Consider the following 72,089-nt stretch of genomic DNA (forward strand, 5'->3'; position numbering starts at 1 on the left):
CACCTGGAATTCAACTAAACTCTTTTGTTACAATCTCCAAAACAAGTAAGGGGTAAAATTAATCCAGATTAGGCAAAATCAGAATGATCTGTAATAATGCAGAGTGTGTGTGCATGTGATTTTTTTTTCTTTTTTTTTCAGGGAGTTTGATTTTCTCCAGACTCTGAAGCATTTTGTAAGCTATATGCAGTGTCCAAAGCTGTTTTAATTTCAGCCTTCACAGCTAAACTGGACTGCTGAGCAGAATATTTGATTCCCAGGGGAGAATTAACATGATCCTACCTAGACTGACTAGTTAGCTAGAAATATGTGGGCTGGCTACGAAAGCTAGAACATGCTAAGAGTAACTAGCCTAAGCTTTGACACACAAAGGATTGCATGAAGGGATAACACTGACTTCAAAGATAAGCAAGTTGCTCCCCAGATTAAATCCTATTGAGTATGACGACAGCTGGGGAAACCAAATAAGAAGATTAGTTGAAAATATATAGTAAGATTTAGCAAGTAGGCAATTCTTATTTGAACCTGGAAAGCATTTGGGGGGGAAAATAGCATACCATATGCATCTCTAAGGTAACGATCTATCATTATGGTATCTAAGTTGATCTTCACCTTAATATTAGTGCTGGAGAACAGATAAGACATTACAAACAAATGAGAGATTACAAAGGGGAAAGGAGGTTATAAAGAAATTTTTATTTACAAACTAAAAGTAACCTTATTATTACTGCCCTCTGTGCAGATCACCTCCTGTAGGGCTGGAAAAATTGGTCCAAAGCTAAACCCTCAAATGAGTTGAAAATTAAGATCTGGGCACATTGTTCCATTACAGGACTCTCACCTTGATGAAGGTGCTGGAGTTGCTTTCTGCTTAATCTGCTTTTACATATGAAACTTTGTGTCTTTCTGCTGAGCCCTGGATGCTTCATATTGATGAGGCATGAGACAAGTTGCTTGAGTAGACAGACAGTCTTTAGTCTCTGGGTATAGACTAAAAGTAGGGCTTTCAACTAACTGCAGTTAACTCACGCAATTAACTCAAAAAAATTAATGCAATTATTCACACTTTTTTACAGTAGAATACCAATTGAAATTTATTAATATTTTTGGGTGTGTTTTCTACATTTTCAAGTATATTGATTTCTATTACAGCACAGAATACAAAGTGTACAGTGCTCGCTTTATATTAGTATTTTTATTCCAATATTGCACTGTAAAATGATAACAAAAAGAAATAGTATTTTTCAAGTCACCTCGTACAAGTACTGTAGTGAAATCTCTTTATCATGAAAGTGCAATTTACAAATGTAGATTATTTTTGTTACATAACTGCACTCAAAGACAAAATAATGTAAAACTTTAGAGCCTACAGGTCTACTCCGTCCTACTTTTTGTTCAACCAATCACTAAGATAAACAAGTTTGTTTACATTTAGAGGAGATACTGCTGCCTGCTTCTTATTTACAATATCACCTGAAAGTGAGAACAGGCATTTGTATGGCACTTTTGTAGCTGGTGTTGCAAGGGAAGAATTGTAAGTCTCCTGCTCTGTTTTACCCACATTCTGCCATATACTTCATGTTATAGCAGTCTTGGATGATGACCCAGCACGTTTGTTTTAAGAACACTTTCACAGCAGATTTGGCAAAACACAAAGAAGGTCCCAATGTGAGGTTTCTAAATACAGCTACAGCACTCGACCCATAGTTTAAGAATCTGAAGTGCCGTCCAAATCTGAGAGGGACAAGGTATTGGAGCATGCTTTCAGAAGTCTTAAAAGAGCAACTCTCTGATGTGGAAACTACAGAACCCAAACTATCAGAAAAGAAAATAAACCTTCTGCTGGTGGCATCTGACTCAGCTGATGAAAATGAACATGCTTTGGTCCGTTCTGTTTTGGATTGTTATCGAGCAGAACCCGCCATCGGCATGGACGCATGTCCTCTGGAATGATGGTTGAAGCATGAAGGGACATATGAATCTTTAGCACATCTGGCACGTAAATGTCTTGTGACACCAGCTTAACAGTGCCATGTGAATGCCTGTTCTCACTTTCAGGTGACATTATAATCAGAAGCAGGCAGCATTATCTCCTGCAAATTGTAACCAAACCTGTTTGTCTGAGAGATTGGCTGAAGTAGGACTGAGTGGACTTGTAGGCTCTAAAGTTACACATTGTTTTATTTTTAAAGCATTTCTTTTGCACATAATTCTACATTTGTAAGTTCAACTTCATAATAAGAGATTTCACTATGGTATTGTATTAGGTGAATTGAAAAATATTATTTCTTTTGTTTTTTACAGTGCAAATATTTGTAATAAGAATATCAAGTGAGTACTGTACACCTTGAATTCTGTGGTGTAATTGAAATCAATTTATTTGAAATGTAGAAGACACCCAAAAATATTTAAATAAATGTTATTCTATTATTGTTAACAGCATGATTAATCGCAATTAATTTTTTAATCACAGAGCTAATCGTGATTAATTTTTGTAATCACTTGACAGCCCTACCTAAAACATTTATTTTCAGCATAATAGCCCTTCTACGGATCTCTCAGTCTATTGAACAAGATTATCTGCATATTAAAATATCCATGCTGCTTAGATCAGATATTTGTTTGAAAAAAATCAAGTGAGCAGAAGCAGCAAAGGGTAATAATATTTTTAGGTGTTTGGCATAGTGAAAATAATTGGAATAGTATCTGGAATAGAAAAGGATTTATCAATAATGAGATCTCTCTCTCATGCCATCATTAAAGCTCTCTCTGGTATGTCACAGTTAGTTCGGAGCGAATACTCTGCTAATTAGTTTCAGATTCCCTAGGGAAAAGATTTGACCTTATTTTTTTCTTTCCTGCCCCTGAGAACATATTTTCACACTTTTCATCTGAATCTGCTGACTGCCTCAAATCAGAGGAGTATGTCAGAATAATGAAAGCACCAAAAGTGATGGCATTGCCCCTCCTGCTCTGTAGGAAGTAGTAGACTAGCTTTTTGTTTTTCTACTTCTCTGCATGTTCACTGTGTAGGGAATAAACTTGTGTGTGTTTAAAAACATTTAGTTGCGGTTGTTATTGACAACTGAGAGAGAGTTGGAAAACTGAGGTATAAAGGCACCTCTTCAGAGCCAATTTATAGCAGCAAGTGAAGCTCGTACAGTATCTGACTCAATTGGTAATGCTACCCTGAGGAGTCTCCACTGATATTCAGGCCTCTTTTCATCTCCCTAGTGATATTGCCCTTTCAAGATCAACAGCATGACTTGAAGACAAAGGGTGACTTCTTATGGTAGAATTACTCGGTTCCACTACCATTGATTCAAACGGATGTTCCTAGTTTTTCTTGAATAATACTGGAATGTCTCTAACTCCTTCACAGCTTCAAAGGCTACATATTTTAAGAACCTCCTAAGCAAAATACACTATTGCCCTCTTGTCCCTCCACACACTTTGACCTAATTCAAATCTGGTTTCTTTCTAACAGGAGGTTATTCAAAAGAAAACTAGGAAAAATAACCGAAGAAATAAGTAAATATGCAGTGAAAAAAAATAAACCACTCAAGTCGAAGTATTTCTATTCCTCTTATGAATTATACCAAAGAATATATAATTTTGAATTTGAATTTCTGTTAAAAATGGAGCTGATCCAAAGCCCACTGAAGTCATACGCTACAAGGGAGCTTCCAATCAAGAAAGCTTTTCCCACACTCCTCAGGAGACAGATCGAAAGTCACCTGGGTGCTCTTGCCCTCCACATTTCATATTCTTGTCCTTTCCTTTGATTGATACAGCTGTCATAACAATAAACAACTTCCTCTTGCTGCTGCTATCTATAGGTAGATCAGAGTGGGGAGAACTGGAAAACATATAATAAAGCATTAAAAAACCTCTCCATCTGGTTTGAACAGTCTAATGACTGCAAACCACATTGAATCAGGCAGAAAGCAGAAAAGAAGGGGTCAGATTCAGTCTAGAATCTGAAAAAAAGGCGTCTACTATAAAAAACAGGATCTCTGCGGGGGAGCGGAATGCAGGAGGTTGTGACAACAGATAACTGTCAACAATCACCCCCTCTGCTTGCGGATCAGAAGGAGAGGCTGTAAAGCAGTAAAAATGATCGGAGCCAGAGGTGGCTCTAGACACCAGCAAAGGCAAACCTGGTTGGGGCAGCCCCATTTGCAGGGGCGGCATGGAGCTGAGAACCAACAGGGGGCCCTGGGAGCTGTAGTTTCCTTGGTTAGCTCCCTGCCTATGGATCTAAGCCCTGGAGCAGGGCGAGAACTACATTTCCCAGCATTCCCGTTGGCCACTACCAACAGGAAAGGAAGGAGGGAGACCTCATGTGGCAGCAGTGCTGTGAATGTAGGGAAACCATATTTTAACATTCAAAAAAACTGGACACTCCATGGGGAGGGAAGCCCCACAGTGCCACCATCCACTCCCTCTGACTGCCCCCCACAGGAACTCCTCCAGCCCATCCAACCCCCCGTTCCTGTCCCCCTGATCACCCCCTCCTGGGACTCCTGCCCCTAACGGCCCCCCAGGACCCAACCCCCTATCTAAGCACCAACTGCTCCTTGTCCTCTGATTGCCCCTCCGGGACCCCTGCCTCTAGGACCCCATTCCCTATCTAAGCGCCACTGGTCCTTGTCCCCTGATTGCCCCCCTCCTGGGACCTCTGCCCCCTAACTGCCCCTTGGGACCCCCAGCCCTATCTAAGCCTCCCTTCTCCTTGTCCCAACTTCCCCCCCGAGGACCCACCCCCCTACCTGTCCCCTGACAAAAACCCTGGGACTACCATGCCTATCCAACCGCTGCCTGTCCCAACTGCCCCCCGAACCTCTGCCCCATCCAACCCCACCTGCTCCCTTTCCCTTGACTGTCCCCCCGAACCTCTGCCCCATCCAACTCCCCCTGCTCCCTGTCCCTTGACTGCCCCTCGGGAACCCCCTATGCCTTCTCCAACCCCCAACTCCCTTACCGTGCCACTCAGACCAGCGTGTCTGGCTCCGCGCAGCTACAGACACGCTGCTGCATACATGTAGCCATGCTCCCCCGTGGAGCCCACAGCCCCCCTTCCTCCCCCCACAGTACCTGCCTTCCAGATTTGAACACCTCAGAATTCAAGAGTGCTCAAGCTCAGTTTGGGCATCTGTTACTTCATTTCTCTCAAATCAAATATACTGATCCACTGTAACTTGCTGTAGAAAAAGTAGGATAACATTAAGCAAGAAATGCTTTCCAGTGGTTATTAGGACTGGAATTGCTATTTTCAACAGCCATTGCCTTTGTTTGTTTGTTTGTGTTCATTTGTTTGAAAGGAAGACAGTGATATTGCATTGGCAAATTCCCCATAGAAAGAAAGAGTGGAACAAAAGAATAATAAAGGCACCTCAACTTTTCCTCATTTATGTAGGACAGTCTTATAATATGCATCCAGATATCCTCCAATCACACAAGCTGAAAATTGTTCCAGTTAACCGCAGCTCTGTAACCATATGGGAACTAATCCTGTCTGTGTTTTGTGCACATCCAAAATTCCTGCTGAATGACCTGCCCTGGGAGCGAGTTACCAGGGACCCAGGGCTGCGGCGGAAGGAGGGTGCAGGTGGTGGGGGGAGAGCCCAGGGCTAGGGTGGAAGGAGGTGTGGGGGGGTCCTGGTGGGGGAGAAGGGAGGAGCCCAAGGCTGGGGTGGCAGCAGGGTGGGGTGAGACCACTGAGGGGGGGGAAGGGGGAAGCCCAGTGCTGGGGCTGCCGTGGATGTGTGTGTGGGGGAGAGCCCAGGGCTGGGGCAGCAGGGGGTTCGGGGGGGGAGCCCAGGCCTGGGATGGGAAGCAGTCAAAAATTTTTTTCCTTGGGGTGGCAAAAAACCTAGAGCTGACCCTCGTTGGAGCTGGCCAAAGTGGGGGAATAACTAGCAGTGATTTGGCAGATCTCCTCAATAGCTTACACTGGCAGGGCTTCCCGGAGGCTCCAGTGACAACTGAAAGCAGTCCTATTCCACCAGAAAATCCAAGGGAGCACAAACTATGGTAACATTGCCTGCTCCCCACCTCTGATGGTCTCCCTCCAGGGTACATGGAGGATAGATAGCATAGAGAGGTGTGTAATTAACAATTATACATGTCCCTTCTTACTGAGGAGACTGGCTGTAAAGGACTGAGACTTCCACTCTTGTCTGTTTCAGTCATGTCCTTCCCATACAAAGCCATGAGTCGGGCATGGTATGTGATTTTTCCACACGTACAGTTTGAGCAGACTGTCGTCGTTTCTCCTGGGGAGACCTTGCCACAGCTGTTTGTACCCTTGTGACCCAATTCATGATTATTGGAATTTCTCTTAGTAGGGCTGTAATCAGCGCATCTGTTCCTGCAGCTTGTTCAGAAACTGACCACATTATGCCATCTTGTATTGTGTACACTGGTTGTCTATAAAACAGCAGGTATGCTTTAATTTGGCACTACTGGCTTAATACCCTAGGCCCTGGCTACATCTGAGACCTCCTTCTTGAGCCTCCTCCTGACTCACCTCTGCACTCAGACAACTCCATTGCACCTGAAGTTAAGGAGAAAGGATGGAGTTGTGATTAAGACTGGAACTTAGGAGAGTGGGGATCAGTTCCCACCTCTCCTGTATAGCACAGAAAACTGTATAGTAGGAAAAAAATACCAATGTTGCTTTACAGTACAGACTTATGGAGGCTTGTGATATTACTTTTGCTCACCATCCTCACTTAGCCATGCCCGTTGAGAGTTATTGGCTTCAAATGCAAAGTGAACAAGCAATTAACTCTTAATGCCATTGCAATGCTCCAAATGCTAATTGCTTCTGCTTTAGCTCTAGAGAAAATTGCAAAAAACATGAACTACTGAGTAGGCATCAATAGTACTTCCATTTGAAAGTGTTGGCTCACAGGCACTGTTTGCCTGAAAGGCAGTCTTTTTCTACTGCACCAAGACAGTCATTTTGTAAGTTATAATATGGCAAAAGGATTATTTCCTAATAAGATGGTCTCATTTTTTTAAGCTGATGTAATAAATATTGACATATTTTTACATCACTGTAAATAGTGCTTTCAAATGCATCATAATATTAACCAATCTCCTGCAAAAAAAAAAAAGTCAGGATATAGCTCTCTGTTCATAGACTCTGAGGCCAGAAGGGACCATCATGATTCTCTGACTTCCTGCATATCATAGGCCATAAAACCTCTCCCACCCACTCCTTTAATAGGTCCATAACCTCTGCCTGAGTTACTAAAGTCCTCAAATCATGATTTAAAGACTTCAAGATACAGAAAATCCACCAGGCATCATTTCAAAACCTCGATGTCCTACTGATACTTTATCAATAGTAAAATGTATGTTTAACATTAGGATTGCTAAGCCAGCACACATAAGCCAATACACCTGCAGATAAGCAGCAGCATCACATTTTGGGATTGTTCTGAAAATTTCATAAAAAAAAAAGAATTATAGTATCTTAAATATTGACACTGCTAATTACACGGAGAGTGGTGTGCATAAATCAACAGAAGCCTGCATCTGTTAAAACAAAAGCTGGGGGTGGAGAGGCAGTTCTCACTTCAGGACAGCTGAAAAGCTTCCTTGATCTTATGCTTCACAGCATACAAACAGAAATTAGATAAATATCACAGAATCACAGAAATGTAGGCTGGAAAGGACCTTGAGAGGTCATCTATCCATCCCTCTGAGCTGAGACAGGACCAAGTTAACCTAAACCATCCAACAGGTGTTTGTCTAACCTGTTCTTAAAAACCTTAAAGACAGATTTCCACAGCTTCCCTTGGTAAGCTTACTCCAGTGCTTAATTATCCTTATAGTTAAAGTTTTTCCTAATTCCTAGCCTAACTCTCCCTTGCTGCTGGTTAAGCCAATTACTTCTTGTCCTACCTTCAGTGGCTATGGAGTACAATTGATCATCAAACTCTTGGTAACAGCCGTTATCATATTTGAAGTCTTCTCAGGTCCCCCTTACCTCCCGGTCTTCATTCCTTAAGACTAAATCTGCCTCTTTTTCACTAGTGGCAAATCAAAGTTCAGGGACCTGGGGATGTTCTAGTTGGAAGTAGAAATTGATGGACTCTGGTATTTTCTTTGATGCAGTCTTGTTTATTTACAAGGAATGTACAAAATGCTGATTCTCCAACTGCAGGAGTCACCAAGAGCAAAAGGAGCAGTTTCTTAGCATACAGCCCCCAAGTCTCTTTAGTCAACAGATCCAAAAGCTCTCGCTAGCTTTTTTCCAGGGTCACACTGTGCTTACAGGCTGCTACTTGGCTTTCCCTCTGGCTCTTTCTTTATTGCCTGTGTTCTCAGTTCTATGCGTTTGTCTTCCCCTCATCCCTTGCCCCCAAATCTGATCACAATACCCAGGGGAACCTTCTGCCCTTAGTGCTAGTTTCTGGCAGACTGTTTAGGCCTTGTTTTAGGTGTGGCCCTTCTCACAACTATCTTGTTCCACCCCATCTCAAACAGGTTTGCTAGAGGGCTCGCATGCTTTGGTACAGAGCCCTCTAACAAGCAGGACTCAGAACTGCTTCATCCCAAATCCTCCCCTCCCCCTCCAGCTCTTAAAACCATAGCTTGCAATTCCAACAGAGGCCTCACTATGCACAACATCTGGGCTCCTATTATCAGAGATTGGTCCAGGAGTTTTGCCGTTATCGAACTACCCCTGCATCAGTTTCTGGAGGAGGGAAAGTGTTTCCAGCTGGATTGATTGTCCATGAAGAAGGAACCATGAATCAAAGGAAGCCTTTGTCAGCTCTCCCGTTTGTGTTTTCCCTGATCAGTCTAGCATGCTATCCTAGGTTTTGATGTAAATAATGTCAAAGACAGAGCTGTGTTGTCTATGTGAAGCTGAGATGCTGAATAAATGGTAGGCCTTTTACAGCTAGGAACCTTTCCAATCTAACATCTAGGTACCTTCAAAACTGAGATGTTCAAGTGGGTCCCTGCTTGGGAGTAAAAATCTCTGAGAGAATGACAGCAGCAGGTGGAAGGCAACATTTTCCCAGCACTCCGAACCACATCGCCAAGGCTGTGAGGAGTTATGGTGTTTTTTAATTATGAGCCAAGTAATATTCTTACCACAGCATGTGTGGAGTGTGGATGAAAGAGAAGTACATTAGCAGAAAGCAGTGCCTCAGTTAATCAGCGGACACAGACACAGTTGGGCTGGATATTTTGGATAGAAAGCCCAACTTTGGAGCCCTGAAATGCAGTTGGATGTGCTAGACAGACTAGCTATTTTGCTGCTTCTCTGTGTTTGGAACTATGTGCATATTGTAAATAAAACAGAGGAGAGAAAAAAGTGTCCTCAGTCAGCAACCATGCAACTCTCTCCCAACAAGGAATTAGTTCAGTCTAGAAGTCCATTTTTTTTCTTGTCCTCTTGGAAGCTAGGACAATGCTACTTGGAAACTGTGAACAAAGATATAAACTCATCTCAGATGCTGATAGAATAAAGTACCTGTAGCCCTTCAAAATGTATTACACAGATACTTTGTATATTACACAAATGGTTTATTTAAAAAGTTAATTCATGGTTGTAATGACACAGCTGTGCAATGCAAAATCCTATTTAATTCCTGGTGTGATCTCACTACAGTGAATAGTACATTTTAATGTTGTGAAAATGAGTCAGTTCAAATACCCTACTGGCTAAGCTCATGTTTTTATGGCACTACCGCATAAGTGTCAACTTTTAATATATATTTTTAATTTAAAAATCTAATTGGGAGTTTTTATTGTTCCCAATTAATCTCCCGGAATGAAATATAATTCCATGCTGATTCTTTGCCCATATCTGCATATTTTACTTCTTGCAGAATGTTCTCACCCAATCAGTTCTAAGTGGGCCAGGTAATCCTTTCCTCCTTTCCTGTTTGGGGTACAGTAAAGGAAGGGAGGTCACCACCTTTGCACCTTTTGAATTCTAGTCCCTACTGGGGACATGCCTGGCCCATTTAATTTGTGTCCCCTCCCCTCCTCCTGTTAATAGAGATTTTGGTCATTTATGCATCCTGCCCCTAATTCTCATATGCGACCAAGCTGTGTTAGCATAACATCCAAAGCAAGGGTGGCAAAAGACATTTTTTATTCTTAGGTCAGATTATTATTTGTATTGTGATAGTACCAGTGAGCCTGAGTCATGACGCAGGATCATAGTGTGCTACTGTGTCATTAATACAAGTTAGAGCAGCCTCAGAGCTGCCCTAGCTTGCACCCTGTTGCTTATTATGGTTCCAAGAGACTGTTGTAGCAGACAGTAACAACTGGAGGTAGGAGCACTCAAACTATCCCCCTACATGTCCTCTGCAAAGGGGTCCTTAGTGTAGAGCAGATACAGCAGGTGTTGCCACATGAGAACTCCCCAGGCATCCAAAGAAGGAGCTGATGTGTGACCCCTTTATGCCACTGAAGCCAGCTTAGAGGGTTACAGCTCAATGATTTGGACCCTTTATCTCCTCTGTTATTTTTAAGCTTATTCATTGACTCAGCCAATGATAATGCGATGACTCTCTCAAGACACTTCTCATCAATATCTCTAATCTCTCCCAATCTATTGTATTTCTACATAGTACCCACTGGAATAAACTGGGAGGAAATTAACTTGACTATACAGGACCAAATTCTGTCATCATATATGGACATTCAAATCCTGTTCATGTCATTTCAAGCTATGCATACATTAAACAGAATTTGGTGCTCAAAATTTTGAGTGGAGATTAAATCATATGAACAGCTACAGTACTTTAATCTGCTCAGTCTCAATCCTATTTGGGTGAATGGTGAGGAAAGATGGACATACCTGATGAATGGGTGCTTACATGCTTACCCAGTTGCCCTGATAAACAGGCAGATGAGCATTGCTAAACTGTTCATGGGATTCAAACCTTAATCACACTGACCCAGTTCAACAAACAAAAGGTCTGAGTAAAGACAAGGGATGTGTCCTCCATTGAATTGGGCAGGAAGAGACCAAAAATGCATCTGACTACAGAATTTCATTTCATACCATTTCCCTGTTGAGAATCTAGATGGATTCCTTCTAGCCTGTAGCTCCAGCTCTTCCTACTTTATTCAGACTAACTCCTGTATATATCAGCAACATTTAGAAATACAAGAAAAATAATCTATGCAAATGTAATTTGGGTACTTAAATTTCAAAAGACAACAAAGGCAAAGGATAATCCAGTTTGCTACTGTTTCTTCTACAGTGTGATCCAGTCGCTCCATCTACTGTTAATATAAGGCATTGGTTCTGTTTATGAAGGATTAATGTTTCAGAAGCACTAGGGAGTGACTAACGAGTCTAAATCCCATTGAAAGACAATGAGACAGACTCAAACTGTTTATGTATTTTTGAAATTTTTACTCCAAATGTCCTACACAGGAAAAAGTAGAAATTTAAAATTCTGGTTTACATTCTGCACCCGTTGCTATATCATTTTTACAAAATGAGAAGTCTTGTGTATTTTGGGGCCAACCTTACTTTAGTACCTAACTACTTAACTGCATAATATTTCAGGAAACAACTGCCACCAATACAATAGTAAATAATGTGGTATATAGAGAAGACAATCATTTGATTCCAGTGAGGAACAAAAATGAAGAAAATTGATATTTGATAGAATTTATGACCAAAAATGCTAAATATTTTCCTGTTTCAGAAGAGGCAATCGAGACTGTGGAAATGCAAATGAAATAGCTATAGAAGGTGACAAAGTTATCTGGTAATCAGAGCAGAGAGAAGTGTAGCTACAATCAGCCTAGATTCAAGTTCTGAGATGCATTTGTAAACAGTAGAGCTAAGACAGAACTTCCATTATACTAAACCTTTCCTTGAAGCCAGATACAAACTTCTTTGCTCCATCTGCATGTTCACAAGCTATTCAGGCTGCTGTTAGCAGTGCTTTCTGGGTTTGCTGGGATAACTCACATAGACCTGGTCTACACCACAACGTTTTTCCAGAATAATTATGTTGGATAGGAGTGGGAGAATGGGGAGGAAGAAAGTCACAACTCTTATCTATGTCAGCAAAATTTCCAGTGAAAACACAACTTCTGTCAGCACGGCTAATGTCTTTCTGGGAGACAGTGTTGCATGCTGGCAAATGAACTCCTTCTGCAGGCTTACGTTGCATGTATGCTGGCAGCTCTGCTGGCATAACTAAGCTGGCCAAGACTCTGTAGTGTAGACAAGTCCTAAGTGTTGTGTATTTGGTTTTTGTTCCTATGGCAACTGAGTTAGATTATTAGGGGATAGCCCAGCCAGCTTCGGCCGGTTAGGCGAGCTCTGAGTCTGTAAATAAATGGTAGTTTTGTTAGCTGTCTGGCCTCAAGTGATTTCTTCCTAAACCAGCTGCCCCCAAGTATATAATAAGTGGCGATGAGGGTGGGATTCCGGTGCTGCTCCAGTAACAGAAGGAAGTAGAAGTCAAGGTAAAAAACAAACAAACAAACTGCTTGTTTGCACTGACTGTGAAAGTGAAACTAAGTATCATGGCTACCCTGACCGGGCCACTGGAACCTTTTGATGAGAATATAGTGCAATGGCCTGTGTATACTGAGCGTTTTGAGCTTTTTGTTATTGCAAATGACATTACAGAAGCGAAGAAGGTGCCAATATTCTTAAGTGTTGTAGGGGCTAAACCTACTCCATGCTACGTAGCTTACTACACCCTGTTAAGCCTGAGACTAAATCTTACAGAGACATAGTGGAAATCCTGGGGTCCCAATTTTCCCCAAAACCACTGATAATTGATGAAAGATATCGGTTCCACAAAAGAGACCAAAAAGAAGATGAAACAGTTGTACAATTTATAGCAATTTTAAAAAAGCTAGCAGAACACTGTAAAGAGATGTTAAATGATGCCCTGCGTGACAGGTTAGTGTGTGGCCTCTACAGTGAAGCTATACGGAAGCGCCTACTGACAGAGGCTCAGCTTACATTACAGAAGGCTGTTGATTTTGCTGTCTCCATGGAACTGGCTACAAGGGAGGTGCAATACATCAGTGCATCTCCTAGGGTGCAAAAGGTGTCACAAGAACCTACCCACAAAATTGTGCAGAGTCAAGAATGTTACCACTGTGGTAAGCCAGGTCACCAGGCATCAGAATGCTGGTGTAAGGACCTGGTGTGTCGACACTGTGGCAAAAAGGGACACATTGAGTGTGCCTGTAAACAAGAGAAAAAGAGGCCTGTGATCTGGCCGACAAAAAGAGGAACCCTGCATACCCTAGAACAGACCCAGGATGATCAAGGTGACACCTCATCGCAAGAGGAAGTGCCACTGCATGTTTTGTCTTTGGCGGTGGGCTCACATGAATACTGGGTAACCCCGTTGTTGGATGGCAAACCTATACGCATGGAACTGGACACCGGTGCAGCCGCCTCGCTGGTCTCCGAGACTGTGTATAAAGAAAAGCCACAGCATCTTCTGCTTAAGGCAACAAAAACTGTTCTGAAGACGTATATGGGAGAAGCTGTGCCCATGTTGGGCACTATTGATGTTAAGGTGGAGCTCAATGGACAGGCTGCTAAACTGCCACTGTTTGTGGTGAGAGGTAACTACCCAGCCTTAATGGGTAGGTCTTGGCTTGAGAAGATTCAGCTTAACTGGGCAGAAGTGCACCAGATGACTAAAGAAGAAACCAGTCTAACCCCTATACTAAGGAAACATGCTGCTGTTTTTGGAGATGATTTGGGAAGTATGAAGGGAATCACTGTGACACTGAACATTAAACCTGACAGTCCACCAAAATATCTGAAAGCCCGAACTGTGCCATATGCCATCAGGCCAAATGTTGAAGCAGAGCGCCTGGTCACCAATGGAGTCCTAATACCAATTACCCATAGCTCATGGGCCACTCCTGTTGTTCCAATAGTGAAGAAAGATGGCTCTCTCCGGATTTGCGGTGATTTTAAAGTCACTGTCAACCCAGTGTTGTGTGCAGAGCAATACCCACTTCCCCGCATCGATGACCTCTTCGCAGGCCTGACTGGGGGACAAAAAGTTCAGTAAGATTGATCTGAGTCAAGCATATTTACAGATGCACGTCGATGAAAAGTCCCAAGAGCTGTTGACTATTGTGACTCATAAGGGGCTTTATCGATACTGTCGCCTAATATCACTTCTGCCCTGTTCCAGAGGGCTATGGACCAGATCTTGTGTGGCTTGTCAGGAGTTCAGTGCTATCTGAATGATATCCTGGTCACTGGAAGAAATGAAGAGGATGACTTAAAGAATTTAGAGGCTACCCTACAAAGACTGGAAGAGTATGGCCTACGAGTTTGCAAAGACAAGTGTGAATTCTTCAAGCCCTCTGTTGAATATTTGGGACACATCATTGATTCTGCAGGTCTTCATAAGGCCCCTGCAAAAGTTAAAGCTATTGTGGAGGCTCCCCCACCTCGAAATGTAAGCCAGCTGCGCTCGTTTCTAAGACTACTGAACTATTATGGAAAGTTCATCTCAGTTAGCCACACTGCTAAAACCACTTCATGAGCTCCTGCGGCAGAACAAGGCCTGGAAGTGGACTGAAGCCTGTGATGTTGCATTTAACAAAGCTAAGGATGCATTGCTAAATTCTGAAGTTCTAACGCATTTTGATCCATTCTTACCCCTACAATTGGCCTGCGATGCCTCCCCTTATGGAGTGGGAGCAGTCGTGTCACACATTATGCCTTTGGGAGAAGAGAGACCTATTGCTTTTGCTTCACGCACTCTAAGCAAAGCAGAAACTAACTACGCCCAAATCGAACGTGAGGCATTAGGAATTGTTTTTTGAATTCGGCAGTTTCACCAGTACTTGTTTGGGCGAAAGTTTACTCTTCTCACAGACCATCGAGCTCTGATGTCAATTTTTGGACCCTACACAGGCATTCCCCCATTAGCTGCTAGTCGTATGCAACACTGGGCATTGTTACTTTCAGCACACACATATGAAATCAAATATCGGAAATCCACTCTGCACGGCAATGCAGATGGCCTCTCAAGGTTGCCTTTGCTGGTCAAACATTAAGATAGTGCCCAAAAGGAAATCTTCTACTTTGAACAGGTAGAGAATACACCCATGACTGCACCTCAAATAAAGAAGGCAATTAGCGTTGACCCAGTTTTGTCCCAAGTTATGGACCTGGTGATGCATGGAAAATCTCGACAAACCTCTCCGGTCTCACTCGACCTTGTTACCTACATGTCCAGGAGGACAGAGTTATCGGTCCAATCTGGTTGTTTGTTGTTGGGGAGACGTGTCATTCCACCACCACTGAGATCACAGATGTTAGAACAGCTACATTCCGGTCACTGTGGAATAGTGCGCATGAAGGAAATTGCACGAAGCTATTTTTGGTGGCCTGGATTGGACAGTGCTATTGAAGAGATGGCAAAAGCTTGTATGTCATGTCAGGGTGTGAGGAATGCACCCCAGTGGGCACCCCTACACCCATGGGACTGGCCTGAAAACCCATGGCAACGTATTCACATTGACTTCGCTGGCCCCCTTGAAGGAAGCATGTTCTTGGTGGGAGTAGATGCCCATTCTAAATGGCCAGAAGTCTCTATAATGCAGTCCACTACTGCAGAGAGTACTATCCAAAAACTACGAGGACTCTTTAGTCGTTTCGGTCTACCAGAACAACTTGTGAGTGACAACGGACCGCAGTTTGTCTCTCAGGAGTTTCAAAATTTTATGAAGGCAAATGGGATACACCACATCACGTCAGCACCATATCATCCATCCACCAACGGATTAGCTGAAAGATTTGTGCAGACAATGAAACACACTTTGAAATCAGCAAGGGGACAGCACTCCATTCAAAAGCGTCTGGATACCTTCTTACTTTCCTACAGAAACACACCTCATGCTACGACCCAGGCATCCCCGGCCTTTCTAATGATGGGATGACAGCTGCACACGTGCTTTGATCTGCTGAAACCTTCTGAACCCCGACAAATTGTGCAACATCAGCAGCAATATCAAGTCATCAGATGGGCACCCAGAGCAAAAGACCGAACCTTTAGCCCGGGACAGCCAGTTTTGGCTCAGAATTATACTTCCAGAGCTAAATGGGTCCCTGCCACGATCATCACTCAAACAGGACCTGTTTCCTACACAGTCTGGACTGCAGAGAATCTTACCTGGCGGCAACATGTAGATCAGCTGTTGCCAGGTCATGCCAGTCCTCAGGACACATCTGCAGTTGAGTGGTCTGACTTCACCTCTTCTGGTGAGATATCGACTCACGAATCACCTGTTCCTGACTGTTCTCCTCCATTACTGCTGGCGGCTGAGATACCCCTTTGCCCAGCACGAGCTGATACCACCTCCTCACCTGTTTGTGCTGCGGACCCTGAGCCCATGGTACTTTCGAGTGCAACAACACCAGAAGTTCACCGTAATCCACCTAGAGACAGAAGGCCTCCTCATCGGCTGGATCTTTAGCTAGGGTGAACCCACGGTTATGGGGCAAAATAATCCCCAGGGTTTAGCCGGGAATGGAGGCAGTCTACCCTCCTTCTCTAGTCTAGTGTGTGTTATATTTAGGGGATGTTCTTATTAGGGGGGAGGAATATGTTGTGTATTTGGTTGTCATGGTTTTTGTTCCTATGGCAACTGAGTTAGATTATTAGGGGATAGCCCAACCAGCTTCGGCCGGTTAGGCGAGTTCTGTGTCTGTAAATAAATGGTAGTTTTGTTAGCTGTCTGCTGTCTGGCCTCAAGTGATTTCTTCCTAAACCAGCTGCCCCCAAGGATATAACACTAAGGCTCTGAAGCATAGATATGAGCATAGTATTTCCTTTGTATCCTTTGGTTAGCTCAGCCAACCTCAGGATGTCCTTTGGTCACTGATACATTCTTAAACCTGAAAAGAATAACAGAACCTTGAACAATAATCACCCTGAGTTTATAGGGAACACATCCTACCAGATGAATGTTCACTTTTATGAACAGAATCATGTAATAGTGGAATAAAGAAACCAGTAGGTCATATTCTTGAGGGAGGAGAGGCCCCAGACTAGGCATTAGTTGCATTTTCTTGTAACCAGTTCTGACTTTTAGGCCTCATTACTTGTAGTCACTTAAAATCTATCTTTCTCTAATTAATACATTTGTTTTATTGCTTAATCTAAACCAGTGTGTTCAGACTGAAATATCTGGGTAGCTCCATTTGGGATAACAGGATTTGTGCATATCATTTTCTGTTATAAAATGAAAGACTTTATATGAGCTTGTATTGTCCAGGAGAGGGTTTGGGAGTATATTTCTGGGGAAAGTCTGTGACTGAGAATTTACTGGCTTTGCTCTGCAGTGTAAATCATGAGTGGCTGGCTATAGTACTCATACATTATAACTTGGAGTAACCTACATGCTGGAGGCTGTGTGCGAGTGGTAACTCACAGAAAAGCAGAGTAAGAGGTACCCCAGGTTGGAGAACTGAGGGGAAACGACTACTCATGGTTCAGATTGTATCCTGGGTACATCACAGTGATACAGCCAACTGGTTGCTAAGGGCTTCATGGTCCATCAACCCTGTTAATACTATCCTGAGAATCTGAACTCAGAGAAAAACATGAATTAGGCTATTCAGGAATCTGGTTCTGGATAGCAGGGTGATGTGGAGATATTGCTGTTAGATGGACCCTTATAGAATTAATACTTTTTATTATTATTTCTATAACTGTAATGCCTAGGAGCCAAAGTTATGGAGCTCATTGTACTAGGGTTTGTGTGTACACAACTCCTACACCCCTGCCCACCCCTTGAGTTGTCTCTGCCCCACGGCGCTTACACTCTAAGTGTAAGACATGTCACAACAGAGGGATATAGACAGATTGGAGAGGACATGTAAACAATGAAACATTATTAGTCAGTATGCTCGCCCGTGACTTCTGCCCACTGGCAGCCTAACCACTGTCAATTTTTTTGTTGGCATCATGGCAAAGGGGAGTTTTGAGAAAGGATTTGAAAGTATACAATGAGGTAACTTGAGGATATTTATGGAGACTGTGAGGAGACAGCATCTAAGAAAGCACAAAGATGCTTGTTTGAAAATTTAACAAGTGGGCAGTCGAGGCTGGCATCATTGGCTGAATGGAAGTGAGCATCAACAGTAAGATGGTAAGTAAGGTGGGCCTTGAAAGTCAATACGAACACCCTATGATTGATGCAGTAGAGCAGGGAAAGTCAGGGGCAAGATTCAAAGAGGGGGTAACATGCTCAAAGCCATTAGCTAGGAACATAATCATTACAGTAGCGTTGTGAATGTATACGAGCAGAGTAAGACTGTTTGTCAAGGCCAGACAGCACAAAGTTACTGTAACTGAGACGTGAGATGTTGAGAGTTTGGACAAGAATTTTAACTGAAAAGGAATGGCTGTATCTTAGAGATGTTATGAAGAAATAATTGTCAAGATGGGGACCTAGAGAGGTCTGAGTCAAAGATGCTGCCCTGGTGACAGGCAGAATGGTGGTGTTGCCCACAGTGACTGAGAAAGTGGAAGAATAGGCTCTGCAATAGAATGCTACTGTACTAAACTGTTCAACCACTAGGTGGCATTGTTTTAGCTATGTTCAGCTTGAGGGGCTAGACATCCATAATGAGCTCTCAGAGGAATAGGCCAAGATTTTGGTTTGGACAGGAGGAGACAGGTCTGGAATAGGTCAGTAGGTAGGTCTGTGAGTCATCAGCATGGAGAGGGTAGCTGAATTTGTATTTGTGGATGAAATTACCCAGAAATAAGATGTAGATGGATCAAGGACTCAGGGAAGAATGGCATTGGCAGCTGTGTCAAAGGTGACTGACAGATCAAGGAGACTGAAGTTAGAGTATTGTTTCTGAGCTTTAGCTAGGAAAAGATCATTGGAGACTTTGGCGAGAGCAGTTTGAGTGGAATGCAAGGGGCAGAAGTGGGACTGGAGAAGGTCTAGGAGGGAATTGGAGGTGAGGAACTCCAGACAATAATGATCTTAAGGAGAAAAGGGAGATGGGTCAGCAGCTGGAGAGGCAAAATGAGGTCAAAGGGATTTTTTTCAAAAAAATGGGAAGACTAAGCATGCTTGTATTGTGAGGGGAAAGCAAGGAGAGAGAGAGCTTAAGGAGAAGAGTAAGGGAGAGTGGGTTTGAGGGAGATCAGGAGATGTGATAAGTTCACTGGGGCAAGCAGAAGGGTTACAGGAGAAGAGCAGATGAGAAAGTTCTGCACCCGAGATAAGAGAGGAGAGAATTGCCAGTGGGGAAGGGGAAGGGAAAGCTAACTTGTGTGTGTGTGCGGGCACACGTGCACATTTGCCTGGTCATCGGACTTTTGCCAGAGATGTTTCTGATGCATGGGAGCAGGAGTATGGATGGTGGGAGTGAATGAAGGCTGGCAGTTAGCAGGAAAAACCTTATGGTGGGGGAAGAAGGGCCTACCTTTGTGGAAGGTTGGGACCTCAAGGGTTTAATACTTCAGTGATACTTCCAAAGGACTGTTTAAAGGCCAGGGCATAGCACAGATCCTGTGGATCCATAACATAGGGTTGGTACCAACACACCAGGGTACTGCTGAGCAAGATATCAGGATGATGGGTACTAGGGCAGCCAGTGCTGGAGAATGGTGCCTGGTGGACTGCCCTCAGGTGTATTTAACAGTTGACACTGAGGACCTTTTGTCAGGCTGCTGGCTACCCTTTGACTGTTGAGCCAGAGACAAGTCAAACACCAGCTGACTTTTGTGTCTTGATAGGTACCAGGTAAGGGTGATCCTGGCATTGGCTTATCCCTGGAGTGGCACTCCTTCTGACCTCTCTCTGAGGTCATTGACACTGAAATTGAGGCAGACAACTGTGGCCTCTTAGTCAACATATTACAGGAACTGGGGTGGAATCTCAGCTCGCTGGGGCAATCGTGGAGATGGAATGACTGGAGGACTAAGGTCCAGCTACATCCTTCTTTTGGGCATCTGGAGGCTCACAGAGGCGCCACAGGAAAAATGTGAGTAGGGCCTTGCTGAACTTTTTAGTGTCGCTTAGAGAAGGTGCAACATATGGAACACCACTCAGGAACATGTTCCTCTCCGAAGCCAGAGAGGCATCTGGAGTGGCCCTTGTTAGGCAGCATCAAAGCTCCACGTGGGAGCAGGTTATGAATCTAGGGGATTTTGCTTCCAACTACTGACAATTTTTTCCCCCACAAAAGGCAAAAGACTAATTAATACAGTACAGCTAACACTAACACATTGGACAGAGAAGCAGCCAGACTCTACAAGAAGTCCATCTCATTGCCATTGGCAGTAAGGAGCCAACTGAATGACCTTTGGCCCTGCTCTGCCCTTCATGACCTTGGGGGAAAGGAGGAATGCCATCTAGATGCCAGCATGGCCGAAGAAGACACTACTGACCAAATTTGATCTTACCTGCCTGTGGTATATGTGCACCAAGAGTGGATTCAATGTATACAATCACAAAGTATTCTCAAATACTAAGATAAAACAAAAGCCCATAGATAGGAATATATTTTCAGCAGTGTGTGATGAAAACTAGGTGTATACTTCATGTTAGCATGAGCACTGAGCTCTCAAGGTTGAAAGCAATTTTTAATTAAATCATTTTTTGTACAGAGCTAAGTGCGATTTACCAGGTTAAAATAGTAAATCTTTCTTGTATAATAATGGATTGATTTTACAACAGTTGGCCCACCTTATGTTAAACCATCATGTAAGCTAATCCAGTAATCTAAGATATAAATAGTGCTTGTATTCTCTCTCTTTAGTAATACAAGATTCCATCTTTTTGCTTAATTTGCTCCTACCTCAAGTGATCCTAGTGGAGTTCCAGCTGTATATGAGATTATTTCCTCATTATCTGACAAATGAGGGCTAGTAACCTAAATCTCAGCAGTCTACTCAACTATGCCTATCATGGTCCTGTGATCACGCTCCAAACATCTCCCTACTACTCAGCTCCACCCCTAACCTCTTTTCCCCCAAATAAAGAATAACCAGTTTGGCAGGCTTTGGAAAAAAATTAAACATACACTCTGCACATGAGTAATAAGGTGTCACAACCCCATTAGGACATTTAACACCTGTCTGACATTTAAATATCATGTCTGAGTTAAATGTCTAATGTTATCACCATTGTGCCTGCCAGGCAGACATTAAACTCAGACATGCCAAACCCACGGGAAAAAACCCACAGAAATTGGGATTGTTTCTGGCTTCATTGGCTTGTGAATTGCTTGTTGGCTAGTAGCTTCTTTTTTTGATCAGCTCCTGGCAAGTAGGGGCAAAGGGGGTGAGGGGGAAGAGTCAGGGGTGCACAGTGGGCCCACCACAGTCCCAGACTGCATGCCAGGGGATCTAGTCACAGAGCATAGGGGTTCCTAGGGATTGGCTTGTTTCGGCTTTGTTTTGAAATGGGATTAGCTTGAGTTTTGGCTTATTGTGAAAGTCGGGTTATTTACTCCGTGAAACTTGGCAACTGTGATTTTACTTATCCATAATCAGTTAGAAAAAGGTGCTTTTATTTGTATAGAAATATGATCCCAACCACTGGTATATGGCCTTAGTCCTGGTACTTTTGAAAGATTCCTCCTCTGATAAGGATTCCTGGGTGGCACTGGGTTCCTGGTGGCGCTGTTGCTGCTCACCTCCCATTCAGCTGTATAAACCCTAATATACAATTCTTGCTTTGTACAGTGGTCTGAAAAGGCTGTGAAGCATGCACACAGAACCTGAGCCTATCCCAGGGGAACTCCCCCGGGTGTTTTATTTTCCTCTTACAGTTGTGGTTATAGTCATCCTCACTCCAATGGAGATTATTTAGAAAATCATTTTCTCCACCCAGCTTCATTCCTGCATGCCCATAGCAACATCAACAACAGCTTAATTAGTCATACAACATCCCCTACTGCATACATTTAAGCAGCAATAGGCAGACCTGTATGATTGCCAATAGCTCCAGTGCTTAGCTAAATAGAGACATGAAGAAAGGTGGAGGTACAGTAATTGTGTACAAGTACTTAAGAGGTTTAATTTGACATTTACTAAGGCCTTGTCTACACTACCACAGTAAGTCGACCTAAGTTACCCTACTCCAACTACATGAATAGCATAGCTAGAGTTGACGTAGCTTAGGTTGACCTACTGCGGTGTCTACTCCGCACTTTGTCGACAGGAGTCATTCTCCCATCGACTTACCTGAATCTTGTCCGGTGGAGTACCGGAGTCAACCGTAGAGTGCTCTGCCGTCAGTTTAGCGGGTCTACTGAAATCGACCCCTGGTAAGTGTAGACATGGCCTTAGAGTACCACTGTCAATGAGAGAAGGAGTAAACAGGAGTGGTACACACAGTGTATATATACTGGGCTAATAAAACTACTGTAGGACTCACCCCTCCCGCCCCCAACTCCCCCCCACTCCCAAACTGTTCTCTTCAATTCCTAATATTTCTCCCCATAATGTGCATCAGGGCAATATATGTTGGACAGGGCACTATTTATTTCAGCACCTGTTACTGACACATTATTATTCAATGATGTAGCTCACAATTTTATTCACTAAGTGAACCAGGTTACTCAATATTTCCATGAGTAATCAACTATAATTAGTATTTTTCTTATCACCCAAAGCAGTTAAATGTAATGTATCAGAATTATAGCAGTCAGTATAAATTGGGATTCCATCTCTCCCAACTCCCAATCGTATGTAGCACTATTCCTTGAAAAGTAAGGCCTTGTCTACACTACAAAATTAAGTTGACCTAAGTTAGGTTGAAGTATAGCCACTGCACATGTCCACACTACGTCCCCTCTGTGGGTGGTGAAAGTCCTCACCAGGAACACTTTCACCAGTTTAACCCCTCCTCACTCCTTGCTTGGTGGCCTCCACCTACCTTCCTGTGGGGGTGGAGTTATTAGGTTGGTGTAGGGCGTGACGAATAGCAGTGGGAGCAACATTGTATTGTAACACTTACAGAGTTAGGCAGATGTAAGTTGCCTTACGGAAACCTAACACTGTAGTGCAGACCATTAAAGGTGGCAGGATGTGGCTTACTCATTACTATCCACTCTGCAAATATAGTCTTGTTTTCTTCAAGGTACAGCTAAGGTACTAATCATCATGATAACTGTAGAAGAATCTGTCCTGATACTGGTATTGAATTGAGGGTTGAAAGTATTTTGAGTCAACAACTTCTGTTTTACCAAACTAAAACACTTTGTCTTTTACTAGCACAGAAGCCATTATTCAAATTGTTGCGTGTATTTTAGTATCCTGAAAATTAAGAGCTGTACTGTGTTGTCCTTAATGTTCAGCTAGAAATAATATTCTTATTGAAGAAGGCAAACTTTTTTTTTTTTAATTGTATAAACGCAATTTTAATTAAGGTCAACTTGTACAAAAAGCTATTAGAATGAATACTAAATGAGGATATAAACAGCAACCATGATCTCAGTACACAATATATAACATACCTCCCAGTTTAAGAAGCAGTAACTCTAAACTGTTCTTACTCATTTGAGAGTGAACTGGGACAAGTTGACTATCACTATTTATTATGTGCCCCACCCAGCTGTGATCTCCGCTCAGTTTGTACTGTGGTGCTGAACTGTAAGGCTCATATATTCTAGAGAAGCTTGAATTTGAGAAAGTTCCTCCCATTTTTATTTCACGACTTTATATTTTATTTTAGACGTTCCTTTTATTCTGCTCATTTATGATTAATGTTTGTGGGCAATAGTTTATCACTGGTCTTTGGTAGAATGGATGACATCACTTTTTCAAGAACATCTGTAATACAGCATTTTTGTGTTATCATTAATAAGGCATCATGGAAAAAGGATGCATCATTTATATAGAAGGATAATCAAAGACTGAAAAAAAAGCCATGTTAGACCACTCATTTTAAAGATTTTATTGTATCATAGTCACTTCAAATGTTGTGAAACAATTTTCTACAATCTTGAGTTTTTCTTCAGAAAGCAGGTTTTCCTGTTTTAGTTGTCCAATAAGAACTTCCAGGGATTTGAGCCTACCTAAAGTTTTTCTTTCCTGTTTTTCAAGGAGAGTTATCTTAGAATGCAACTTTGCAATTTTTTGCCAGAGATGATCCCTGTCTATGTCTTGTCTGCAATATGAATGCTCAGTTTGTAATATTTCAGTTTCGCCATAATTGTTCATATATGCAGATTTCTGAATTTCTATTTCTTCCATGTCTATGAACTCCTGTTTAATAGGCATGAAAGAACTACTTACCGTTGAAGGCTCTTTAGAACACTCAGCAGGTACAATGATAGCAATGACAGATTCTTCATTTCCATTAAACTGTTCGATAGTTCGTGTGATTGTACTGAAAAAAACTGCATTTTCCCTTGGCTGTACTTCCACAGAGCAGACTGCAATATGTGAGTTAGAATTCTCAGCTAGATGGTCAATAATTGGTCCACCCGCATTTTTAAATTTCAAAGATGAATCCAGGTAGTCAGGGTCTGTAACTTGCAAAACTGTGGCTGCACAACTTAAAAGATTCTCTACTGACGTATGAACATTACTTGCTTCTATGTTCTGGACAGTTTCTGCCATTAAAACAGGCGTTTGCTGAATATGCTGCTCTGATGAACTAAGAATTATGGTGCCTGCTTGCAAGTTTTCTGTGTTCTGAAACGGCACTTTCTGTTGCAGAGGTTTGTTCAGGGTTGATAAGCAAATTGCTTCAGTTTTTTCATCTAGCCTTTCTGCAACTGTGACACTTTTCTTTGGTGAACAAGGCTCAAACGATGCAGATACATTATCCGACTCTACACACACATTGATTTCCTCCCCATCCTCTGTTTTTATCTCTTGTGGCTTGTGCTGAGAAGAGTCTTTTTCCTGGAGGAGAAATGACACCTTTTAACTATAACTACATATAATGCACAAAAGTTTCCTCATTCTGTAATGTGCTCTTAAGTAACTATTTTTTTTTTGATAATCAATTTTTTTCAAGTATAGCTCAAGGATTAAACCAGTAATTTGTCAACAATCCATATATTTATCTCCAATAGAATGTTTTCCTTAAACTTTGTATACCAGAGACATTCTCAAGCATTAGTCTAAAATTCTGTGTAAAATAGTTTCAGGTTTATAAAACTGTTTTATAATTCTTCATGTAAATTGATGAAACATAGAATAGAAGCACCACGTCGCCTCTCTCTGACAAGCTGGTTAGTTTCTCCTATTCTATGCCCAAACATGTTATTCAATACAAATTAATGATGGATTATGCGGCTTTTGTATTACTGATGCAGCAAAGCAGAAAATCCTGTTTTTTCCACCTAATGTAATTCAGTGGACTGATGGTTCTTTCAGACAACCGCCAAGCAACTTTACTTTCACAGAAATTTAGTACAATGGTAGAAAAGAAACCTAGATCTTCAGTGCATAAGTAACTGCAGTGGGTTACATGGGTGTATGTGTGCATTCATGCATATGTGGTATGAATGCACATCCACACAGATTGATTTTTAAATATACAAGCAAGCATAGTGTTGAAAGTTTGAACACTTCATAAGGTTGGAGACATTTCTTTTATGACTCATGGTAAGTTAACAAGTGGAAAGACCTTACATTGATACTGCTTCTGTTTTTATCATCATCATCAAGGCTTGTCCTTCCCTGGCTACACTCTCTTCTCCCCATCTACACAAATCACATCTCCCCCATGTTTAGGATTAGAATCTAAATAAGCTTTTTGATATGTTGGTCATTAATATAAAAATATACTAACGTTGTGTGGTATATTTTTTCAATAGGTTTGATTTTGAAGAGGGCAAGCTGTAGAAGTTGTAGTCATGTTAGGCCAGTAGACTAAGAATAAAAACAAAACAAAAAACCTGTAAGCAACTTGAACTTTGCTAACTAAATATAAAAATAAGACAAGCAAGTATTAATAAGAACGTGAGGACAGGATGTAAAAATTGTGTGGTGAAAAAAGACAAGTCATTCTAAAGTGTACATTCATAAAGATATGCCTAGTTCAGACCGCCCATACTGTTGACTAATCAAGCTGTTCAGTGTTTTCTATGTTCTTCATAGATAAGAATTAAGTAGGAGTTCAGCAGAAGGACATGGGTTCCATTGCATTGCAATTTAGTTTTGTAACACACTTCAAAATTTAGAGGATTGAAAAAGTTATGTAAATAGTAAAAGCAGTTTCCTTACCTGTAGTACTATCATCTCCAAAGAGGATACCTAATACTCAGTCAGTCCTAGAGATTTAAGAATACAGGGTATCTCCCAGAAGCTGAAACAGGGCTTCTTTGATTGAATTACTGGGTCCTGCTTCATCTGTTCAGAAAACTGAGAAAACACCCAGATTCTCCTGAAATTCTAACCTAAAGTCCTCCCAGAACCACTATTAGGCTGAAGAGAGAGAGGGAGGGAAATCCCACCCCCTCAAATCCCATCTGGGTAGAGCACTCACAAGTAGAGCTTTGAGGAATCCATTTGTTCTGTATAGAGACATAAGACTGAGCCTCAATATATAGCTGCAGAACCTCAAGCATGTGAGCGAGGGATATGGTTTAAGGGATAAAACCCCAAAACACACCATCTCCAAAGCATGGAATGAAGGCCCATCACTATTTGACTGATTGAGCAGTGGGCATCCATACAGGAGAAGAGATATCCTTCATATATACATGTTTTCTTTAGGTTAAACACATATCTCAGGAGTTCTAGTGCCACACTGGCCTTCCTTTCAGTCAGAACACTGAGTGAGAGGATGTTTGCCCAAATCCTGTTAGTAGAGCTAGGCATTGGGTCCTATGAAGGAGAATCTCAGCTTTCATTAAAAAACCTCCTAACCCTTGTCTTTGCCATGATAGCTTTAGAAACAAACACAAGCCAATGTAAAATTGTCACTAGTGTTGAAATGAGCAACTACCTAGGCTCCATTTCTGCACAGGATCTTAATTATTTTCCCAATCACATATATTTTTCATATAAAAGGTCAATTAAGTTTGGGATGTGTTCTAAAGAATCATCTTGCATCTCTAGGAGTTCATGAGAGATGCACGCTATACCCCAGCCTGATGTGCCTATTAAAAAAACAAACAAACAAAGTCTGAGAGTCGGGACATAGGTGCGTAAGCACCTTTATGGATCTGAGCTTCTGATTCTACGGTAAGTAGGGTGATGCAAGTTTCTAGGAAGGGAGAAGATGAATACATCCTGCTGTTCCCCAGAACAGCTGCCAGACACAGTCAGTGAAATGAGCCTCCATGAGGTGCTGGGGAGGGGAAGCATGCAATATTAAGAGATATAGTGCCTTGGACAGAGGTGGAAATATTAACTGTTTTTTTCCTTTGCCAGTGACGAGAGGAATATAAAACTGATGCTTTCCCCCTCCTTGTTTTGGGCATTCCCAAAACAAAGTTTTATCCAGGGAATGTTTCATGTATTTCTGACTGGGAAGAAAATGTGAAGGGAAACTAGTTAAAATTTTGGAAGCATCACCTCAAAGTATTCGTATAGCTTTACAGATCAGTTATCTATGTTTCATCTCCTCTATAAAGAGAGTGATTAGACTAGGAACACAAATATAAAAAAAGGAAGGTTATGCTTCTGCTGAATGCAAATCACTACCTCTACATTTAGAAACCAACTAATGTTTTAAGCAGTAATTATTGGAGGCAAGAACTATCTTTTTGTTTTGTGTTGTACTGTGCCCAGCACAATGGCGCATGACTAAGGCTTCTAGCAGCTATGGTAATACAGAGAATAATAATTTAATTCCATAAAGATTTTTAGATCATCCCAAAAAATTACGACTACTGCGTCATGAACTGCTGAATTTTCTTTCCATATTTTTAAGAAACTCATCATAGTTTTCGTCCTAAAGAGTTAAAACCTGTTTACATTAAGTTCACCTGCAATTCAAGGAAACCTACATTTATTTCTGGAATTCATTTATTATATTTTAAATGTTAAAAGTCTGTGTTAAAATGTTTTCTTTTTCAATGTTGAAGTAGCTAGATAGACACAAATTTCAGTTTTATAAATTAAGCCACGATGGAGACTAAATACCCATCTCTGTACCCTGCCTCCAACACTTCTCTCTTCTGGATGCTTCAGAGAAAAGCAGTAAACCCCTGTAGTCTCCTTCAAAACATTTATACTAAACAATACTATGATATGTGTGAGGCACTGGGTCTTTACCTAAACAGTTGTATGGGAAATATCTTCATGACACAACATGGGGATGAGAGAATAGAAGGTCGATAGTCCTTACAATTTTTACTCTGGTTAGTTTAAAAGCAGATCCCAGTAGTTATTCATACAAAGTGTAAAACAATTCTGTGCCAATTACCATTTACAAGATGTAAACATTTTTATACTTGAGTGTAAAAGGAATACCTGAGAAAGCAACTCGTATTGGAAAATTTTAACTAAACAAGATTTGAGTATTATATTTCTGAAAGAATATATGAAGTATACTTAAGTTCTGAAAAAGGTATGAAGAAGCTGATGATAACCCATTGTGGCATTTATACTCTATAAAGCAGTAACTGCTTTGCAGGGATATGCCAATGAAATACATAGCAATGAAAAATAGCAATATTTTTATAATCTGAGCCTGGACTCCTGATCCGTTAGTGATTTTTATATTAGAGAAAGGATCGTCAAGAAAGGGAAGACATACACATGCTGAAACTAAAAACATTTAGAAAAGCTAATGTTTTTATACCATATGAATACATTTACTGTTAATAAGAAGGCCCTAACAAAATTAGCTATTTGAAGCAAAATAGTAGCTGTAAAAGAAACATTAGTATTTGGATAGAAATTACCTAACAGCAATACTTCCAAGATTGAGTCTCTCAATCAAAAGTATGAAACTATTAGATGTTCAAAAGAAAAGTTTTCTGAGTATTACTTTGTATGTGTGGTTTTGAAAATTATACTCTACTAGTAGCCAGCCAACGCAGCTCTGCATTAAATAATAAAATGACACATTACCTGATTATCAGGCAAAGAGAAAATAGTTGGTATTGCAGTATGTTTCAAATATCGAATTCCCCATCGCACATCAAGGGAGTCAGGGGTAAAATGGTCACTGCACAGGAGCTGGTGCTTACTGGGAGTCCACGTGTCACGCTTCATATTCCGCAACCATTTCTCAAGTCTTTCTTTATCATGAAGTGGAAACCTGGTTTAAAAGATAAGCACAAAATTAGTTTTATACTTTTTTCAAATAAAATCTCTTCATCCCATTCCTAAATCTTCCCTTACACAAGAATCTATCCTAGGTTTTTATACAGTGCTTATTATCATGTCATATAAGTGCTAAATCCAGTAACCATGAAATTTACATCTAAATAATCATGTGTGGGGAAATCTTGGCTCCAGTGAACTCAATGGTAAAACTCTCATTGATGTCAAAGGTGACATCCGACTCCAAAACCATCCAATATGGGCTGATCCGGGAACCCTTGCTCAAAAAATGGTTTCCACTGAAGTCCCTGGGAATACTTGCTTCAGCAGAAAAGTAGGAGGATGTGGTCCTTATTTTGTTTTAATAAATAAGCAAGCAATTCGCAAATTATTGGATTCCACCTATTACTTTAATTTTGTTTTCATTATATTTCTCTCAATCTATTTGAGTACATTCCTGAGTTTTGGTTTTTTATTCGAAAAGCCACTCTGTTAGTTTAGGTTAAAAAAATGTATAAAATATAATAAGAAAAAAGTGTTTCTGTCTCACTCTCCTGAAACATGAGATCTAGAAAGTGAAAGACTAAAGCTAACAAAAGGAAACTGACTGGAGTAATTTCTATCATCCAAATTAAGTGAAAAGAAAAAGGAAGCACAAACATTGGCAAGATTTGTTTAAAATTTATTTTTAAAATACTGTTATGCAAAGTGACATACAAACCCAAGGGGAAATAGAATGTAGTGGAGGGCTAAACAGAAACAATGTAAGCAAAGTCATGAAACTTGTCTAGTGATTCAGTTTCCTGCATGCCACATCTGGAAGTTTATAGACCAACAGTTTCAGGCAAAATCAGTATGTTACCAGTGCAATCACTTAAAAAAAAAAAGTGAAGCATTTCCATGTACAGTAACATTATCATTCAGCCCAACCTCTCAGTTCACATCTTTGAGCAAAAAGACACTACAAGACACCAAAAAGGTTAGCATTCTCAGCTCCTTAAATATCTCTTTAGTTTTGACATGTAGCCAACCATAATACACACATCAAATCACTGTCACACTCAAATCACAATCTTAAGATTCCCTATTAAGGTATCAATGGTAACAGGGTGTCCTGGGGATGTGAAAAGTACTGTAGATGTCAGTAGTGGGGTTGGGATGAGTGGCAAAATTCATCAGGTATTCCTGGCACCTGATGAAGGCATGTATAGCCTAGAGCCTTTTTTGCAGAGCCCACATCATGCCTTAATCCCAATGGGCAACCAGATCCTCCGCCTCCTTGGGCTTACCCTGACACAGACCCACTCCCCGAACCCTCTTTTACTCTCCAGCTGCTTTTAATAATGCTTTAATGTTTATTTCCGTTCCTAACTAAACACTGACCAGGCCGAACCGCTGTCCAAAGGCGCAGCAAGCCCCAAGCTGGCCTGTGCAATGAGCAGAACGGGGCTGAGGAAGGGGACCTGGAGCGGGGAGGTGGGGACTGCAGCTCCCAGGGCAGCTCCCCCGGTCCGGCAGGTCCCCCCGGAGGGGTGTAGGGTGGTTAAGCACAGGGCCTAGAGCTCATGCACAGCACGTCTTGCGCCACCGCTAGAGCCCCGCAGTGAAAGCGTGGAGCGGCCTGGGCCCGAGGGAGGGCGAGGAGCGCAAGGGGGAGGCCCCGCTCCCAGGGCGACGGGCCCGACCCGACGGGCTGTGATCGTGCCCTGGTGCTGCCGCCTTGGGGCGGGGGGGGGCCTGGGCTCCGGCGATGCGTCCCCTCCCGCCGCCCCAGCCCGCCCGGCCGCTCTCACGGGTAGAAGCTCAGCTTGCGCTGGTCCCTGGCGCTCTGGCCTCCCCGGTTCTTGCAGCAGGACGCGGCGCAGTATCGCGGCATAGCGGGCGCTGGAGGACCCAGCCCGGAGCAGGAACCATAGACACAAGCTGCGAGGCGCGGGGATCGCCGAGAGGCCGGCAGACACCGGGCGCTCCTGCGACCGCAGCCCCACTTCCGCTTCGCCAGGCCTCCGTCCCCCGCTCAGCAACCGGAAGTGACGTAACTCTGCAGGGTTAATAGCAGCCTTTCACGTGCACTAGAGCGGGGTTGTCACGTGAGATAGGGCAACCAATAGAGTAGCGTTTCGTGTAGGATTCGGTCTAGAGTGACGGCCGCCGTGTTCGTCCACCCAGATCAGTGGGGCGAAGAGCGCGCGGAGCAGCAGGTCAGTGTAGTGGGGAGGCCACAGGGCCCCGGCTTATGCGTTGGGGGAGGGGCTAGAGTAGGGGTGCCGCGATGGGGGTGGGGGTTCCTTGGGGGAGGGGGCCCTAGATGTGGGGGTGTAGTGGGGGAGGGGGCCCTAGGGTGGGAGTGGGGGTAGCGGGATTTCTCTGCTCTTTGGGGTGGAGGTTTTTGTTTCAGTCACTTTGATGTATCTCAGGTTCTCGGGTCTTGCTTTTTATTCTCTCCCCCGGAAGGAGGGTGTGAAGTGCTGAGCTCTCCTCTGTGTGGGGGAGATTGTATTTGTGCGGTGCTGCACTGCTGCCTTGGCATTTGGACACTGGGTTTATTTGCAACTTTGTCTTTTTTTTTTCCTTTTCTTTTTTTTACACGGTCGTGTCAAATCAGTATAATAAGGTTTGATTTGTCTATGAGAAAGTTGCGCTGGGGGAAAAGGTAATCTCCTCCCCTCTCAGACTTCAATCACTTTTCTCCATGATGAATTCTCCAGAATAATAGTAAACCCCATAATTTTATTTTCATGAAAGTTATGGGGGGGGGGATCAGCAATTAATTGACCACATACAAACTGTAGTGGTCTTTAGAAGTTCTTAGTCGCATGGCTGACGATTCTAGCTTACTTCTCAGCAAAGTGAACTGATGCTTGGGAGAGACAAATGATGATACAAGACTACTATATTTAAACTTGCTGTGGTGACCACAGTTGAGTGAGAGCCTTTGCCATTTGTAAGGATTTTGTACTAGCTCAATGTCCGCTAAATTGCAGTTACGTTTCATTTAAGTCATAAAATAGGATGGCTTTGTGTTGGGTTAAACCTGCTAGATTCCTTCTCCTTTTGTTTCAGTTTTCAAAAGAGTGGCAGGTAAAGAAAAGGAAAGATCTCATTCTCAAGCACTGGTTACATTCTACAACATAGGTCTTAGTGTCTTGATAGAGTTATATAAAATACTTTTTATGCCCTTGTAATTGAGCTTTGTTCTTAAAACTTCTCTAGTCTTGTATTAATAGTTCGGTGGTGTTTGTAAGAGCTGTCTCAAAGTCAAGCTGTTCCACCTGGTGCATTAAAAATTGTGTGTAATTGGTACCATTATTCATGGACTTCTGTATATGTAAATAGGGCTTTACAAACAAAAGAGATGGTAACTATTTGTTCTCCTGTCCCCTGAAGGTAGGGCAAGAAGTAACAGGCTCAATCTGCAGCAAAGGAGATTTAGGCTAGATATTAGGAAAATCTTTCTCCCTGTAAAGGTAGATAAGATCTGGACTAGCTTTCCAAAGGAGGTTGTGGAATCCTCATCATTGGAGGTTTTTAAGAACAGGTTTGATAATAACCAGTCAGGGATGGTCTACGTTTACTTGGTCCTGCCTCAGTGCAGGGGGCTGGAGTTCATGGCTTCTCGAGGTTTCTTCTCGTCTTATGTGTCTATGATTCTATTTGTTACAAAGCTCCTACCACTGTCATATTCAGTTATCTTGAAATGCATAAATATGCTCACAGTAAGATGATAGAAACAGGCTTTCAGGATTATGTATTTGCCACTAAGGGAGAAGTAGCTTGTTCATTTAATTATTTAATCAGTTTAATTATGGACTGAAAACTGGCACTGAATATTCCCTTGCTGGCCTGTAATATTAATTCTAAACAAAATAAAATGTTGCATTTAAAATTTATAACCAGAATAACAATACTGCTGAAATCCTTATCATTCAGCTAATTATCCAACAAAGGTTTAAATACTTCTTATTTTGTGACCTTAAATTCTCTAGTGATTTATTGACAAATGGGCTGAACTAAAATGCTGAGATCAGGTTCTCCCACTAATTCTCATTCAAAATCACAAAACTCTCTCTTTTTAAGGGATTGTATCTGATAGCTAAAGCCTAATAAGGATTTTTTAATAAAGAAAAAAATGTTAACGATAACACACTTAAAAAAAAGAAAAACATACTTAAGGCAGTTTAAAGCTCTGAACACTCCCATATAAAGTTTTCAGCCAGATATGGCAACATTTTGGTAACTAGTACATGAAGGAGGGAAAGTGAGACATCTGTTTTCTTTCAGTTTCTAAACTGAAAGAAAAGAAAGATAAGCAGAATAAACGGTGATTTTTTTTAATGGTTGTTATAGTAAAGGTACTGATACTAACAAATAACAGCTTAATAAATTGGATTTAAATAAAGCTTTTGGTGCTGCCAAGAAAAAAATGCATCTATTTTACATAATGCCATGTTAGTAAATTCATATTGTAGTAAAGAAAATATACTATCAGCTATTAATAGTTAGAGCTAACCAGATATACAGGACACGCTAGTCTTTTGTGATAGCCTTTTGTCAATTAAAATACTTTTAAACATTAGCTATTTTCAACATGCTTTTGTGTAAATAAACAAAGTAAGTAAAGTCTGAATGGCATGGGGATGTTGAAACAAGCTGATTGTTGCATAAGGTTTGTATTGTTAGAAATAGTGTTTTCGGGAACTTTGTCTAAACCTTCTGAAGAACAGCCAGTTTATTCTGAATTGGGATTTCTTTTAAAATATGGTACAACTTCAGTATTGTATTTTTCATATACAAATTAAAATGCTTTACAAATTCTATACAAGACAATAGACAGTATGTAGTGTAAAACTGTTTTGCGCGAAAGAGTAGTTTAAAATAATTTAAATAAGCGTATTTGGTAATAATGCCAGCATACAAGTAATAGAAGTTGAGAAGCTTAGGTGGAGTGAAAAAATTTGAAGGCAGGAGCAGAGAAAGAGAGAGATAGTTTGTAGCAGTTTTTGGGGAGCTGCAGGAGTGATTTCTGGCCTGACTGCCCTTCAGTAGTGGGAGTGGATAGAGGAGTCAGATGCTAGAATGATCAGGGATGCATAGAGTCTGTCTCTGAGAGAATGGGGCAATCCTGTAAATAAGGAGGGCAGTTTTGAAAAGGATACTAGAATGAAGAGGAAGCCCATGGACATGTTTAGAGATTGGCCAGATGCGCTTTTGTTTCTGGCTACTTGTATGAGAAGTGCAGCAGTGTTGTGCACTTGCTGGCTTAGGGAAAGCTGATTTTTGGAAGTCTGTGGAAGAAGGCATTTTACTGATCGAGGTGTTAAGAGATGATTGGGCAAATGTTTCAGCATAAGTAGAATAAAAGGGTTTATCTGAGCAATGTAGTGGCAGTGGTAATAGGAAGATATGTATAGACAAGGTATGGAGTTTGGGGTTCAAGATGAAGTCAAGATTATGGATTGTAGTGACAAATTGGGGTTAACTGAGGTGGGTGCTTGTCGTGCTCAAGAAAAGGATGCCTGACTCTATGGGATTGAGATGAAAAGCCACAGGTCCATACCTGTAAAGAGTGAACAAGCAAGAAACACTAAAAGTGTGGAAAAACATGTACAGATTAATGGTATTCAGTGTCAAAGTGGTAAAGTTTGAAATTAATGAACAAGGGAAGAGAATAGATGTAAAAAAGAAGAGGGACTAGAAAGCTTCCTGTACTTGTGCTAATATATTTAGTATTGAGCAAGAGAGATGCCAGAATGAATTGTACACTTGGCATCTAAATACACTGATCAAAATACAGTCCCGTTTTGAAACTAGCCCTTAGAATACAGACACTTGGCATGCTACAGCCATGCAAATGTTTAGGAGGGCATTATATATCTGTAATCTCCAAAGGGTTGGGTAGTAGGATGTCAGAGCATACAAATAGTATTGAATATACTTTCAATATTAGTAGTCACTGAAAAGATAAACTATTTAAATAGGCTGTTTAGGCCTGATTTTAAGTTCAAAACCAAAAGGAAACCCTCTATTTATTTAAATACAAATGGGCCTACAAATAAAGCTATGTGTAAAGTCTTGTCTTATTACAGCTAAACATTGGGTTTGATCTTTAACTATGAATTCTTTTTATGGATATATGTGCTTCTTAAAATCTCTTGTAATCAAGGAACTCCACAAAACAGAATTTGTTTGTTACAAATGTTTTAGGGCACCTATCATCCAAAATCGATGACAGCCGTCAAAGCCATACAGACAGAATTCTGACTTATTCAGGGGAAGTAGAATGGAGCTGTCATCAAGGCAAGAAATGTATTGGACCCATGCTCAGATTTAACATTTTCCCTGTCTGAGTTACAATCAGTGATTCCCAGGGGAACTAGTGTGTGCACTCACTCACCTAAGTCTGCACTGAGATGATATATTATTTTCTGAGTATGCTTAGTGCAGTCCCCTGGCATTCTGCTGGTCGGATGAAGTCCAACTCTATCTTTGGGAAGTCTGCGTCCCCACTACATATCTTGAATGTCCCTTGGAATAAGGAGAAGCTTCCAATTACTATATAGTTAGGCTTCTTCTCAAAAGGATTCCTAGTATGCTGACTAACTGAACATAGCATGTGCCTCTTTTGTAATTGATACTGTCTGTTAACATCAAGTGTTTCTGTTTAAATGACTGATGATGTGTGTTGTGTACAGATTTACTGGTCAACATTTCCTTAACCTGGCGTTAGCTTGTTTTTTAGCTCCAAACTTTTTATCAGTATCTCTGACAGATTGTACAATTCTCGACTACCTGATAAATCAGCTATTTTAATATTCACCAATACCACACACTGAAAGTTCCCCAGTGCACTTTGATCTTATGTTCTAAAGCTGTTTTAGGTCTTATGGAAAGCTTCAACCCAGAGTGAATTGCAAGTGCTGTTTGCTATTGGTATATGGATGGCTTACACATCTAACTCCCAATGATACTGATTATAAGTCCTCTGTATCAAGACTATTGTTGACCTTTTAGTTATCAAAACTGCAGTTAAAATTTAATTAATACCAAGTCCATCTCATGTTTTTGTTCACCTGGAAAGGAGAAACCTGCATTTTGTAATGGGACTCTGTTGCTAGTGATCTCTTGCTCCACCACAGTAACCTCTTAGGCAATTCAGCTGGCCCTTTGAAATTAGGAGTGCGGGTTGGATTTCAGATTCTTTCTTGGAGGACAGCACTAGACCCGGTAGCAGCCCAGTGTGTGTGAAGAGAGTGACTTGCTTAGGCTTCTGCTCAGTAGAGGCAATGGTTCTTGCTGGTTCCTTCTCAACCTCTTTGGGTGAGTCCAGCATGGCACAGCTCTTTTCACTTTCTTTTGAATGTTGCTGCTCGCTATCTGGTGACAGACAAGTATTCCTAAAAACAGTATATGTAGCTGATTGACAAAATACAGAAAGCAAATACTGGGCCTTGTAATGAAAATGGCTAGTTAGTGAAGCCCAAATGTTGGCACCAAGACTATGGGAGGTATATGAGGCAAGTGTAAATGTGAACAAAAGAAGAAACTACGGGCATTTCTGTTGTAGGTGACAGTAAGGTGTGGAGATAATTCAGATCCCCAAACCCATCATACTGCATACTGAAAATTCTGCAGAAGGGAGATTCTCCAGCAAAAGTGAAATTAAACATGGTTCCATCTCTAATTTTTGCATGGTTCCTACTTTTAAACATTATAGACTTACCTGTTTTAATTAGTATGGATGCAACTGAATTGTCTTAAGTTACTGCCTAACTTCAGAGCAAAAAATTGTGACCATTAATATTCAAGTATTTTTCCGTCTTTTCTAGGCGCTTCAGAAATGGCTACCACACAGTCTGTCTTCACATTTGCTCTCTGCATTTTAATGATAACTGAATTAATATTGGCTAGAGAAAGCTACTATGACGTTTTAGGAGTTCCAAAAAATGCATCTGACCGCCAGATCAAGAAGGCATTTCACAAACTGGCCATGAAGTACCACCCAGACAAAAACAAGAGTCCTGGTGCAGAAGCAAAATTCAGAGAAATTGCAGAAGGTAATATAAATTATGTTATAGGATTAATGAGGGCTATGAATTGTGTAAGTCTGTGGGCTTGAAAATGTCTATCTATACTCCGTTAACTTTTCTGCTGGGTTAAAAATTACACCAGTTTAGATATAGCAGGTTGTGTGTCATAGTCAGTTCTAAAAGAGGGCCACAAAAGTGGCCCTGGTCAAAGGCACCTATGACAGTATCTTTGTCTACCAGAACTAGAAATGTTCTAGTAGTAGCTAGAAGTGTCTTGTCTTAAAATATGTCTGATTACTATTTTGATTGTTCCTCCCTCAGTTGAATTTTAACATGTTTTCAGTGACTGCTGTCTGTAACAACTTCAGATAGAAACAAATACTTTAACAGTTAGCCTTTAAATGGATATTTCATCATGCATTTACTAGTGGCTAATTCTGTTAAAACTGAAATGAGTGGCAAGGAGCAAAATAATAACTGGAAAGGGGGTTTTAAGTATCAGTGTCATAAATGTAACCTTTTCAGTATGAATATATAATACCATAAAATGTAATTGCAACTCCACTCTTCTCAGCGGTGTCTATGAAGCTATCAGTAGTTCATCTTTTCATGTTCTATAGGTGCTATTGATTCTTTCTCTTTGTTTGTGTGTATTATTGAACGTTGTTATGACAAAACAATGAATTGTAGTGGCCCAAGTCACACTTCTTTCTAACAGCTGAGTTAGAACTTTCTTTGTGTAGTGTTGAAATTAACAAACAGAGGATCAGAAATATGGTTGAAAATGTCCTAATTGGGCATGGCACACATGTTGAAGTCCAGTGTTCTCTTGTGAAATAGAAATATTGACAGACCCATAAATGTTTATAAGCTATGGTCCTGGGCCAAAGATCAGGTTGAAACTTCATTTCCTATTCTAAATAAACCTAGATTTGGGTATTGCGTGTATCATTAACTTGTTCATGCGAAGCACCACTATTTTGTTTGTAAACCAACCTTGTTTCCCTGCTGTTCTGCGTTAAGCACAGTTTGGTTTAGAGATGTGTACTGCTGTACCTCCGCAACATAGCTTGTTCCCACTGCTTTGATGAAATTATTAAATGGAAAGTTTATTTGAAACCCATCACAGGATGACAGAGTTTCTGTGATAGGCAGTGTTGAACAATTTAAAAGAAGGGGAAAGAGCTTGGCTTGCCAAGTCTTTTTACATTCTCTCTTATTTCACTGCCATTTGAAAGAAAATATTTAACTGCTGTTCTTTGGTGCCTGGTGGTTAAAATACTAAGTTATTTAAATAGAATATAGTCTTTAAGGATAAAATTACAAGATACATTTTGTCTTGACTTAATGCATGAGAACACTTATGTGGTTATTTTAGAATGACATGAATGTTCAGTGAAGTTGTGGCTTACTTTCCTTATACCTGTAATGAAGTTATCACTTTCATTTGTGCTTGTTATCACTGATGTGCTTGCCACTTGAGAAAAAAGTGAACCTGATTTTTGACAGGAAGATTTAAATCTGACTGACTGTACGTGAAATTCTGACCTAACTTCTCATTTCAATACTTCTACAGCATATGAAACGTTATCGGATGAGAATAAACGAAAAGAATATGACCAATTTGGCCATGGCGGAGGACAAGGAAATAATGGAAGCCCATTCCAACAGTCATTTAATTTCAACTTTGATGACTTGTTCAAAGATTTTGACTTTTTTGGGCAAAACCAAAACTCGCGGTCAAAGAAGCATTTTGAAAATCACTTCCGGGGGCATCGGGAGGCTCACAGCAGGCAAAGACGTTCTTTCCAAGATTTCTCCTTTGGAGGTGGACTGTTTGATGATGTGTTTGAAGATATGGAAAAAATGTTTTCTTTCAGTGGCTTTGACAGTGCACAGCAGCACACAGTACGAACTGATAGCAGATTCCATGGATCTAGCAAGCATTGTAGGACGGTCACTCAGCGCCGAGGAAACATGGTTACTACATACACAGACTGTTCTGGACAATAAAACTTCCTTTTTCTTCCATATTTCTCCTCCTGTTTCCTCACCTTGATGATTTTCTTGTTTAGTTGCTAATATGGAACAGAAACTCTTCTCTGAACTGTCTGATAAACTATTAAAGTATTTAATGTAATTGCAGTAATGTAATTCAATTAAACTAATTCTTGCGTCTGAAACAACATGCAGCAAAGTGGGAGATGAGTGCCTCGTTATCTGACTAGAAAGGGTGTGTGTGGGCGGAAATAAATCCCATATCATAAAACAAGATAAATGTTTACTAAATTGAAATATATTTCAATCTTTTAACATATGAGGAGTTTTTTATATTCTTAACTTATTGTGGCTTTTGTCTATACGCTTGGTAGGATGTTTAACTTACTGATGCATGTATAGCCACATGAGTTAAACTAACTTATTGTGAAGTGTTACACTTAAAACTTCCTCTTCTTTTTTTTTAATTTAAATTGTCCTTATAGACTAGACTTGCAGTATTCAGCTGCTGTAGACGATGTGGGAACTATGTATAATTCACTCACAATACACCAGTGGAAATTTAGCTCATTTCCATTTTAACTTGCATGATCAGTTCTAAATGTGAATGTAGAACATCTTTAGAACCATGTAATGAACAGTGTAAGGAACCATTGCCTGGAGTTTAGAAGTTTGTTTGTATTTCGAAATGTCCTTTCATTGGCCACAAGCCTGTAAAGACTTTAGCTTGAGCATAACTGTACATATGTGAGTTGTCTGCCTCCAGTGAGACTACTTTTTGTGTGTAAAGTTATGTACGTGTAAGTCTTTGTAGAATCCTGGACATTATCTATCTAAAAAGTAAATATGAGAACCTGTATTATTGCAGTACATAACTTGCTGCTTAGTTATTTCCCCCTGGAAAACGAGGTAGTGAAATTTTTACTTTTTAAATTCTCCTCATGATGCTATAGTGAACTTAAACTGAATAAAATTAGATTCTTGTGTCTGATGTGACTTGTAGGTCAAACAAGTACATTTTTGTAGTAAATAGATCTGCAAACCACGTTGCAAATTTCTTCATTTAAAAGAATTATTGGCCCAGCTTCACAACTTGAAAGGTAAAATCTCCTCAAAGTGAATAAACAGCAAAACTGAACGTTAGACTTCTTGTGGTATTTGTTTAGTTACATTTGGCAATTGAGTCTGCTGTAATGGTGGCATCATACTAAAATTGTCATTTGCTGTACAGCCATCAATGAAGTCTATAAGCCAATATAAACTGGAAGGAAAACCCTCAGTATTCAAATGTCACCCTAATAGATCTCTACATCAATCCTTGAAGATTTTCTTTGAGTATTAATATAGGACTGGCTGAACTTCCATGTAGTCACTATATCAAACTGCATCTTTTCAGTAAGATGGCCGCCACGCACAATTGAGAATTGCCAGTTGTAACTTTAATTTTTAGAAATACATTTCACTTAATTTATGTGAAAACTTACTTTTTACGTTGATTGAGCAAACAAATAGAGTGCAGGCTTCTGTAAGCTGCAGTGTCCTAAATAGATTTCATCTGTTTAAAAAGCCCTAGACTAATTTTATTAGAAGGAAGCGACTTAGCCCTTCAGCTCTCATTTAATATTCCTCAGCTGCATCCTCACTCATCGTGCTAAACTTCCCACGACTGTCAATATCGTCTTTTGTTAAATTTCACTCACCTAGAAGTCTAGAAAGGATTTTTGTGCTAAGTGCTTTCTCTTTCATCCTTTGTCTACTTTATTTATAAATTGACTAATACCTCATTTTTTGTCTTTATGAAAAGCTAGTAATTTGTGAAACCTTATCAGAATGTGCAATATTCTTATGGCAAAAGAAATTTGCTTTTGTTTTTTGTGCAAGTAAATTTTAATTCTGTTGTGTACTTTAATGTAAATGTCTGCACTTTTTCCATAACATACTTCATATGGATATTAATCCTATGGATAAATTTAAGCAAAAATAGCACCTATTATTCATACAACATGGGTATGTAAGTAAACAAATATTTACAACTTGAGTGCACTCTTGTAAACTCTTTTTTTCCCACGCTAACAAGATTACAAACATCTTAGTACTGTCTGGGGAAAAACTTCCTTTTCCTTTGGAGAAAAATTGTACACACTAAATGTTGGCATAAGAAGGGCATACCAGCAAAATATATTCAGGTTGTATATTGCTGAACGCTCATTAATGGTGAATTGAGCAAAAAGGGGCAGGGTGGCATGATATGATACCTAGTTCTACTGCTGTCTGGGACATTTTCACCTTTATAGACAAAGAAGACTGTAAAGATTAAGGATGATTAAACTTTTTCAGCAAAGCTTGTTTACAACTGACCTCTGAAGTATCTAGGAGAAGCACGGAGTTCAGAAAAAAGGAGATAAGACTATACTGTGGCTTCAACTCAAGTGCGGTGGTATGTAAGAGGGGTTCCAAGGCCTTCCTGTGCAGCTGCAGTAGGCACTGGCCACTGGGTAAGCAGTTTTCTGTGCCCTGAGTGACCAGAGCAGGGGCTGCTCCAGGCTAATGAGAACACCTGACTCCAATTAACTTGCTAAGAGTCAGGTGAGGCTATTAAGCACTTGACTCTAATTAAGGCCCCTCTGATGCTATAAAAGGGCTCACTCCAGTCAGGTTAGAGGAGAGGAACTGGGAGCAAGAGGCATGCAAAAAGCTGAGAGTGAGTAGGCATACTGCTGGAAGACTGAGAAGTACAAGTGTTATCAGACATCAGGAGGAAGGTCCAGTGGTGAGGACAAAGAAGGTGTTGGGAGGAGGCCATGGGGAAGTAGCCTAGGGAGTGGTAGCTGTCGTGCAACTGTACCAGGAGACACTCTAGACAGCTGTAGTCTACAGGGCCTTGGGCTGGAACCTGGAGTAGAGAATGAGCCTAGCTTCCCCCTAAACCTCCCAACTCCTGATCAGACACAGGAGGAATGGACCTGGACTATGGCTTCTACCAGAGGGGAAGGTCTCTGGGCTGTTTCCTGACCCACAGGGTGAGTCTGTGAGGTGAGCAAATCTGCCAATAAGTGCAGGACCCGCCAAGACAAAGGAGGAACTTTGTCACACAACATATACAGTTTGGTGGTGCAATGCCCCCCTATCACCCACAACTCTGCCCATTGCAGGCAAATGGGACTGAGGTGGGCATCCCAAACATAAGAAAATGGGGGACTGGTTGGAGGGTTACCATGGCCTATATATCAGTATATTTAGAACAATTCTACAAGTTTTGCCACTGAAACCTAAAATTGTGGTTAAGGGACAAAGATCCTAGGGATGTAACAGGGAAATGGCATACCCTCAGGTGGATAGTCAACCTGGGTTTGATAGAAGGGGATCAGAGAACAGGGATCAGGCCCAGGCAGAGACCCACCCTGAGGGGAGTCAAGTCACCTTGGAGAAACCCTGGGACATCTGGGGAAAAGCAGAGTTCAGTATGCAGCCAGCAAGGTCACTTTGCCTGGGATTGCTCATTCTGCCCACTAAGCTCCAGTGTTGGAAAGGCTAGCTGTACCCAAACCTCACAGAATTAACCATGTGGCTGAATCACCAGAGGGAGGGAGTCATGTAGCCATTCCACTGATGGCACACAGTGTTCATGTGAGCCACTCTCACCCCAAACCACTGCCCACAAGTCATGCTTCACCCTTCTGCCAGCGGGAGAGGAAGGTGGTGGTTAATAGGGAGACATTCTTTTGACTGAGAGATACTGCGACTGCTAAGATTAGAGTTAGGCCCCGTGTCATTAAATCCTATCAAATGCTTCCCGGTGTGAAATCTGGGTTAAAGTTCCTGTTGTAAAAGCTAAGAGACCAGAAATACATATGAATGTATAGAAATCTGTGTTGTGGGGAAAACAGCCCCAGGAAGGGTAACTGGTGGTAGGTGTATTGTTAGGTATTCCAGTTCTTTGCTTTGGGGGAAAGAATGATATCACTTGAAAAGTAGAAGAGGAGAATCGGATGCCCTCAGTTAGCTCCAGCCCTGCAAGGGACTGTTAGCCAAAATGCAAACGGGGCAGCTGACAGGGAGGAGAGGACATGTGTTCCCCTGCCAGTATCCCAGAGGAATGAGTCTCTTTCCAGTATGTACATACAACCACTTATGGGCATGGGGAGTTAGACTCCTTTTCTGGCCTGACCTGCAAGGTGGTGGGGCAGAGAAAGGAATTTGCCTATGTGTGGAACTTAAGGAATCTCTTTTGCTTGACCTTACTGCTATTAAAAACAGTCCATGGTCAAGAGCCGCTTCACAGGGAAACAGCCTTGCCTCCTTTTCCCCCTTTGGTCCAAATAATTGCTTCTTGTAATACTTCCAGAGGGAGTAGGAAACCACAAGCCATCATTAGGGTTGCTAACCCATTAAGGGACAAAAGGGACATGCACGAGCTCACGTACATTCTAAAGAGAGGTTCTAAATTATACAGCATCAGTGGCAGATTAGGCCCTGGGCCCCGGCCAACTGAGGGGCCCCTTGTCATCTACTGCCCTCTGGAGGAGGCAGGGGAAGCCCATGACACCCTCCAATCCTGACAGAAGCTTCAGGGCGGGGGTAGCCCCCGCAGTGCCCCCCCAACTTCATCTTTGTGTCTGGAAGCACAGCGCCTAATCCTGTCCTCGGTAAAAGCTGTGGGATAGGGGAAGCTCCCCCACCTCCCCAAAGTGCTCCCTCTGACCCCATCCCTGGCAGAAGCCACAGGATGGGGAAAGCCCTCCCCCAGTGCCACCCCAGCTCTCTCCCTAGCAGAGGAAGCCCCAGTGCTCCAACCCTCTTCCCGCAAAAGCTGTGGGGTGGCAGAGGAAGTCCATGTGCCTAACCCTGGTCTCTGGCAGAAGTCCCAGGTGGGCGGGGTGGGAGAAACCTGAGCACACCAACCCTGGTCCCCTGTAGAAGCGCCGGGAGGTGGCAGGGGAAGCCTCAGCACCTGGACCCCCACTGCATCCCTGGGACTAGAGGAGCTCTCACTCTCTGCTACGGCCCCAGGGCCTTGGCATAGGGGGACAGAGCTTCTCCAGTCTTGGGGCGCAGGAGTTGGAGCAGAAAGAAGCAATCAGGTTGTGGGGCAGGTGGAAGGGGGGAAACCTGGGTGGAACAGGAGCAGGGTTGCCGGGAAGGGGCAGAAAGGGGTCGGGCTGTGGGCACGGCTGCAGGTGGAAGGGGTAGGGAGGGGCCTCCCACTTCCTCTGGCCAGGGCCCCTGGAAACCTTAATCAGCTTCTGTACAGGATGAGATGTTTAATAACTCTATGGATTGTTTGAGAGGATGTGTGTTGGCTTGCTAGCAGAATGTTTATTAGATGCATAGCTGAAATATGAAATTATGAATGGTGGTAATAACTTAAATGCCATCTTGGGAAAAAACCTGTTAGTTTCTCTAGGATGCCAGTCAAGCACCCTAGTTACACCCATTTCGTTAAAGGGGAGATATGACAGATATGGCAAAGTTCTGACATGCTTCTTGGGAGACCTTACTAAGTTAAGTTTAAGTATCCTTGAGGTCCATTGTATTAAATGAATGGTTTATATATCTGTGTGGGCCATGATTCTATGTAATCTCTCTGGGGGGAGATGTGACCAATGTGAAATATGGGCGTTCGAAGGGCTATATTGAAAATGTGCCAGAAAAGAATAGACTTTTGTAAGTGAATTTCCTGGGGAATCCCTAGGGAGAGGTTAATTTAAATTCCCCACCTCCAAGTATGCAAAAAACCCAGCTTTTTGAATCTATGCCCTGAGGAAAGGGTTGATTGATCTACCAGTCTCCTCGAACAGGTAAAGGCCTGAGCTGTTGTAAAGACACAGCTGAGCTGCCCAGTTTATATTCTGGTTCTGAATCTGAGACAGTTAAGAACTGTAACCATGGAGAAAAACAAATTATGGGCTTTGAAGGACTCACAACTACCAGAGACCACGGTTGAAGTTGGGGTTTTAGCATGACTGTAAGGTCTTTTATTGATTTTTATGTGTTTTCTCTGTAATGTGCTTGCTTAAAAAGAGCTGTGTGGTAACATATGACTGTGGGCAGGTACATTGCTCATAGCCTTTGGAGAGAAAGTGAAGTTCAGAGGCTGGCCTGTTTAGGGAGGCTGACTGGCAGGGAATATCACAGTATAGACAGGTAACTGTGCAGCTTTAAAGTTTCCCCAGTCAGGAGAGAATGACCCGAGGGTCTCCACCCAAGAGAGGTGACAACTTGGATCTGGAAGCCCAGGGTGGATGCCCTTGCTGGACCCCTGGTGGCAGGTTGCCTCATATCTGGCCTTGAAAAAACAGTGTGTTCAGAGGGTCAGATGTCTCTAGTAGCAAGTCAGGCTTTGAATTCTCTAGTCACACTGCCACAAAGGGTGCCAATTCATGCCAACTGTGCTGGGGACTTCTGCAATGTGGGCACCTGTCTTCTAGGGACTGGACTGAGTCCAACTCGTTTTACATAGGCCATTGAACAGCTGTGAGATAAAGTGACTGTCAGTCACTACGGAGGTATGTCTGATTCAAAGTTCTAAGTCGGGTTGTAGCTCCATGCTTGATGCACTCAAGTATGTGTTTGGATATAACTGAAATCTGTGTTAAAATAATGTACTTTAAAGCTTAGGCACAGCTGAGAAGATAACATTTCAGTCTTTGCATTTTCTTCATTTATAACATGTATTTTTTCTTACCACTTAAAACATTTGTTTTGATCCTAAAAATAATTTTTCAAAAAATACAGAGGGAATAAATTAATACCCTCTCTACACTTTTTAATGTATTCCAATTTATTTTCCCCTTTTACAGGTATTTTCTTTCTTCCAATGCCGCTCTCTTACCAAGATGATTGGAAGACCAATAATCTAAAAATAAATTGCCAGACAATCTTTACTCTGAAGTTAAGGTTATAAATGAGTGAAATTTAAGGAGGACCTTAAAGTAGAACAAATAAAGAATTCTGAAAGCTGGGAAATTCAAAGTGAAAGTTGCACTTTAGAAACAGTGATAAAAAGGGAATGGAATGCATGGCTTTGCTTGAATAGTTAGGCAGCAGTGGTGTAGTGGACTGAAGAAGAGGTTGGGAGCCAGGAGACCTGGACCAAAATTTACAAATGTCACTAGTGATTTTTAAGGGCCTCAGTGTTAGTGTGCTCAACTTGAGACACCCGAGAAATAGTCTGATTTTCAGAATATGCATTTCACCTGCCCCCTGAAAATTGGCCCCTTTTAGGTGTCTCAAGTTGGGAAACCCAAACTTTGCGGAACTCAAAATCACTATGGGATAGAGCCACAAAAGGCTTAGGCACCTAAGTCCAACACTGAGGTGCCAATGAGATCCTCAGAACCAGAGCCATAGCAAAAGATTTTGCGCCTGAGGCAAGGGCCGGCTTGAGGCTCTTCGGCAACAATTCGGTGGTGGGTCCCTGAGTCCCTGTCAGAGGGAAGGACCTGCCACTGAATTGCCGTTGCCGCTTCATTCATTCTTCGGCATCAGTTCAGCGGCAGGTCCTTGAGTCCCTCTCGGAGAGAAGGACCCGCCGTCGAAGAATGAATGAAGCGGCAGCGGCAATTCTGTGGCAGGTCCTTCCCTCCAACAGGGACTGAGGGACCCGCCACCGAATTGTCCCCAAAGAAGCGGCGGCAGTACAGCTGCCGCTGAAGCACTGCCGATCGTGTTAGAACTGCACCCCTCTGCTTTTGCGCGCCCGAGGCAAGTGCCTCACTCATCTCGCCTTTGTTATGGCACTCTGCTCAGAACCCCTCCTCAGTTGCTGCCTAACTCTGTAAGTGCCTAAAGTCCCTATCCTCTTAAATTCCCACTGTAAAAGTCCCTGTGGCCCCTAAAAATCTGTCAGTGAGCATGCGTTTAGCTGCCTTTTTCTAGGCATCCATCTCATGCCTAAGCCCTTGCAGGATCCCCTGCTTCTCTCACTTGTGGGGGCTGATCTTACATTGCAATCTCAGCACTGGGCCAGAGTGAGAGTGACTCTGTAACCTGCAGTGACACTCACCTGGGAGGTAGTAGACCCAGGATAGAGACCTCTTGCTCCACTTAATTATTTACTTATGCAAAGTGGAACAGCTTACAAGGAGAGATTGAGAGAGCCCTATTAAAGAATGCCCCATAAGCCACCAGTTAGGACACTCACCTGGGATAGAGGAGATCCAAGTACGAATCCCTTCTCCATGTCAAGCAGAGGAGGAGTTGGACCTAGGTCTCCCCCAGGGCCAGATTAAAGAATCTGGGACCTTGTGCACTATAGAAATTGCTCCTCCCACCAACCTTCCTTAAATTAGACAGAGCATGGATGCAGAGATCTTAAGACCAGAAGGGACCATTATGATAATCTAGTCTGACCTCTGGTATAATACAGGCCACATAACTCCCCCAAAATAACTCCTAGAGCATATCTTTTAGAGAAACACCCAATCTTGATTTAAAAATTGTCAGAGAATCCACCACAATGCTTGGTAAATTGTTCCAATAGGTGAATTACTCTCATCGTTAAAAATTTATGCCTTATTTCTGGTCTGAATTTGTCTAATTTCAACTTCCAGCCACTGGATTGAGTTTACCTTTCTCTGCTAGATTGAAGAGCCTATTAAATATTTGTTCCTCATGTAGGTACTTACGGACTGTAAGCAAGTCATGCCTTCACCTTCTCTTTGTTAGATTATGCTCCTTGAGTCTATTTATCACTATAAGGCATGCTTTCTAATCCTTTAATCATTCTTGTGACTCTTCTCTGAACCCTCTCCAGTTTATCAACGTCCTTCTTGAATTGTGGGCACCAGAAGTGGACACAGTATTCCAGCAGGGGTTGCAGCAGTGCCAAATGCAGAGATAAAATAACCTGTCTATTTCAGGTTGAGATCCCCCTATTTATGTATCCCAGGTTTGGCCACAGCATCACACTGGAAGCTCATGTTCAGCTGATTACCTACCACAATCCCCAAATCTTTTTCAGCCACTGCTTCCTAGGGGAGAGTCTCCCATTTGGAAGTATGGCCTACATTCTTTGTTTTTAGAGCTATACCTTTACATTTAGCTGTATTAAAATGCATATTGTTTGTTTATGCCCAGTTTACCAACCAATCCAGTTCGCTTCGTGTCAGTGACCTGTTCACTTCATTATTTTCCACTCCCCCAATTTTTGTGTCATCTGCAAACTTTATCAGTGATGATTTTGTTTTCTTCCAGGAAATTGATAAAAACATTTACTAGTGTAGGGCCAAGTACCAATCTCTGTGAGCCCGCACTGAGAAGAGGCCTGCTCAGTGTCGATTCCTCATTTACAGTTACATTTTGAGATCTATCAGTTAACCAGTTTTTAATCCATTTAATGTATGCAATGTTAATTTTATATTGTTCTAGTTTTTCAATCAAAATGTCATGTGGTACCAAGTCAAACACCTTACAATGATCTAAGTATATTATATCAACACTATTACCATTATCAACCAAACTTGTAATCTCATAAAAAAATTGTTAATTTGACAGTATCTATTTTCCACAAAAAATCTTGATTTGCATGAATTACATTACCCTCCTTTAGTTCTTTTTGAATCAAATCCTGTATCAGCAGCTCTATTATCTTGTCTGGGAAAGAAAGCTACTAGAGCCTCCCCTGAGATAGTGCTTGGGGTGTGCTACAGACCGTCGGGATCTGATTTGGAGATGAATAGAGACCTCTTTAATGTTTTTAAGGAAGTAAACACTAATGGGAAATGTGTGATCATGGGAGACTTTAACTTCCCAGATATAGACTGGAGGACAAGTGCTAGCAAGAATAATAGGGCTCAGATTTTTCTGGATGTGATAGCAGATGGATTTCTTCACCAAGTAGTTGAAGAACCAACAAGAGGGGATGCCATTTTAGATTTGGTTTTGGTGAGTAGTGAGGACCTCATAGAAGAAATGGTTGTAGGGGACAACCTTGGTTTGAGTGATCATGAGCTAATTCAGTTCAAACTAGATGGAAGAATAAACAAAAATAGATCTGGGACTAGGGTTTTTGACTTCTCAAGGGCTAACTTTAAAGAATTAAGGAAATTAGTTAGGGAAGTGGATTGGACTGAAGAACTTGTGGATATAAATGCGGAGGAGGCCTGGAATTACTTTAAGTCGCAGCTGCAGAAACTATCAGAAGCCTGCATCCCAAGAAAGGGGAAAAAAAACATAGGCAGGAGTTGTAGACCAAGCTGGATGAGCAAGCATCTCAGAGAGGTGATTAAGAAAAAGCAGAAAGCCTACAAGGAATGGAAGAAGAGTGGGATTAGCAAGGAAAGCTACCTCAGTGAGGTCAGAACATGTAGGGATAAAGTGAGAAAGGCTAAAAGCCATGTAGAATTGGACCTTGCAAAGGGAATTAAAATGAATAGTAAAAGGTTCTATAGCTATATAAATAAGAAGAAAACAAAGAAAGAAGAAGTAGGACCGCTAAACACTGAGGATGGAATGGAGGTTAAGGGTAACCTAGGCATGGCCCAATATCTAAATAAGTACTTTGCCTCAATCTTTAATAAGGCTAATGAGGAGCTTAGGGATAATGGAAGGATGACAAACAGGAATGAGGATATGGAGGTAGATATTACCACATCTGAGGTAGAAGCCAAACTTGAACAGCTTAATGGGACAAAATCGGAGGGCCCAGATAGTCTTCATCCAAGAATATTAAAGGAACTGGCACATGAAATTGCAAGCCCAATAGCAATAATTTTTAATGAATCGGTAAACTCAGGGGTTGTACCGTACAACTGGAGAATTGCTAACATAGTTCCTATCTTTAAGAAAGGGAAAAAAAGTGATCCGAGTAACTATAGGCCTGTTAGTTTGACATCTGTAGTATGTAAGGTCTTGGAAAAAATTTTGAAGGAGAAAGTAGTTAAGGACATTGAGGTCATTGGTAATTGGGAAAAGTTACAACATGGTTTTACTAAAGGTAGATCGTGCCAAACCAACCTAATCTCCTTCTTTGAGAAAGTGACAGATTATTTAGACAAAGGAAATGCAGTAGATCTAATATACCTCGATTTCAGTAAGGCATTTGACACAGTTCCACATGGGGAATTATTAGTTAAATTGGAAAAGATGGGGATCAATATGAAAATTGAAAGGTGGATAAGGAACTGGTTAAAGGGGAGACTCCAACGGGTCATAATGAAGGGTGAACTTTCAGGCTGGAGGGAGGTTACTAGTGGAGTTCCTCAAGGATCGGTTTTGGGACCAATCTTATTTAACCTTTTTATTACTGACCTTGGCACAAAAAGCGGGAATGTGCTAATAAAGTTTGCGGATGACACAAAGCTGGGGGGTATTGCTAACACGGAGAAGGACTGGGATATCATACAGGAAGATCTGGATGACCTTGTAAACTGGAGTAATAGTAATAGGATGAAATTTAATAGTGAAAAGTGCAAGGTCATTCACTTAGGGATTAATAATAAGAATTTTAGATATACATTGGGGACACATCAGTTGGAAGCAACAGAGGAGAAGAAGGACCTTGGAGTATTGCTTGATCACAAGATGACTATGAGCTGCCAATGTGATATGGCCGTTAAAAAAGCTAATGCAGTTTTAGGATGCATCAGGCAAGGTATTTCCAGCAAAGATAAGGAGGTGTTAGTACCGTTATATAAGGCACTGGTGAGACCTCATCTGGAATACTGTGTGCAGTTCTGGTCTCCCGTGTTTAAGAAGGATGAATTCAAACTGGAACAGGTTCAGAGACGGGCTACTAGGATGATCTGAGGAATGGAAAACCTGCCTTATGAAAGGAGACTCAAAGAGCTTGGCTTGTTTAGCCTAGCCAAAAGAAGGCTGAGGGGGGATATGCTTGCTCTTTATAAATATATCAGAGGAATTAATATTAGGGAGGGAGAGGAATTATTTAAGCTTAGTACCAATGTAGACACAAGAACAAATGGGTATAAACTGGACACTAGGAAGTTTAGACTTGAAATTAGACTAAGGTTTCTAACCATTAGAGGAGTGAAGTTCTGGAACAGGCTTCCAAGGGGAGTAGTGGGGGCAAAAGACATATCTGGCTTTAAGGCTAAGCTTGATAAGTTTATGGAAGGGATGGTATGATGGGATAGCTTAATTCTGGCAATTGATCTTTGATTATCTGCAGATAAGTATGCCCAGTGGTCTGTGATGGGATGTTGGATGAGATGGGTTCTGAGTTACTGCAAAGAATTCTTTCCTGAGTGCTGACTGGTGAGTCTTGCCCACATGCTCAAGGTTTAGCTGATCGCCATATTTGGGGTTGGGAAAGAATTTTCCTCCAGGGCAGATTGGCAGAGGCCCTGGAGGTTTTTTGCCTTCCTCTGCAGCGTGGGGCCTGGGTCACTTGCTGGTGGATTCTCTGCAAATTGAGGTCTTCAAACCACAATTTGAAGACTTCAGTAACTTGGACATTGGTTACAGGTTTGTTATAAAAGTGGATGGGTAGGGTTCTGTGGCCTGCTTTGTGCAGGAGGTCAGACTAAATGATCATATTGGTCCCTTCTGACCCTAAAGTCTATGAGTCTATGAGTAATGTCACGTGATAGGACTATAATTACCCAGGTCATTTTGTTTACCTTTTTAAAAGATTGCACAACATTAGATTTCTTCCAGTCTTTGGTAACTTTCCCAGTGCTCCAAAAGTTATTGAATATATTGGTCCAATGGGCTCATCAGCCAGCTCTTTTAAAACTCTTGGATGCAAGTTGTCTGGACTTACTGATTTTAAAATGTCTAACTTTAGTAGCTTCTGTTAAATATCTACCCAAGAAACTAGTGGAATGGAAAGAGTATTGAGAAAAAACAATGAGGAGTCCTTGTGGCACATTAGAGACTAACAAATTTATTTGGGCATAAGCTTTTGTGGGCTAGAGCCCACTTCATCAGATGCATGAAGTGAAAAATACAGGAGCAGGTATACATAGATGAAAGGAAGGGGGTTGCTCTACCAAGTATGAGGTCAGTCTAGTGAGATAAATCAATTAACAGCAGGATACCAAGGGAGGAAAAATCTCTTTTGAACTGGTAAGACAGTGTCCCATTACAGTTGACAAGAAGGTGTGAATAATAGTAGAGAGAAATTAGTATTGGAAAATTAAGCTGAGGTCTTGCAATGACCCAACCACTCTGTCTTTATTCAGGCCTAATCTGATGGTATCCAGTTTGCAAATTAATTCCAGTTCTGCAACTTCACATTGAAGTCTGTTTTTGAAGTTCTTTTGTTGAAGAATTGCCGCTTTTAGGTTTGTTATTGTGTGACCAGAGAGATTGAAGTGTTCTCTTACTGGGTTTTGAATTTTATGATTCCTAATGTCAGATTTGTAGCCATTTATGATGAGACTGTATCATCTGTCCAAATACATGTGCCTTTTCTGTATGATTATGGATAATTCTATCCTTTCCATCTAGTAATGGATCAGTACCATTGTCAGGATTCTTATTGTTCCTAATATATTTTTAAAAGTCTGCATGGGCAGACTTCTGCACCACACATAGCCAACTGGGGCTCTGTGCCAATACAGGAGTTCACCTGCATGGTTATTTCTGCAGGATCCAGGGCTTGGTTTCTGCCTGGATTAGCTTCCTCATGTCCTTGAGGACTTATTAATGAGATAACTCAACTGTACGTTGGTGTAGACCCAGTAATCTATCTACTTGGTCTCTCCCTCTTTTAGGTAGCATCTTAGGTATTTAGTTCTAATACAGTTAGTTAAGTTTCAAACACTTACATTCTGGCCCAGGGTGTCACAACAGAAACTTTTGCCTTTTTTCTCTTCTACAGAGCTTCAGTACTCTAATCTATCTGTAGTCTGTATGGCATATATGATAATTGCATGAGAGAACACATACTGCCCTCAGTTTTCCCAATTTAAACTGAACAGTCTGTTTTACAGATTCATCTCATTTATTTATGCAACACGTTATAATCCTCTGAAGCCGCAGTCTGCATTTTCATATCAAACCCTTCATGCATCGCTGCCGTTTGCAGAATTGTATCTTGGGGGTGAGTGGGAAGGAGAATGCTTTTTAGCTAGTGTCTTGCTGCTGCTACTGCCATAATCCATCCTTCATCTCCCACTGGCACAGAGCTGGATGTGGTAGATGGGGATGAAGGAGAATGGGATGTGGTAAGTGAGGCTTGACTGAAGAGCCCCGTGTGTTTTTATTCCTTTTACTTCAATACCTGGTATTTACCAGATTTTTAGCTTTAAATCTATGTAGAATTTTATCTACTGATCTAATGCAAAGTGGTGCATTATGCCTCCAGGTCAAGAGCAGCATGAGTTCCTCTTCTGCCATGCAAGAACAGGTGCTTCACCTTTCAATGGACTCCATCAGAAGTACAATGTGGAGCTGAAACACTTTTCTTGTGTCAGTGTTCTCTAGACTCTATGGCCAGGTCCACACTACAGCGTTAAATCGATTTAAACAGCGTTAAATCGATTTAACGCTGTAACCGTCCACACTACAAGGCACTTAAAATCAATTTTAAGGGGTCTTAAAATCGATTTCTGTACTCCAGCTAAACGAAAGGAGTAACCCTAAAATCGATATTACTAAATCGATTTAGGGTTAGTGTGGACGGATATCGAAGTTATTGGTCCTATTCTTTTACTGAGCTACCCAGAGTGTACCGCTCCGGAAATCGATGGTACCCTGGGACCATGGACGCACACCACCGAAGTAATGTGCCCTAGTGTGGACGCGTAAAATCGATTTTATAAAACCTGTTTTATAAAATCGATTTTACTAATATCGATTTAAAGCTGTAGTGTGGACGTAGGCTAAGTAAGGTAAGGTGTATGTCGTGGGTGCATGCCACAACAGCGATCAATATGCTAATAAGTTCTAGCTGTGTGAATATCAGGAATAAATTCTCCCAACAGGGCAAATTCATCATGAAATCCAAAGGCTGAATTTGACACAGTTCATTCTTAGCGTAAACATTTAAATTGTGGTTGTGTAACTCAATTTAGGGGAATGTGGATCTTTGTCCCTTTCTAGTGTCTAGTCCACATTAGAGCTTAATGAGTTTGCTGAAATTTGCTGTATTTTCATGAATATTTGTTTCATTTATTTGTACACAAGGGACAAAATGTGTAAGTTAAACTGACCCCACTTGGGCTGACACATAACTGCATGCACTTACCTCTGGCTGGTTACCGTACCCTGGTTGGCAGCTACAGCAATAAGGCATGTCTAATATGTGTACAACCTTCATTCTGGTTTCTTTATCCCTTCTGAAAAAAAAGAACTGGATTAAATGCCTTTGCAGGCAACAGGATGTCTGCTAATAAATGTTAGAAACTGACTTTGTTTCCCATTCTCCCCATTCTATTTTCTCTCTTTCCCACTCCATGTCTTATGCTCTGCTCTGTCTCCATTATCCCTTTCCCCTCCAGACAGCAGTGATTGCATTTTAAAACGTTTCTGCTTGCCTAGGCGTGTGTATCAATGCGGTCAGTATTTTCCGTTGCGCAAATAGGAAATATCTTGCAAACCAGTGAAATCTTTCAAAATAGTAGAAACATTTTCAGTGCAATCATGGTAACTTCCTTCCCTCCTCCCACTCTCTGGGCCCAATCTTACCGCTGTGAATGCAACTGGGGCTAAAATAGGAGTGGAGCCTAGGGGCAAAACACCCCTTTAAGGTTACCACATAAGATTTTGTATGCACTTTTGCAAGAACTTTTCACATCCATTGCAGTTTAGATTAATTAATTAATTCTCCTATCACTCGTGTGAAGACGGTAAGTAGTGTTCCTGTTTGGGAAAACTAAGACAAGGGAAAAAAAACGAGGAGTACTTGTGGCACCTTAGAGACTAACAAATTTACTTGAGCATGCTCACGGGGTCGCTTAACTAGCACGCTCAAATAAATTTGTTAGTCTCTAAGGTGCTACAAGTACTCCTTGCTTTTGCTGATGCAGACTAACATGGCTTCCACTCTGAAACCTAAGGCAAGGGAGTTGCTCATGGTTATACAAACAATCTGAGACACAGCCAGGTCTATAGGCTCTCAGCACTGTGTCCTAACCACAGTATCATTCCTGCTTTCCTCATTGCACTCATGTTCCCACATAAACCCAAGCCAGGTGACTGTTATGTGGTATATCTGTTGGATTTTTGCATTGGTACAAGATATGTACATTGTATGAAGCCTTTTAAAATATGAGCAGAGAACATCAAGGCTCCCAAAATATTCCACCATGTCCATGGGAGGAGAGACAGGCACCGTGTCTGAATTTCATTACACTGTCGATGATGTGAACTTTTTCTCTCTCGTACACAAATCTCTACTGAAGAAGAAACTGACAGTGATTTTCACATCTGTGGATTGTTAGTGAGTCGGTCATATCATTCGAGAGAGGGAGGGGCACTCCATAAAGAATGTGAAAAACAGACAATCATCATAAATTTGTCCTGAAACCTCATATTGCCCAAATAACATAGGTATTGAGCTACCGAGGAAAGTAAATCTGAAAGACTTGGCTACCTTAATGTGTTTATGCAATGCAGGAATCATGCAGATACACATTATTTATGCCTATTATTGTTGTTTCCAGTAGGTGGCTGCCTGTCACCTCACACGATTTAAGTACTGTAAAATAAGAGCTGTCATGCCTCATAAGAACAACAGAGGCTATTCAAACAGAATGGTAAATCTGATTACCTGTGATCTGGATGGGGAAAATTCATAGGTCCACTACTCTACCTACCAGTAATTTAATTCTTAGGTACACAAAGCAAAACAAAATATCCCCTAATGACTGCATTTATTTTAAAACACAGTATTTTATTCCCATGGCAAACAAACAAAGAAATTAGGCTTTGAAAAGCCTATTAGTTATCCAGTTCATCCTTCTGCAAATGCCAGTTTCTTCCTTATAGAATAGGTTTGAAGATTTTGTTCGGATTCAAATTACAGAAAACATGTGTAACCCTTCTGCCAGGTGGAGCTGGCAGCAACCTGGGCTGGGTTCAATATCTAGGAGTTCCTCTTCAACAATACAACACAGAACTGGCTTGATTCCCTACCCAGTAACCTGGAAAAATTACACATCACCCTGGGTACCTGAGAGGCAATTCTTCCCCACTTGCAAGCACAGAGTCTGACTGTAGAAAATAAATTTTAATGAAAGGAGGGAAGTCATCTAACATTAATTAGGGAGAATGCCACAAGCAGGATTCATAATCATAAAACTGTGAGCAGGATGCCCACCTCAGAGTGCATGGGGGGCAGTGCCTTCTGCCTCATGTTCCTGAGTTCTACAACTTAAAAGTTCCTTTTCTGTGCCCCTCTTTGCTCCCTCCCCAGACTCCACTTACAGTGGTTGTCTTTGGTCAGTAGGACCTAGGGTTCAAAAGTGTATCTGTGTGAGTTCATCTCCCACATGGGGAAGAAGGCACCTTGCTTGCTCCACCATCTGAACACCTGCTCTGACTGGCTGCCTCACCAGTTGCTGTTCCTCTCTGCTGGCTGCTCCTACTTCCCCCTCTGCTGTGACCTCCGCAGGTCAGTCTCATTAGGTTCCACCCAACTCTTAGTGATTGTCAGCTCTTAGCAGGCTGGGCAGAAATGCTGTCCCACCACAAGTGATTTCAACTCTTATTGAGCACTTAAAATAACAAGACTCCTAGTATACCCTATTTAGCTCTATCTTTGAACAGTGGGGAGGAACAGGTTAAACCAGCCCAGGGAACCCTTAGGTGGTGTCTATACTGCCTTGCAGGGACACCTGTCCCCACCTCCTCTTACTTTCACAGAGGTCTAGCATTTGAGCGCCTGGCTTAGTAAGTCCCTTTCAACTGAGGGTGACTCCTCAATCGGGATAGGCTCAGCACAGTTCTGCTCCCCTTTTACTCATACAATAAAGATAACAATATTGATAACATTTTACTACCTCTGCATTCAGTACTAGAGTGATTTGTTATCCAACACAAGCCAAAGCTGATCACTTGGAGGTACACAGCTCCTGTCTGCTGGATAGCTACGCAGAGTAGGTGTGTTCATGTAAATACAGTTTGCTCCCAAAGTCTCTTTCCTTCCCCAACTAGCTGTCAGGGGAGAGTTAATTCAGACTCTGCTTACAGATGCAAACAATGAGACTTCCGCCACTTTTCTTGGGAGACTGTTCTTCCTTTGGAAGGTGCTTTTGGTGAGAAATCCATTGAGATTAGGCTTTTCCTGATAGTCATTGAAATTTTTCTTTTGCTTGACCTACTTAATGGACTATTACCCTGCATTTCCCCTCTTCCCTGGGGAAAAAAAAAAAGCTTAAGGAAAAATGTCTCCAAAGTACAGTTTGTTTCAATTAGTAACTAAAAGAATCATTATTAGATTGTGTGCAATGAAGTTGCAGTCATGTCAGTTACAGGATATTAGAGAGACAAGGTGGGTCAGGTAATATCTTTTATTGGACCGACTTCTGTTGGTAAAGGAGAACTCCGTGTAAATTTGAAAGCTTGTCTCTCTCACCAAAGCAGTTGGTCCAGTAAAAGATATTACCTCACCCATGGTGTCTCATTATAAGATTGCCCTTTTAAAACTTGTTTCCCTACATGAATCAACTAGCAACCCTTTTAATGAATATTCTAGGAACATTCTAGGAAAATGTTTAGCTTCTTGTAAATATTGCTGTGTCTTAGGGAGCAAAGCCTCCCTCTTTTCCACAAATGATGTGTAAAGTTTCATGAAGCAAAACTGGAGCATAAGCCAACCACTAGAAATCTGGTGGTGCCAAAGGGCAGAGCTTGAATTTTTTGAGGAGCATACAGAGGTAGCATCAAATAGATAGGAATCAGATAATTATGCCATACAGGATTCTTGCATGTCCATTTTATAACAAATTTCAATCTTACTAGATCAGAAGTTTTCAAACTGTGGTGTGAGCCCCCTGTCATAAACAGATAGCTAAGGGTTAATGTTCTTTTACTTGTAAAGGCGTAACACCAGTAACCTGAAACACCTGACCAGAGGACCAATCAGGAAACAAGACTTTTTCAAATCTGGGTGGAAGGTAGTTTTGGGTGTGAGTTCTTTGTTCTTTGTCTTGGCCGGTTCCCTCTCTTGGCTCTGAGAGTGATTTTTTCTATCTCCAGGCTTTCTAATCTTCTAATTCCAAGTTGTAAGTACAAGGATAGTAAGACAATAGGTTTATATTGTTTTCTTTTGTATTTACATGTGTGTAGTTGCTGGAATGTGTTAAATTGTATTCTTTTCGGATAAGGCTGTTTATTCATTTTAATCCTTTAAGTAATTGACCCTGTATGTTGTCAACTTGATACAGAGACTATTTTTAATGTCCTTTTTCTTTATTTTTATATAAAGCTTTCTTTTTAAGACCTGTTGGAGTTTTTCTTTAGTGGCGACTCCAGGGAATTGAGTTTGCAGCTCACCAGGGAATTGGTGGGAGGAAGAAGTCAGGGGGAAAAACCTCTTTGTGTTAGATTTACTAAGCCTGACTTTGCATACCCTCTGGGTGAGGGGGAGAGAGATTAGATGTCTCGGTACTTGTGTTTCCAGGACTGGAAGCAGGGAATCTCCTAGGGTCATCCAGGGAGGGGAGCCTGGGAGGAAGTAACAAGGAAACAAGGGGAGGCGGTTATTTCCCTTTGTTGTAAGACTCAAGGCATCTGAGTCTGGGGGTCCCCCAGGGAAGGTTTTGGGGAGACCACAGTGAGCTAGGCACTGTATAATTCCTAGCTGGTGGCAGCAATTACCAGGTCCAAGCTGGTAACTAAGGTTGGTGGTTTTCATGCTAACACCCATATTTTGGACGCTAAGGTCCAGATCTGGGAAAAAATGTTATGACATGATGTGCAGTGTTGTGGGAAAGATAGAATTCAGGAGATGGGGTGAGTGGTGACACCAAGTGATTTGTGCCAGCTCCCAGGAGGGCAGGGAGGGAGTGCCACCTCTACTCCCTGACTCACCTCAGCAGGCCACGCAGCCTGTGTCAGTGTCAACATTCACTGTTGCTGCTCTGATTTTTGCTCCTGCCAGCCCCTGTGCGCAGAGCTGGCTCTGCCCCCAGAGACCTTTGCACATGCCTTCCCCCAGTCTGAAACCTCAGGGGGCATGGGCAGACGGTAGGTATTGGCCCTGCCCTAGTGGTGCAGCCTGGCTGCAAGGTAGAAGCAGCCTGCTGCTGAGGAAGCCTTATGTCGTCAGACGCTACTGGTGTGGTGCTCTGCTCTGTTCAGTGTTTATAACAGTGGGCAGCATGTGTGTGTTCCCTCTATGTTCCCCAGCTCTGCACAGATAGCTGACACAGCAGACCCCCCAGAGAACCCCCAATGACCACAGACTCCAATAAGGTACGAAGGCACCCGGCCAGGTTTATTGCCAAATGAAACACAGTCTCTGGCTCCTTATTCCAGGTGCATTCTGAACAGAGCTGGATTATTTCCTCTTTGCTTTGAGACATGATGCTCTATGTATGCAAGCCAAAATTCCATTGGTCTTTTTTTGCAGCCTTTTCACATAAGCTCATGTCTGATTTGCTGTCTGCTATCATCACTAGGTTTCTTTCAGCACTGCAGCTTTCCAGAATAAATTCTTCCTTTGCATAGGTTTTAGCTTACTTCTCACTAGAGTGATTAACTTGCTTTCTTTTTATTTTCATTTTTTTAATTCTATGTGCATAGTTGTGAGCCCTCTAGAATCTAGATTTCCAGTCCTTTTCACTTCGCATATAAGCTATAAAATCTGTGGTAAATTGGGAAGCAATAAAACCAAACTATTAAAGAGAGAATTTAAGGAAACTTACAAAATATTTCTTTTCTGGCATTAGATTCTCAATTCAATTCCTATTCTTTTTACAGTTTATTTGCTATGAGTAGAAGACACACATAGTTATTCAAAGTCAGGAAAAATTAGTGCATCACAAAGAAAAAATATTGGTTTTTAATCACAGTATGTTCTTCTGCCACCCTAACCATCTTGAGTATTAGTGATTTTGGTCAATGAACTTTTACTTGTCTAGAGTTACTTCAGTTAATTGGCAGAGGTTAGTGGCTAAGATGCCCTTCAAGCTTCTTTAGTTAATCGATGTATTAGTCATTAAGGTACTTTCATATGTCTCCAGCAATTATAATTGTATGCATACAGTACTGTTCCCTTCTGGCAGTATAATTACATTAGTGTTGAAAAGGCAAACTTGTGGATCAAAAATATATATATACACCAGAAGATTCAGGATTCTCTTTTGTCATTGAACTTCCATTTTAGATTGTTACAACTAGTTGGGCTGGACAGTCTTTTCAGGATTAAACTCTCCTTTCTGATGTCCTGATCGTACAAGGTAATGAGTGCCTTCAAATAGGGCTGGTCCATGGGGTGGAAAGGGTGGGCAGTAAATAACGTATACTGAACTAAGGTGTGTTTGTGGAGGAGTTAGGGCAATGGTGAATGGAGATTTCCCATTGTACAGGAGGAGGAAGGAATCCGTGATATGACCCATTCAGGCAGGGTGAAGATAAAGTGGTAGACAAATCACAATTCCCCAGTGTAATAATGGTCTGACAACAGGATTGCTGGCAAGAAACTGATGTTTATTTCCTGGTCCCAGTTCACTGATGTGGGCCAGGGATATAAAACTGGGCTGCAAGTGATTGATTAATTGCACAATTAATTGTGCTGTTAAACAATAATAGCATACCATTTCTTTAAATATTTTTGGATGTTTTCTACATTTTCAAATATTGATTTCAGTTACAACACAGAACACAAAGTGTACCCCACTCATTTTATATTTATTTTTTATTACAAATATTTGCACTGTAAAAAAACAGAAGAAATAGTATTTTTCAAGTCACCTAGTACAGTGGTTCTCAAACTTTTGTATTGGTGACCCCTTTCACATAGCAAGCCTCTAAGTGTGACCCCCCCCTTATACATTACAAACACTTTTTTATATATTTGACACTATTATAAATGCTGGAGGCAAAGTCGGGTTTGGGGTGGAGGCTAACAGCTCGCAACCCCACATGTAATAACCTCCCGACCCCCTGAGGGGTTCCAACCCTCAGTTTGAGAACTCCTGGCATAATACAAGTACTGTAGTTCAATGTCTTTATCATGAAAGTTGAACTTACAAATATAGAATTATGTACAAAAAAATCTGCATTCTAAAAGAAAACAATGTAAAACTTTGGAGCATGCAAGTCCACTCAGTCCAACTTCTTGTTCAGCCAATCACTCAGACAAACAAGTTTGTTTCCATTTGCAGGAGATACTGCTGCCTGTTTCTTGTTCACAATGTCACCTGAAAGTGAGAACAGATATTTACGTGCCAGGTGCACTAAAGATTCATATGTCCTTTCATGCTTCGACCACCATTCTAGAGGATGTGTTCATGCAAATGATGTGTTCTGCTCGATAGGCAATCCAAGCACTGTGGACCGACCGCTATGTCTCATTTTCATCATCTGTGTCACATGCCACCAGCAGAAGGTTGATTTTCTTTTTAGGTGGTTTGGGTTCTGTAGGTCCCACATCAGAGCACTGCTCTTTTAAGTCTTCTGAAAGCATGCTCCACATCTCACCCCACTCAGATTTTGGAAGGCACTTTGGATTCTTAAATCTTGGGTTGAGTGCTGTAGCTATCTTTAGAAATCTCACATTGGTATTTCTTGGCGTTTTTTGTCAATCTACAGTGAAAGTGTTTTTAAAATGAATGTGTGTGGGTCATCATCTGAGACTGCAGTAACATGGAAATGTATGGTAGAACTGCAGATAAAACAGAACAGGAGACATACCAATTCTCCCCCCAAAGAGTTCATTCATAAATTTTAATTAATGCATTATTTTTATGAGCTCTATCAGCATGGAAGCATATCCTCTGGAATGGTGCTAAAGCATGAAGGAGTATACGAATATTAGCACAGGGATGGCAAAACTATGGCCCATGAGGGCTGGATCTAGCCTGCGAGCTGTTTTAAGCCAGCCCTCGAGCTCCCGCTGGGGAGCAGGATCTGGGTCTTACCCCACTACGGTGCTCCAGCTGGGGAGCAGGGTTGGGGGCCACTCCACACAGCTCCTGGAAGCTGCGGCATGGCCCTACTCTGGCTTCTACGTGCTCCAAGGGCCCCTTCCAGTGCTGCAACTGGAGCTGCAGGGGTGGTGCCTGCGGACGGGGCAGCGTGCAGAGCCGCCTGGCTGCGTTTCCACGTAGGAGCTGAAGAAAGGACATATTGCTGCTTCTGGGAGCCACTTGAGGTAAGTGCCACTTGGAACCTACACCCCTGAGCCTCTCCCTATGTCCCAACCCCCTGCCCCAGCCCTGATCCCCCTCCCGCTCTCCAAACCCCTGGGAGCTGGGGGGATTTGGCTAGTGTCTTTCTCTGTGTAATTCATGAGTGGCTCTGAGAGCATTCATACAATCTAGCTGAGTGGGGGGCACCACATGCAGGTGTGCTTGAGTGATAACAGTGCCTGGAAGGGTTTTCTGCTTGTCACTGGCAAAGCATTGTGACAGACAGTCCAGGTTGGAGAGAGTTTAAGGGGGCACATGGTCCCCACAGTCCCAGGCTGCTCCCTGGGGATCCCAGCACAATAGTATCCCTGGTTTCAAATGGGGTGACATAGTATTAGTAACTGGTAGTATCCTTTTAAAATAGTCTGATCCCTGGTTTCAGAACCTACCAGAGCAGCGGTGTACATAGGTAGCTAAGCCTTGCATGTTATGTATATAAACTATGGAACATCATTATTTGTACACCACTGTTAATCAGGTGGTTTCTTCCTATTATGTTATGGCAAGAACAAAAGACAAACAGATCACAATCCTCTTGATCTCCTTACAGAAGGAGACTAGTTATAGATGATTGGACCACTAGAAATACGGGCTATGGGAAGTACCAATGTACGGTATATGGTGGTATACTTTTAATTTAAATATAAATTATTTCTAGCCCTTCTGATTGATGAGTTCACATCTGAAAAACTGGAGACTATAGACAGATTGAGACATGACCATTAGGAAAGTGTGAACTGCGAACTTCCCTGTTCATCTGATTGAGGTGTTAACTCAGTAGCCAAATAATGATATTTTAAATTCCAGCATTGTGGACTGTCTCACCGATTTATGCTGAAAGCAGAAACATCTAGCTAATGAGCTTTATCCAGTGAGGTTAGATCCATGTGAAAGGAGATTCCATGGGAATAAAATTCCAAGTTCTAGATTGAAATGCTGTATTGAATATTTGAGGCCCAAACTTTCAGAGCTGCATTGCATGGAATTCTGAAAGTGTAGGCTTCTTAAAAATCCTCAACATAGGATTCTGGAAGAGGAAGAGAATTAAACAATGGAGATGGCTAGGCAGAACTCTGAGAGGGAAACTGGAAAATCATGGGGCATTGCATGAGCTTGTGGGCAAACCTGAAAAGGCACATGATAGTTCAAGCAAATCAGGGAGCACTTTTAAAAAAGAAAAGTCTATGTGCAATAAACCAGTAGTTCTCACCCAGGGGTACACGTACCTTGGTGAGGGCAGGGAGGGGTATGCAGAGGTCTTCCTGGGGCTACATGAACTCATTTAGATTTTTGCTTAGTTTTACCACAGGATGAGTCCTTGTCAGGGCCGACGCTTCCATTAGGTGACGGTAGGTGGTCGCCTAGGGTGCCAGGATTTGGGGGGTGGCATTTTGTGCGCTCTCCACGAGGTGCACGGGAGCTTCCAGTTCCACTCCCGTCGTGCAGCCGAAGAAGGACCCTCTGCCTACGTGCCGCAGAAAACAGCAGCAGGCAATTGAGCAGCTCAATGACTGCCGCTGTCACCTGCGGCATTTCGGCGGAGGGTCCTTCTTCGGTGGCTCGATGGGAGTGGAACTGGAAGCTCCCAGGTGCCCCATGGGGAGTGCACAAAATCCCCCCCCCCAATTCTGCCGCCCTCTGCTCCTGGTCCTTGTCGGAGTCACCACTCATTTTACAAGATGTGCACCTAAGGAGAGGAGCTCTTGCGGCATCCTGACACCTTCATTGGCTGGATTTACTACATTTTTGACTATGCAGCTAAATTAGTCTCAGTTGTGTTTGCAGCGCAGCCTACCTTTGCTCCAAACATTATTAAAAAGTGTGCGATGGTGGTGGCGGAAGAAATTCAGAGGCTTCTCACATAATTATTCCATGGGCATGGAATTTGCCATTTTTTGTGCTTGCTAAGGTTTGCACACATTGTGGGCACCGCTAGAAATAAATTTCATAGATTCATAGACTCTAGGACTGGAAGGGACCTCGAGAGGTCATCGAGTCCAGTGCCCTGCCCTCATGGCAGGACCAAATACTGTCTAGACCATCCCAGATAGACATTTATCTAACCTACTCTTAAATATCTCCAGAGATGGAGATTCCACAACCTCCCTAGGCAATTTATTCCAGTGTTTAACTACCCAGACAGTTAGGAACTTTTTCCTAATGTCCAACCTAAATCTCCCTTGCTGCAGTTTTTAAAGAGTAATAATAAATCAAAAACTGTTTTTACCAGAACAGGCATGGGTAATTCTAACTAAGGCCTACTTCAGCTTTCAATCACCACCAATTTGGGTGCTAATGTGGTGGCATTTTTTTAGTTGTTTGTTTTTTTCTTATTTTGTTTTGTTTTTTTTAAAGGTCATGATGTATGTTTTCATAATGGAAGAGAGCTTTTTTTAAACTCTCCCAGTACTCCATGACAGGTGAACCCTCTTTTTGTGCAATTTGTAAGGAGGGGAAATCCTTTTGGGACAGACACTAAGACAGGAAAATGTCAAGTTGAATAATGAAAGTTATAAGGACTGAAAATGGGGATGTTGAAGCTAGAATTCAAATGCTTATGCAATAGTAATTATTGTAGTTGCTACCATTCATGCTATACTGCAAAATAACACCAATTATATGGAATTTGTATGTTTAGGTACCAGTAACAGCCAGCCAGTGATTTAATTTACAATTCTATAGCTGAAGTTTAGGATCAGTACAAGATATACACAGAGAAATATTTCACATTTATACAACTGTCTGCTGAAAAATTGAAACCACAGAACAGAAGGCATTTTATAACTTCACCACTGGATGGAGATAGCACATTAAAATTTGTGAAAAAGGGCTTATTGCTAAAGGAACTATTATGAAATCCTTCATGGAGAAAATACTGCAACAAGATGTGAAACGCCTACTAGAGTTTTATGTGAAAAATTCATTCATGGTGACTTTTTACATCATGTGTTCAAGTTATCTTTATATTGAGAAGAGAGGGGATTAGTAAAAAACCTTTCCTCTCTGTACAAACATAGAAAGCTATGGTTACACAGAGCAAAAAAAGCAATGAAAAACCCAGGGAAAGGTGGTAGAGTCCTTCCTTATTCTTCCCTGGTGTAAAAATGGGATGTGATGTACCTGCCTCTTGTGGCCATGGAAGAAGTCCCCAGACCTGAAGAAATGCTGTTTGAAAGCCTGTGTCTCTATCTCCAACAGAAGTTGGTCCAACAAAAGATATTACCTCACCCCCTTCTCTCTAATTCCTGGGACTAATGTGGCTACAACAACACTACAACCAAGTTGTCCCCTGTAAGCTGAGGCTTTCAGGTTGAGCTGGAACTGACACTGCAGTTCTGGCTTCAGAGGCTAGCTGGCGCTCATGGCAGCCTGAGTTGCACAGGCTGGACTGCAGTTCAGACTGCCACCAACCGTGGCTGCTGCAGCACTTGCTTTTTGCTGGGCTGCTTCACCGCTTGTACTCTCTGTGCAGTGTTGGGACCTGCAGCTCATAGAACAGTGGGGCAGCAGCTCCTACCTACTCCCTTTGTTCTCTATATAGTGCTGCACTGGAAAGGCACAATGGTGAGCATCCAGCTGCAGTCTTTCCCTCCTCCACTGATGCTGAGATCCTGAGGACAGTCAACTGGCAGCTGTGGGAAGAGGTGGCTAGACTGAGGCAAGGACAGTCTCCAGGGAAAGCAACTGGGGTCACTGCCTGGGATGCAGCAGGGAGAGAGTTGGGCCTGTGGTAGTTGGAGAAAGGTCTGTGCCATCAGTCAAAAGTGAAAGGGAGGAAATTCCCACCACATGCATCTGTGTATTTTTGGTACATTTCAAGGTGTGTGTTAAGGTCTGTGGTGTCTTCAGTGGTACTTTAAAAAAAAAAAAAGGCAACTGACTTGATTGTCATTTCTCCTGTCTCTAGGTCACAGAAAACACCTGTTGCAGCCATTATTATGTGTTATATGCAGTAAATACATTTTTAGACCATTTTAAAATGTCATATTGTTATGCACAGTGAAAAGTCCTTTGGGGGGAAAAAGTTCAATGGCGCATGCAAGACAATTGTTTGTCAATCACACACATTTTGATTTTTTTTGTTCTCCAGATACAAAAAGCTATTAGATCCATTATGGACTAATTGCTTTAAAATGTCTTCATTTGTCTTAAGTCGAGGTCTTGGAAATCTTTCCACTGATTTCAGCAGGTATGTGATTAGCTCTTTACTGCACAAATTGTCCCTTAAAATAGGGCCAAATTCTGATTGCCTTACTGCTCCATGACTATTCTCATTGACTTCAGAGGGATCACTTCCGTGAGTGATATTTGGTAAATGGCATTTGGCCTTAAGGATAATATCTGCTTTGCCATCATAACGTCTGTGGTAGAGGTATGTATTTTAAGTCTAAATAGCTTATAATGATCAAACTGACTGTTTAATTTGTAAAAACTGTAAAAGTGAAATTGTGCTTCAAAGCGCAGAGCTAGAGCTGAGTAAAACTCAGCTAGTTCAATTCCTGGAGGTCAAGTGCAAGCTTTTAATTTCAGTTTTAAACCATTAAGTTTTCATCAAGCTCGAGTGATGGATTTTGGACTCCGAAAAGATCAGTGAAGTTTGGTTTGCCCCATTGTATTGTTATGGCTACCGGTGGATTTTGGTTCCAGGTTGGCACTTTGAACACTCTCTCAAAGTTCAGCAGAATTCTTATATGGAATTTTGGCTTAGAATCCTCACTACCCAAAACTCTATGCAAACGTGTGTTCTCTTGAACCTTGGCCTAGGTTCCCTCAAAAGTTCCCAAATTCATTTTTACCTGGTTTGGAAGTTTAGTAGAAAAACTTCATGCTGCTGTATTCAGATTCTTTATGGAAAATGTCATCCTAAAGAAGGTTATGAAATCTTGAAAACATGAGTTGAAAATATAAACGGACAAGAATTTCCTGGTGAGAAGCGGGTGGCAGTATTGAAGGACTACAACCCAAAGCTGGTTTTTAGGTCACTGAAAGTGCACATGCTTCCGTTTAAAATAAAAGGGTTAAAATTAATAGAGAGAAATCTTATGCTGTGTGTAGGCTAATTATATAGTATGATAAAATACTTCTGTACGACTAATAACAAAACACCCCCCACCCAATTGCTGCACACCTTTGTGTCTCCCCTATGTGGCTAGCTGGTACTTGTTTCAGTTCTTATCTAATGCTCTGTTTAGATTAAGGAAATGTTCACTGGTGTAACTATGTTGTAGCTAAACTTGTGGAAACCACAAATGCTAACATGCTGTTCTGGTACATGTACTGTCCTGAGAATGCAGGCAAGGTGCCTTTGTGGAATGCTTAAACCTGTGCCCTACTTAATTACTTCAGTGTTACATCTTACAGTGGTAACAAATTCCTTCTCCCACCTCTAGCTGACCAGGAAAGTTCTTCTCCCTCTCAAATGTGGACCGAGCTACTTATCTATCCTGGCGGTAACAAAAGTGAGGATGACAACTGCAACTGTACTTGGGGAAGAAGGTGAATCCATGTGGAAACCACAACTGTGCAACATGCAGAAGCTCGGCTCCTAAGCAGTAAAGACAGATTAGTGGCTATTACACAGTTTCAGCATTATTTGCCCCATTTGATGCAAGGTCCAGGTCTGAATTTTTAAGACTGTTGTAGGTTAAGGCCTAACAAATGTAGCACTCAATTGTGCCTTCTAGGCACAGGCTGTGGTGTGGGTTGGTGTGGAGATGTGCCACTTCAGAGACAAAACATTTTCCCTAAGGGAGCAGATTGTTACAAGCCCCAACAGCGTATGAACATGCTCCAAAATAAAATCAAACACCCCCAGACTGGAGTTTCAGTCCCTGCTCTGTAAAATAAACAGTAACAATAAACTCCTGTAGTGTCTTCAGTTACAAATAAAAAGAAGCAGAAAAGAGTTTAGTTAAACACAAGAACGGTCACACTGGGGCAAGTGGTCCATTTAGCACAGTATCCAGTCTTCTCTCAGTGGCTGGTGCCAGAGGCTTCTGTTCATTCCCTCTGAACAAGGAAACTTATTGTGTGATACATCCCCTGTTGTCCAGTCTCAGCTTCTAGCAGTCAGAGGTTTAGGGACACCCACAGCAGGGGGTTGCATCCCTGACCATCTTGTGTTAAAACCATTGATGGATCTATCCTCCATGAACGTCAGTCTTTTTTGAACCCAGTTATACTTTTGGCCATCACAACATCCCCTGGCAACTAGTTCCACAGGTTAACTGTGCGTTGTGTGAAGAAGTTTGTTTTTAAACCTGTTGCTTATCAGTTTTGTTGGGTGACCTCTGGGTTTTGTGTTATATGAAGGGGTAAATAATGTTTTCTTCTTCACATTCTATACTCCATTTATGATTTTATAGACCTCTGTCATATCTCCCCTTAGTCGTCTCTCTTTGTAAGCTGAACTGTCCTCCTCTTTTTAATCTCTTATCATATGGAAGCTGTTCCATACCCCTAGTAATATTTGTTGCCCTTCTCTGTACTTTTTTCTAATTCTAATGAGATGAGAACTACATGCGGTATTCAAGGTGTGAGTGTACCATGGATTTAGCTAATGACAGTCTGATATTTTGTCTTATGCCATTCCTTAATACATGCTTTTTTGACTGTCCCTGCACATTGATCAGATATTTTGAGAGAACTATCCTCAATGACTCAAAAATCTTTATTGAATAGTAATAGTTAATTTAGACCTCATCATTTTTGTATATATAGTTGGGTTTATGTCTTCCAAGGTATATTAAGTTGCATTTATCAACATTGAATTTTATCTGTCATTTTGTTGCCCAGACATCCGGTTTTGTGAGATACCTTTGTAACTTCACAGTCAGCTTTAAACTTAACTATCTTCATTAATTTTGTATCATCTGCAAATTTTGCCATCTCAGTGCTTACTCTTTTCGCAAATGAGTTATGAATATGTTGAACAGAGCTGGTCTCAGTACGGATCCTTGGGAGGCCCCGTTCCTGACCTCTGTCAGAAACTGTGGTGGGTATAGTCGGGCCTAGTGGTTGGAGCAGTGCCAGTTGGGGCTAAATATTAGAGCAGTTGCATTTGGGCCTTATGATTGGAGCCAGGGGTCATACCTGAAGCTGTAGTCCAGAGTGGGGTTGGAGCGAGACTGGAGTGAGAGCAGGACTGCAGGAGGACCAAGAACAAGGCTGGTACAAAAGCAGGGCTAGAATATGCTAAGGCTTGAGGAATCTGTTGCTATTATCATGCAGGAAAGAGTTCCATGCCCTGAAGTGATGTTGAGAAGACTCAGCTGCTGTTCCACCTGTGAGGCTTATATACCTGCCCTGAGAGTTACCAGACCAGTTCCTGATTTGTGGATTTGCTGGAGCCTAGCACAGGAGTGATTCATCACCTTAAAACTTCTTTCCACTGTGAAAACCGACCATTTATTCCTACCCTTTGTTTTCCATTTCTTAACTGATCCATGAGAGGACCTTCTCTCTTTTCCCATGACTGCTTACTTTGCTTATGAGACTTTGGTTAGGGACCTTGTGAAAATTTTGTTGAATGTCCAAGTACATTATATCTACTGGATCACTCTTGTCCACATGTTTGCTTGACACCCTTAAAGAATTCTAATAGATTGGTGAGGGATGATTTCCCTTTACAAAAGCAGTGTCGACTCTTCAACAACATGTCCTGTTCATCTATGTATTTGAAATTCTGTTCTTTACTAGAGTTTCAAACAATTTGCCTGGTGCTGAAGTTGAGCTTGCTAGCCTGCAATTGCCAGGATTACTTCTGAAGACTTTAAAAAAAAATATCAGCATTACATTAGCTATCTGTCAGTCATCAGGTACAGAGGGTGATTTAGGCAATAGGTTATATACTACAGTTAGGAGGAGTTCTGCAGTTTCATATTTGAGTTCCTTCAGAACTCTTGAGTCAACACCATCTGATTCTGATGACTTATTACTGTTTAATTTATCAATTTGTTCCAAAATAAACCTGATTATAAAAAAAGTTAAAGGCAGAATACATCTTGGAGCTCCTGGGCATGCAGCCTTCCCTTCATGAAGTGCAGCTTACTGTCCCTTGCATGGACAGCCTGCTCTATTGGCTGGTGTATAGGAGGTAAGCCCTGGACCTGCCTTTTCCTTACTCATCTTTGCTTCCTAATATCCCTGGAGGAGTTGGAAGGAAGCAGAATGGCCCTGCAAGGGTGGAAAATTTCTTGCATCATCCTACCCACTAGGCAGCCACGGAGCTCTGGCCTTTTGACAATGTCTGTCCAAACATTTTTGCTAAATGTGATAGTGTGGTTACCAGCACTAGGGGGGACGTAATGGGAGCAGGATGTTTTCAGCAGAGGACCCTCAACTCTGGAACCCCACAAGAGAAGAGAGCAGACTAAGTGGGCACCTGAAAGTCTTCAAGACCAACTTCTTTGTGTAGACTTTCCTCAAATAACCAGTAATGACAGCTGTTCCAAGGAGTAGGACAACTGTCTCTTATGGGCAACAGTTATATGATTCTTAATTATATGCCTGGCTTCTAGATACTGTAGTGCTCAGTGCACCTGAAATGCTTAGACAGATACATTCATACATAGCAGTATTCTTATTTGTTTCTGGTATCACTGAAGTTTGCTAGATGTGGCACAAAATCAGAAGGGGAGGTGGGTCTGTTTTTTGTTCTTTGCAATTTTTGTTTCTGTTATGGGGGAGGGGAAACTTAAGCCAAGAATCCCATGACTCATCCTACCCCTGCCAAAGTGTGATGGTACCTTTTCATAGTGAGTTCTAAGATGATCTCCTCCAGGACACTGACCTCTGTCTTTCTTTGACTGTGCCCTGCCCACTGTTGGCAAAGCCCACTAAAAAATTACTCCTAGGCTAAAAGCTATTCTCAGTCCTCGTGTCCTAAATCAAGTGTTCCATTCTGCTAAAGTTAAAATTAACCCAAGACAGGTAACTGGAGATGACTGCACAGATACAAAGAAATGTGATTAAAAGAAATATTTTCCAAAATACCCTATTAAAAATTTGAGTATGCAGGTATAGTGCCTTTGTGAAATGTGTCTTCCTTTCATCTCCAATTCTTTTTTATTGTACTGGGCTTCCCATATGTCATCGTGCAAAATGGATTCTTTAATGACCACAGTAACCCAACTTTCATTTCGGTAATCTTTCTTTATAGAGTAGGGACTGGAACTCCAATCTGAAGTTGTTGGCTCTGATTTGGAGGAAGTTATCACCCTGTTGAGGCTTGCAATAGAAAAGGCACCAATAAACTGCAGAGTCTCTAGTTCCAATTAAAATCATAAATAGTTTAAATCTAATGATAAAGTTTATTTTAGTACAGCTGATATTGCAATCCTATCATGAAGTATGTACAATGACTATGTGTATATATATAAAAATAAAATCAGTTTCCTCTCAAGGGCTGTTACATCTTAATAGGTCACAGATGCAAAAAATCTAATAATAAGAGATGGAAAAAACAATTAGATTGAGTTCATTCCCCCAGCAAGGAGAGGGTATAGTCCCCGAAAGAGAATGTATCTGATATTAAATTGATACTGTAAAACATACAGGAGATGAGTTCCTGTGTGACTATCAAGAATGCA

The 72,089-nt window shown here is 41.7% G+C and overlaps 2 protein-coding genes across 2 annotated transcripts; one reads left to right on the forward strand and one right to left on the reverse strand.

Annotated features, from left to right (window-relative positions):
- Positions 1-23,916: 23,916 nt before the first annotated feature.
- Positions 23,917-31,227, reverse strand: THAP5 (THAP domain containing 5). The gene is made up of 3 exons (XM_030549001.1): positions 31,004-31,227; positions 29,016-29,205; positions 23,917-24,887 (listed from the first exon to the last, which is right to left on the reverse strand). Exons 1-3 carry the CDS (start codon positions 31,084-31,086, stop codon positions 23,931-23,933), a joined length of 1,230 nt encoding a protein of 409 aa, XP_030404861.1. The 5' UTR covers positions 31,087-31,227; the 3' UTR covers positions 23,917-23,930.
- A 103-nt stretch (positions 31,228-31,330) lies between these two features.
- DNAJB9 (DnaJ heat shock protein family (Hsp40) member B9) lies at positions 31,331-41,273 on the forward strand. Its single transcript, XM_030549002.1, has 3 exons — positions 31,331-31,411; positions 37,037-37,264; positions 38,814-41,273. The coding sequence occupies exons 2-3, from the start codon at positions 37,048-37,050 to the stop codon at positions 39,248-39,250; spliced, it is 654 nt and encodes a 217-aa protein (XP_030404862.1). The 5' UTR covers positions 31,331-31,411; positions 37,037-37,047; the 3' UTR covers positions 39,251-41,273.
- Positions 41,274-72,089: the final 30,816 nt, after the last annotated feature.

The sequence above is a fragment of the Gopherus evgoodei genome, chromosome 1 (assembly GCF_007399415.2).
Source record: "Gopherus evgoodei ecotype Sinaloan lineage chromosome 1, rGopEvg1_v1.p, whole genome shotgun sequence".
Lineage (NCBI taxonomy): Eukaryota > Metazoa > Chordata > Testudines > Testudinidae > Gopherus > Gopherus evgoodei.

Excerpts from the sequence above, each read along its gene's own strand:
- THAP5 (XM_030549001.1), bottom strand. The coding sequence starts at position 31,086 with ATGCCGCGATACTGCGCCGCGTCCTGCTGCAAGAACCGGGGAGGCCAG. Across the intron at positions 29,206-31,003 it reads CGCAAGCTGAGCTTCTACCC|GTTTCCACTTCATGATAAAG; the intron begins GTGAGAGCGGCC and ends CTTTTAAACCAG. Across the intron at positions 24,888-29,015 it reads TCTCTTTGCCTGATAATCAG|GAAAAAGACTCTTCTCAGCA; the intron begins GTAATGTGTCAT and ends TTTCTCCTCCAG.
- DNAJB9 (XM_030549002.1), top strand. The coding sequence starts at position 37,048 with ATGGCTACCACACAGTCTGTCTTCACATTTGCTCTCTGCATTTTAATG. Across the intron at positions 37,265-38,813 it reads ATTCAGAGAAATTGCAGAAG|CATATGAAACGTTATCGGAT; the intron begins GTAATATAAATT and ends ATACTTCTACAG.